The sequence below is a fragment of the Magnolia sinica genome, chromosome 5 (assembly GCF_029962835.1).
Source record: "Magnolia sinica isolate HGM2019 chromosome 5, MsV1, whole genome shotgun sequence".
Taxonomy (NCBI): domain Eukaryota; kingdom Viridiplantae; phylum Streptophyta; class Magnoliopsida; order Magnoliales; family Magnoliaceae; genus Magnolia; species Magnolia sinica.
In genome coordinates, this window is record NC_080577.1 from 24905959 (window position 1) to 24978047 (window position 72089).

General features: G+C 39.8%; 1 protein-coding gene and 1 pseudogene across 2 annotated transcripts; one reads left to right on the top strand and one right to left on the bottom strand.

Annotated features, from left to right (window-relative positions):
• The first annotated feature begins 5083 nt into the window (after window positions 1–5083).
• LOC131245798 (very-long-chain aldehyde decarbonylase GL1-4-like) lies at window positions 5084–55837 on the top strand. Of its 2 annotated transcripts, none has more exons than XM_058245503.1 (10): window positions 5084–5236; window positions 5460–5680; window positions 7535–7767; window positions 18425–18644; window positions 19337–19712; window positions 21324–21431; window positions 25501–25701; window positions 26199–26300; window positions 26423–26596; window positions 55661–55837. In XM_058245503.1, the coding sequence occupies exons 1-10, from the start codon at window positions 5177–5179 to the stop codon at window positions 55820–55822; spliced, it is 1857 nt and encodes a 618-aa protein (XP_058101486.1). In that variant the 5' UTR covers window positions 5084–5176; the 3' UTR covers window positions 55823–55837. The 2 variants fall into 2 exon arrangements, with proteins under 2 accessions (XP_058101486.1, XP_058101485.1); XM_058245502.1 differs by lacking the exon at window positions 55661–55837 and adding an exon at window positions 27245–27581.
• LOC131246151 (uncharacterized) lies at window positions 41603–46397 on the bottom strand (annotated as a pseudogene).
• Window positions 55838–72089: the final 16252 nt, after the last annotated feature.

Sequence of the window (72089 nt, forward strand, 5' to 3'; positions counted from 1 at the left end):
GAAAACCCAAACCTAAACTCGATCCCGAACCCGAACCCGATTTCCTAAACCTAAACATTAACCTATTCTCAATTCCCTAAACCTATATCTTATAACCTATACCTAAACCTAAACCTTAACCTAAACCTATAACTTATAACCTTGACCTAAACCTAAACCTAAACCTGTAACCTATAACCTAAACCTAAACCTAAAACCTAAATGTATTCTCAAATCCCTAAACCTAAACCTACACCTAATCCTAATATCAACTCCCTAACTTAAACCTAAACCTAAACTTGAAAACCAAAACCTAAACCCGATCCCGAACCCGAACCCGATTTTCTAAACTTAAACCTTAATCTGTTCTCAATTCCCTAAACCTATAGCTTATAACCTAAACCGAAATCTAAACCTAAACCTAAACCTAAACCTATAACCTATAACCTAAACATAAACCTAAAATCTAAATGTATTCTCAAATCCCTAAACCTAAACCTACACCTAATCCTAATCTCAACTCCCTAACCTAAACCTAAACCTAAACTTGATAACCAAAACCCAACCCGATCTGAACCCGAACCCGATTTCCTAAACCTAAACCTTAACCTATAACCTAACCTATACCTAAATCTCTAAGTGTATTCTCAAATCCTTAAACCTAAACCTACACCTAATCCTAATCTCAACTCCCTAACCTAAACCTAAACCTAAACTTGAAAACCCAAACCTAAACTCGATCCCGAACCTGAACTTGATTTTCTAAACCTAAACATTAACCTATTTTCAATTCCCTAAACCTATATCTTATAACCTAAACCTAAACCTAAACTTTAACCTATAACCAATAACTTTAACCTAAACCTAAACCTAAACCTGTAACCTATAACCTAAACTTAAACCTAAAACCTAAATGTATTCTCAAATCTTTAAACTTAAACCTACACCTAATCCTAATCTCAACTCCCTAACGTAAACCTAAACTTAAACTTGAAAACTCAAACCTAAACCCGATCTCGATCCGAACCCGATTTCCTAAACTTAAACCTTAACCTTTTCTCAATTCCCTAACCTATATCTTATAACCTAAACCTAAGCCTAAACCTAAACCTTAACCTAAACCTAAACCTGTAACCTATAACCTAAACCTAAACCTATAACCTAAATGTATTCTGAAATCCCTAAACCTAAACCTACACCTAATCCTAATCTTAACTCCCTAACCTAAACCTAAACCTAAACTTGAAAACCAAAACCTAAACCCGATCCCCAACCCCAACTCGATTTCCTAAACCTAAACCTTAACCTATTCTCAATTCCCTAAACCTATAGCTTATAACCTTAACCTAAACCTTAACCTAAACCTAAACCTGTAACCTAAACTTAAAACCTAAATGTATTCTCAAATCCCTAAACCTAAACCTACACCTAATCCTAATCTCAACTCCCTAACCTAAACCTAAACCTGATCCCGAACCCGAACCCGATTTCCTAAACCTAAACCTTAACCTATTCTCAATTCCCTAAACCTATTGCTTATAACTTAAATCGAAACCTAAACCTATACCTTAACCTAAACCTAAACCTAAACCTATAATATATAACTTAAACATAAACCTAAAACTTAAATGTATTCTCAAATCCCTAAACCTAAACCTACACATAATCCTAATCTCAACTTCCTAACCTAAACCTAAACCTAAACTTGAAAACCCAAACCTAAACCCGATCTCGAAACCGATTTCTTAAATGTAAACCTGAATGTATTCTCAAATCCCTAAACCTAAACCAACACCTAATCCTAATCTCAACTCCCTAACCTAAACCTAAACTTATACTTGAAAACCCAAACCAAAACCCGAACCCGAACCCGAATCCGATTTTCTAATCCTAAACCTTAACCTATTCTCAATTCCCTAAACCTATAGCTTATAACCTAAACCTAAGCCTAAACTTATAACCTTAACCTAAACCTAAACTTAAACCTGTAACCTATAACCTAAACCTAAACCTAAAACCTAAATATATTCTCAAATCCCTAAACCTAAACCTAAACCTAATCCTAATCTCAACTCCTTAACCTAAACCTAAACTTGAAAACCCAAACCTAAACCCGATCTCGAACTCGAACCCGATTTCCTAAACCTAAACCTTAACCTATTCTCAATTCCCTAAACCTATAGCGTATAACCTATACCTAAACCTAAACCTATAATATATAACCTAAACCTAAACCTAAAACCTAATATATTCTCAAATCCCTAAACCTAAACCTACACCTAATCCTAATCTCAACTCCCTAACCTAAACCTAAACCTAAACTTGAAAATCCAAACCTAAACCCGATCCCAAACCCGAACCCGATTTCCTAAACCTAAACCTTAACCTATTCTCAATTCCCTAAACCTATAGCTTATAACCTAAAGCTAAACATAAACCTAAACTTAAACTTTAATCTAAACCAATAACCTATAACCTAAACTTAAACTTAAACCTAAAACCTAAATGTATTCTTAAATCCCTAAACCTAAACCTATACCTAATCCTAATCTCAACTCCTTAACCTAAACCTAAACCTAAACTTGAAAACCCAAACCTAAACCCGATCCCAAACCCGTACCCAATTTCCTTAACCTAAACATTAACATATTCTCAATTCCCGAAACCTATAGCTTATGACCTAAACCTAAATCTTAACCTAAACATATAACCTATAACCTAAACCTAAACATAAAACCTAAATGTATTCTCAAATCCCTAAACCTAAACCTACACCTAATCCTAATCTCAACTCCCTAACCTAAACCTAAACCTAAACTTGAAAACCCAAACCTAAACCCGATCCCGAACCCAAACCCAATTTCCTAAACCTAAACCTAAACCTATAACCTAAACCTGTAACTTAAACATAAGCCTAAATCCTGAACCTAAACCTAAAATCGAAATGTATTCTCAAATCCCTAAACCTACACCTAATCCTAATCTCAACTCCCTAACCTAAACCTAAACCTAAACTTGAAAACCCAAACCTAAACCAGATTCCGAACCCGAACCTGATTTCCTAAACCTAAACCTTAACCTATAACCTAACATAAACCTAAACCTATTACCTGCACTTATAACCTAAACATAAGCCTAAAACCTAAACCTAAACCTAAAATTGAAATGTATTCTCAAATCCTTGAACATAAACCTACACCTAATCCTAATCTCAACTCTCTAACCTAAACTTAAACCTAAACTTGATAACCCAAACCTAAACCTGATCCCGAACTCGGACCCAATTTCCTAAAACTAAACCTTAACCTATTCTCAATTCTCTAAAGTTATAACCTATAACTAAAACCTAAACCTTAACTTAAACCTATAACTTAAGCCTAAACCTTAACCTAAACCTAAACCAAAACCTATAACCTAAACCTTAACCTATAACCTATAACCTATAACCTAAACTTATAACCTATAACCGAAAACCTAATCCTAAACCTAAACCTATGTTAATGATCAATTTTATTTTTAAAAAGTGTCCACTTTTTTGGAAGAAGTTTATGCAATTCTTCATAATTCTGAATTATAATATTTTGTTGGTTTAATATTTTTTTTCAGGTGAAAGACAGAGAAAATTGTTGCTGATTTTTTTTCTTTTTTTATTTATGATGTTAAACTTATATGTATTTATGTGTGGATGAATGTAATGTGGATAAGATTGCTTGTGTTTGGATGGATGTAGTTTATGTTTGGATGAATGTAGTTTATGTTGGATTTACATAGTTTGGGTTGTTTAGATGGATGTGAATGTGAATATGATGAAATATATTATATAACAGGTGTATATCAGGAAGACTACGATAAAATATATTGTAACAGGTGTATATTGACTCTCTTATAAAGGACGATCCATGACCGTCCTTTTAAAGGACGGTCTATGACCGTCCTTTTAAAGGACGGTGAAGGCCCATAAGAGAGTCCATGACAGTCCTTTTTAAGGACGACCCATGACCGTCCTTTAAAAGGACGGTCTATGGCCGTCCTTTGAAGGCTTAATAGAGACGGTCTACGACAGTCTTTTTTAAGGACGGTCCATGACCGTCCTTTTAAAGGACGGTCCATGGCCGTCCTTTAAAGGCTTATAAGAGACGGTCCGAGACCGTCCTTTTTTAGGACGGTCCATGACCATCTTTTTTTTGTCAATAAAAATGACGGTTTTCGACCGTCCTTTAAGTAATACGACATGTCAAAATTTGACGGCCCTTGCGACGGTCCATGACCGTCCTTTTTGGTCATTTGAGACGGTTTTGGACCATCCTTTTTTCACAGTTTTGGCATAGTGTTCACCACCATTAAGGAGTCAGATTCAACATGGATATTCGGCAACCCATGCTGGAGACAGAAGATCAGGCCAACATGAACTTGATAGGATCTACTCAAGATGAATCATATGAAGTAGATCGACATAAATTAGATTGCTAGAGTGGTCTATATTTTCAGTAAACCATGGTCATCTATTCATTTGGCATCATGCATAAAACTCTACTCAGGTAAAGATTATTATGTTTATACCATTCTGAAGGTTATAACATGATTAACGAGATGACCAACACACATTGAGTGAATCATTTAATAAGATGATTAATTTAATGGATTTAAGCCACTCGTCCATCATTCGGACCAATTGTAAAATTTAAACTAATGATCCGAAGGTTAGTTAATGACTAATATGCAATTGACATATGATCCATGATTAGGATCGGTGTTTGATACAATTAGGACAATACGCACGTAACACAGTTGAAGTATAACACCCGTATATGAATTCAACTAACCACAACTTTAGTGGGGCCTACCGGTACAACCTATCACAATATCATCAATTAATAGGCCCACCTTATACATAGACATCTTGCGAGGTGGACATTTATTGGATACTTAAAAGCAAGAAAAACTACCACCTATTTTAGCAGAGAAGCGTTCAGAAATCAGAGTCTAGAATTGTTCAGTCAATCTTATTTTTGGGCTGTTGGCAAAAGTGTGTTCCACAATTTACGGATTAATTTTAACTTGAGTTAATGCATGCCATGTGAACAATTTCTGGGTGCCTGCGTATCAACGTCATTCGCTGCCTGAGTATCAAATAACTCCTCTCTATTTAAAGAGATGCAATCCAGTGGAGAAGAACAGGACCAAAAGAGAGAAGAATATGGCTTCAAAACCAGGCCCCTTCACGGAATGGCCATGGCACAAGCTTGGAAGCTTCAAGGTATTCCCATTATACCCCTCTATTTTTCATGGAAATATCCTCCAATATGCTTGTAGACAGACTTAAAAGGTGGCATCTCTCTCTCTCTCTCTCTCTCTCTCTCTCTCTCTCTCTCTCTCTCTCTCTCTCTCTCTCTCTCTCTCTCTCTCTCTCCCCTTTATTATTATTATTATTATTATTTTTTGGTACTGATGTTCATTTTCTTCTTATGGTGTGGGTGAAGTACATTATTTTGGCACCATTTGTGGTACGTAGCTTGTATACGTATTGCATGGGAAATGGAGAGAAGGATACGCTGAACATGATAATTATCCCGTTACTGTTGTGGAGGTGGCTTCACAACCAGATATGGATTAGCTTGGCTCGTTTCCAAACAGCCAGAAGCAAGCACATGATACTCCACAAGAGTATTGAATTTGATCAGGTGGACAGAGAAGGCAACTGGTTAGTTCTCTCTCTCTCTCTCTGGACCGGAATTCTCTACAACACCTGTTCTAGGCAGCGTGTAAAAACACTTGAATTCTCTGGGCCCACATTGTTGTCTTTGTAAAATCCACTACGTCAATCAGGTGCGCTCCTCAATAATAGGCCCTGCGAAAAATCATCTAGATAGACAACTAAGGTGGACCACAACATAAGAAACAATGGGGATGGGATGAAAACCATGGGCTTGCTCGTGGGGCCACCACTCTGTATATTTTTCAGCAAACCCGTTAATCAGGTTTAAGTCAGAATGATGGAATGGAAACATAAAAATCAGACTGAACCAAAAATCAGGTGGGTCACACCGGACTCAAGAGTTTTATGAGAAATTTACATTGTTCCGATAGGTGTGACCCATCTGAGTCTTTTACTACAATGAGTTTTCACATGTATGGTTCAAATAAGCTTTCCCACCGGATGGGCGGAGTAGTTCTTACATATACTCACTAGTTAAAACAGTTGTTGTACACGATTCCAATCCCCATGTGTTTGGGTGTGCTTGTGGGTCCTGCACATTTGGACTCCAAGGCGATGAATCACGATCCTCGGCTTGCCACAAACAAACGGACGCGGTTTGGCTGGTGACGCTGCCCCGAGCCAGGTGGCTAGTGGTCAGTGCCATGTGGACCCCACCATGATGTATGTGTTTTATTCGACGATGTACATCCATTTAAAAAAAACTAATTTTAGGGCTTGATCCCAAAAATGAGGTATATCTAAAACTCAGGTGGACCACACCATGGGAAAATAATAGTGATTAAATGTCCACCATTTAAAAACCTCTTAGGGCCTACTGTAATGGTTATTTGAAATCTAACCTGTTGATTAGGTCATACAGACTTGGATGAAGGGAAAAAATATATATCAGCTTCATCCAAAACTTTTGTAGCTCCCAAGAAGTTTTTAATGGTGGGCGTTCAATCAACACTGTGTGGTCCACTTGAGATTTGGATCAACCTAATTTTTGGGTTTATTTCATAAAATGATCTGAAATAATGGATGGAGGGCATGGATGAAACACATACATCATGGTGGGCCCAAAGAGCACCAACCACTACCCATTGGCTAGTGGCAGGGTCATTAGCCAATCCGTTTCCCAAACAGGATGGCCGCGTCATCGCAGACTGCATTTAATACGTCAGTGCTGACGAAGTCATGGACCAATCACAGTGCATGAAAATAGGAAAACTGAAAAACCTGTTTGTGGGAATCATGGGATCTGGATTCATTGCAGACAGGGTGTTAATGGGCCGGGCTCGGGCCTACTAAATTCAGAATTTTCGTTAGTAGGATCCGAAACAGATCAAAATCGGCGCCCAGAACAACTCCATGCCTGGCCCGTTGACAGCCCTAATCCCAGACATCTTGAAAATATTGCACCAACTGGACGGCGCTTACCATCCGATCCAATATGATGCAAGTATGGACGGCAAAGATTGTTCAAGAGAACAGTTCCAATGAGCCATCTCAACCATCCAATTAGTGGGACCATCTTTGACTGGATATGATTTTAAAGAATCATTGTAGTTATACGATGCAAACCATCTGATCTGTGGTCATAAAATGGATGGTCATAGCAAAAATGACAGATGTATGGATGGTTATGATACTCGGATTGGTGTGAAGTTTTCAAGGTGGCCCAAGGTGAGTTAAATAGACCAAATGGAAGGTCCAGATGGATGATATTGGCTGCCTACAGGTGCAAATGCAACTGCGGTGCATGGGAAGGTTCCAGTGCACTCAGTGCAACAAAGAATTTTTCCTGTATATTTTTCCTTATGCATCTGTCTCATGCGTTTGCGAAATGAATGGCAGGGATGATCAGATTCTCTTGAGTGGCATTGTTGCGTACTCATTGAGTACGGTAGTGCCTGGAGCTGCAAACTTGCCTTTATGGAGAACTGACGGTATAGTTTTCACAATACTCCTTCATGCGGGTCCGGTGGAGATCTTGTATTACTGGGCCCACAGAGCATTGCACCATCATTTCCTGTACTCTCGCTACCACTCCCACCACCACTCCTCTATCGTCACCGAGCCCATCACATGTAAGAAATTCTTCTTTTTCCATTGGTTTTTCTTTGGAAATACGGTATAGGAAAATCGTTTCGTTCACATGCACGTTGTAGTTTTGTGGGACCCATTGTGATGTGCATATGAAATCGAAACCGTGCATCTGGAGAGCCCAGCCATGATAGGCCAAGATTCCTAACTTTATCCTGTTACCTAAATTAGGTGGGCCACACTGAAGGGAACAAGGGAGAAAATTGGGGAGGGTGACACCTACCATAGAAACTTCTGTAATACGGTTTCCACGACATTTTTTTATATACCATCCAAACCATTCATGAGGTTAGAGCCACAGGGATGAAGGAACAACAGAAATTAGTCAATTAAAATACTCAGGTGGACTACACTATGTGATGATTGCACATTACTCGTCGTGTGTGATAATGTACCAGCACATTAGTATCAAAATGGATAGGTTTAAGAAACAATTAGAGGACCGGACGAGTCTCTACGATGCCTTTTTTATTTTCGATGGGCGGAAACTTAGTTCGCAAAATGTGGCTTTTTAGGGTTTGGAAGCTGCTATTTTGACCAAAATGCCCCTCGACTGTTAAGGTAAGCAGCCGTAAAAAGAGAGGTATTTTGATCATTTTGGATTCATCCGTACAATCCTACGTCTAGTTCACAGTTAAGGTTTTTTTGCAGCAAATGAAATTGTTGGCTAAAACCTAAAGGCCTGTTTGGGCGGTGGGATTAGAAGGGATTAGGTGGGATGAGATTCATCTGGTTTCTTGCCAATTCCATGGCATGTTTGGCAAGAAATGGAAAAGCTTGGAATTACATTAAATGGAATTGCATTGGTTCCGTGCCAATTTCACTCAATGTTAGCAAGTTGTACAGGTCTCATCATGATGTATGGGCTATATCCACACGGTCCACCCATTTATTGAGATTATTTTAGAGCATGGGCCAAAAAATCAGGTAAATCTAAAGCTCAAGTGGATCCCACCATAGAAAGCAACGGGGATTGAATACTTGCCGTTGAAAACTTCTTTGGGGCCACATAAGTTTTGGATCTACCTCATTTTTAGGTCCATGCCATAAAATGAAGTTACAAAACAAATGAACGGTTTAGATATAACACATGTGTGTTATTCTCAATAATTTTAAATGATGGTGGGTATATCCATTCAATGTACCACCATATTATCAACAAAGCAGGGCATTAATCTTATCCCATGGCAATAGGGACAAGGTAATAATTATGTTTTTTTTAATCCCATCCCACCTAATTCCTTCTAATCCCACTTCCTAAACAGGCCCTAAGATCTATATGTCTCAAGAATCCTAGTTTTAAGGGTTCTTGAAGGTATAGACCTCATGTTTTAGCAACAATTTCATTCACTATAAAGAAACTTTAATTGCGAAACTAAACCTATGGTTGTACGGATGAACCTAAAAAGACCAAAATACTCCTCCTACATCTACTTACCAAGGAGTATTTTGGTCAAAATAATAGCTTTCGAACCGTAAAAAGTCACTTTTTACCAAGTTTCTGGCCAGCGAAAATAAAAAAGGCAGACTCGCCCGTTCCTCTAATTGTTTCCAGTTTTAAATATCAAATATCTATCATCCAAACTACGGCTTTTTATAACAACATTCTCTTGGAGCTATTCATACTTATCTGTTGGTAAACATGAGGTGGCATACCATATTCACGGTTTGGATAACACATTACAGGTGGGGTCACACAACTCTTTTTTTTCTCTTTTTTTTTTTTTTTCCACACGCGCGTTTCAACTGCATGCGAACAAAATCCATAGAGAAATATCACATTTTACCTTCCATTGAGACATCCAAAGGCACCCTTTTATGCTTTTGGTACTTCTTACACTTTTTTTTTTTGCCCTACGTAATGAACAGTCCATCAATGTTTTGAGGTGAGCCCAAAGAACTCTCCAGGAGCATTTCAGCTCATCGAGTCATAGTTTTTAGCACTAAACAGTTCACATGGATGTACAATCGATGGATCTGAGCCGTTCATCTCGTGGGACCTGCCACTGATGGAATATGATACATACCTTATCCTGGATGTAGCAGAGAGATTACCCTCCGACAGTATATACGGTCCATAAATCTGAACGGTTCATCTGTTGGGGACCACCATGGATCGCGTATGGTACCAAAAAAAAAAAAAAAAAAACACTGCTTCACATGTATCTAGCTTCTAGAAAAGACATTTTACCTTTTTCGGTACTGTTAGATAATTCCCATTTCAACTGCACATTGGAGCTCGTGCACCATGTGGGCGGTCCAGGATCGCAGAAATGCAACGAGGGAAACCAGACAACGACTGGTTCATCACTCGACAGCTGGATTTACCCTGTTTGATTACCACCACGTGAAGGCATTAAATGATGCTATTATGGCCGCCCTTGCGAGCCAGGTTGGCAGGAGCTCTGTGGGACCCACTGTGATGTATAAGATTTATCCACGCTGTCCATCCGTTTTGAAATATAATCTGAGGCCATGTGCCTAAAAAGGAAATAATCTAAGGCTCCACTTGACCACACTACATAAAGCAGGGGTGACAACGATGCTTACCATTAAAACCTTCCTACGGCTTATAGTGTTTTTTATTTGCCTGTCCAACTTGTTCTTAAGGCCACAAGATAAATTGAAAACACAGATATCAGCTTAATCAAAACTTCCGCCTGTTCTGAAAAAGTTTTTAACGGTGGACGTTGAATCCCCGCTGTGTGGTCCACTTGAACCTTGGATCTGCCTCAATTTTGGGCTCATGCCCTAAAACGAGAGCCCCACACAGCCCCTGGCTTCACGGATGGTTAGGTGAGTTAGGTAAAATGTCTAAAAATGCACACCATTTTAAAATATAATCTAAGGCCATGAGCCTAAAAAGGAAGTAATCCAAGGCTCCACTGGACCATACTACATAAAGCAGGGGTGATAATGATGCTTATCATTGAAACCTTCCTACGGCCTACAGTGTTTTTTATTCGCCTGTCCAACTTGTTCTTAAGGTCACAAGATAAATTGAAAACACAGATATCAGCTTAATCAGAACATCTACTGGTTCTGAAAAAGTTTTTAATGGTGGACGTTGAATCCCTGCAGTGTGGTCCACTTGAACCTTGGATCTGCCTCAATTTTGGGCTCATGCCCTAAAACGAGAGCCCCACACAGCCCCTGGCTTCACGGATGGTTAGGTGAGTTAGGTAAAATGTCTAAAAATGCACACCATTGTAGCCTTTTTGGGTTAAAGAAGTTTTGTGCCATGTCATATTTATATTTTTCTTTCATCCTAATGGGAATCATTTTTATAAATGAGTTTGAATGGCATATGAACATTATTTTAACTCCCAGGGAGAATTTCAACTTTGGATGTTTTTTTTTTCCATTGTTTTCTGTGGCGTGGGCCACTTTGGGTATTTAATTAAGCTAGTTCACTTTGGGGTTCTCATCTAACATGAGTTGATGAAACCGATCATGGAAATGGTGAATTTTGCATCAACATCACGGTGGGCACCCATGGCTCTTCATGTTGCAGTCACTCCCCCTAAGATATACCAACCTCGCCAAATGAAAGTGAATGAGGCTGACTGTATTTTAGGTCTTGGGGCCAGCGTGGGATACCAATCATAGGTTTATGTGTGGCCCACCACATGTTGTTACTAAACATAGGTTTATGTGTGGACCACGACATGGTGTTTCTTCTTCAAACTGGTTTATTAGGTTTAAATCACGGCTATGAGAGAACATATAAATATCATCCTAATAAAAAAAAACTGTTAGGTCACACTGTGTGAACTTAACAGTTTCGAAATAAAGTTTATATTGCTCACAAGGATGCCCGTGTGATTTTATTTATTTTTCTCAATGTTTGGTCTTTTGTATGTATGGTTCAAATAATGATTTTCACTTGGGTGAATGGCATCCATGAAGTTGTCAGTCGACGGTCTTCTCTTTATGGTGTGCTTACATAGAAATGACAAGTCAGCCACCGACAACGGCTTTAGAAGAAGTAGAGGAAGCGTGTCCCATTTAAACTATTTAGTGTGCTTTAATCTCAACCATTTCTTTCCAAATAGTTATAATTTTATGGAATTTATCCTCTTTTAACTAATGTTATGAAAATTGGCAAAATGTCGAAATATGCAGTCCATATATATATATATATATAGAGAGAGAGAGAGAGAGAGAGAGAGAGAGAGAGAGAGAGAGAGAGAGAGAGAGAGAGATTACCAAAGTTAGAATAAAATGTCAGTGTATTTGGAATCCATGCAGAGCACGCTGCAGGAGCTCTCGGGTTTAAGGTTTATCAGACGCACCTGCACTACATGGAGCCACACTATTAGCGTCACACGCATGTCTACATGCAGCCACAAGTGTCAAACTCACACGTGCAGGAGCCCTGTATTAGGTTGAACCCACTCTACCGGTTATGCGGTTGAAAAAGGAGCTGGTTAAATATGATGATGTCCAAGCAAATGATGTGCATGCATACGGTTCGCACTGCTCCCCAGCGTGGTCCAGTTGGTTTCTAAATGGCCAGATTTTTGAGTTCACATTCTAACATGATTTGGCAAACATCATAGACAAACTACAAGCCACACAAACATCATTGTGGCATATCCATGAAGGTTTCGATGTTGGGCATTTAACTCCCACTATTTCTTGTGACATGAGCCACTTCAGTTTGGGATCTTCCTGTTTTGGCTCATGTCCTAAAATGTGGGGAAAACATATGGACGGAGTGACGGGATTTATGGGGAACTCGGTTTACAGGCAACTGACCTTCGTGATCCTTTGAAGTGTGTTAAAAGAAAATAAATAATAATAATAATAATAATAAAAACCCTGGAAATTTTCCGGTGGTTAAAATTGGCTAGCTTCCCAGCATAATTTTCATGTTTACCTCCATCCACCCTTTGAACTGAGCTTTTGGGACGGTATGGATTGCAAAACCATGCCATGTGTACGGTTAAAGAGTAATATCGTGTTCAGTTCAAATAAGAGTCATAGCACGTGAACAGATTACAAAAATATAAACTTGTGGAATTTTGTAGTTTACCGGAGAAATGTATCCTTTTTCTGGATTTTGTAGTCTAAAGGTGGCATTGGAGACAATAAGTCACTGGCTTTTACTGATAATTAATGACATAATGTAGAGTGGGTTGGAGGTACTTTTGTGGCAAAGATGGACTAGAGAAGGCCTGATCAGAGGTGGAAATGATTCCTACCTTTAGAACCTTAAATCAGTCATATCTTGCAAATTTTTAACATATTAAATATGATTTAGGGGTAGGAGATCCTACTTAAGTGAACCAACTATGCCACACGTGGCTGCCAATGCGGATTTGTGAGATTCCATCAAATCAACAATCAAAAGTACCATCTATTTTCATTTTTACCATAGATACTAAGTCCTAATTTGAGTATATTTTTTGATCCTTTGAGTTGTTGAAGTCATGCCCAACATAAAAAGGGATTAGAAATTTTAGGAGAATAACATGGTTGGGGCAAATTGGACACATGCTATTTTTGGTCGAAAACCTTGAAGTCTAGTAGAAATAGAGGCCATTTATAAATAGTAAATTTACTATTTATAGGAAGTCACGTTTTTAAGGTGTTTGAGTTGAAATCTAAGTCTAAAACTCTGTCTTAGATTTGAGCTCATTATTTGAAGGGTTGTAATTTCATTTTTCATCATCAATCATTTTATTTTTTGAATTTATTAACAATTATTCTTGCTTTTATCCCTTGTGGATTCGAGGAAACTTTGTGAGGAGTCCAAAGAGCTCTGTGGATTTGGAGTATGTTACTTCCTAAGGAAGACGATGATCGACCTAATCACCTTCCTCCTTACACCAAGTGGTATCAAGCTTTCTCCTCGAATCGATGACTTTTAACCACGGGTCAGGCAACATTTCCATGGACGATGCTCCAAAGAATTTTCCTTTAACAATGACGTCTTTCGAAGCGGCGTTACGAGAGAATCAATAAGTCGTGCAAGGGTTAAAGGTTAACATCGGTCACATGACGAAGGCTCTAGGTAAGCTCCATGTTCGTGGCAGTAATCCGCCCTCAATAAGGGCTAAAATTCATAATCGCATTGATTATAAGGTGATGTCAGCAGTGAACCATAGGATCATGCATGAGGAGGTGTGATCTAGCAACAAGAAGATCAACGACATAATGCTCCAATATCTGGTACAATGTAGTGATCAAGCATATCAAGAATTTAGGATGGAAGTCGACCTTAATAACTTTAATGGCCAACTTCACATTAAATATTTCCTAGATTGGCTTTTTGAAGTTGAGCGATTTTTTTACTATATGAAAATCTCTGAAGCGAAGAAAGTTAAATTTGTGGCTTACAAGTTGAAGGGCGAAGCTTCAACTTGGTAGGAGAAACTTCAGTTTATATAAACGAAACACATATATAAAAGCATCAATCCGCACATGGCAAGGATGAAGCAGTTTCTACACATGCAATTCCTCCCTAGTGACTACGATAATGTAATGTTCTAACAAGATCAAAATTGTTGGCGGGGTAGTCGGTCAGTGAGAGATTATGTAAAAGAATTCTACCACTTGTAGTATAAAATGATTTGGTCGAAATTGAATCGCATCAAGTCGCTCGATTCAATGGTGGGTTGCATATTGTGATCCATGATCGGGTTCGGATACAACTTTTGTGGATGATGAATGAAGGGATCAAGTTGACCACCCGAGCAGAAGCACATCTTAAGCATCCCAACATACGAACCTATCCTACTATTAGGGGCACCGCAGTGGGTCCGTTCTAAGGAGCTTCACAGGCCAAAGGAAAATAACCTATAAGGGGCACACTCAAACTCTTACTCCTGCAAACTGAGATTTAGGAAGTGAGCAAGTTAGACCCCAATGGGGCGTGACCACTGTTGTCGATCCGAGCAGGATTCCGAACCCCTATGGTCGGTCAAGGCCTAACCATTACTATTATTGTGGCAAAATAAGTCACTTATCAAATACTTGTCCCTAGCAACAAGTGGCTAACATTGCCGTTAATGACGATAGTGTTGAAAATGACAATGAAAACTTGAATGTTAATGAATTGGAGCGTGTAGCAAAGGATGAAGCGGATGAGGCAGATTAGATTCCGTATGATCATAATGAGTCACGAGGCGACTATTATATGTACCAAAGAAGGAATTACACCCACAACGACATAACATCTTCTGAACTAGGTTTGCGGTGAATCAAAATGTCTGTGATGTAATTATCGATAGAGGAAACAACAAGAATATTATTTCCAAGGTCATGGTGGAGAAATTGTAGGTGAAAACGGAATGTCATCCCTCCCCGTACACGATCGGCTGGATTAAGAAGGTCAGTGAGACGAAGGTAACTGAACAATGCGCGATATTTTTTTCAATTGGAAAATATTATAAAGATCAAGTCGTATGCGACATTGTTGACATGAAAGCCTGTTATATTTTACTCAGTCGACTGTGTCAATTCGACCGTGACGCTACTTATAAAGGACAAGATAATGTGTACATTTTCTTTAAAGACGGTTGAAAAACCATACTGGCCCTTATGGACTCAGAGGAACCATCAGAAACTTTTAGGGCGTGTTTGGGCGATGAGATTAGAAGGGATTAGGTGGGATGGGAATCAAAAAACATAATTATTACCCATGGCAGGGATTGTTCCTTGTTACCATGGGATAAGCTTAATTCCCTGCTTTGTTTGTAATACGGTGGTACATTGAAAGGATATACCTACCATCATTTGAAACTATTGAGAATAACATACATGTGTTATATCTAAACTGTTCATTTGTTTTGTAACCTCATTTTATGGCATGGGCCTAAAAATGAGGCAGATCCAAAACTTATGTGGCCCCAAAGAAGGTTTCAACAATAAGTATTCAATCCCTGTTTCTTTCTATGATGGGGTCCACTTGAGCTTTAGATCTACCTAATTTTTTGGCCCATGCTCTAAAATGATCTCGAAAATAAGTGGACAGTGTGGATATAGCCCACGCATCATGGTGGGACCTACACAACTTGCTAACATTTGATTGAAATTGGCACGGGACCCAATACGATTCCATTTAACCTACTTCCAAGCTTTTCCACTCTTCCCAAACATGGAGTGGAATTGGCACAAGAGCATATGCAATTCCATCCCACCTAAGCCCATCTAATCCAGCCGGCCAAACAGGCCCTTAAAGTGGATAGGCATTCTCTCCTGACCATACGAGACTTCATGGAGGAATCCAAAGAGATAGGACAAATTTATGCATTAGTTGTAAAGGTTAATGAACTCGAGACCTCATCGCGTTCCTCCCTGCGCCATGACTCAACAAAAGAAAACTCTTGTTGTCATTTATTTAGAAATATATAGGTGAAGGAAAGAATTGTGAGGCCTAAGCATATGTGCACGATATCTAACTCGTCTAATGTATGAATCCTACGACGATGATCATGTGAAGCAAAAATCTGGCTATCGTACCCTATTCTGACATATTGGAATAGAGTCAATAAGGAAATGACATGTGGCATTACACAAGGAGTATGACGTGTATAAAAAGATTTTCTGAGAGATATAATACGTTTTTTTATGGAAGCATAGATATGGCATAACTCCAAAATCGAACTTCATTAGTGTTTATGCCTATTTTTAGCACCCAGACGTGGGCCAATCAAAGGTCATCATGTGTCAACACTACGGAATCACAACTAACGTAAAACACACTCTCACCGAAGAGTATCATTATTGGCATTACTTTCGGCGATACACATTCCATTATAAATGCGAAGGCATGGGCCCTTGTGCCTGCCTTTTAAAATGAAAATCAGCACAACCTCGTGGCCATGATTATCATGCTCATTAACGAGGCAATGTTCCCACCACATTTATACGAGATCCATTGAGAGAACATATCTTATCACGAATCTAGCTATGATCCTCTCAGCAAGGCCGTCTTTCACAGTCCTTCCATAATAAGAGATCTTCCTAGAAACATTTGGAAAGACTATAATGTTACAAATATCCTAAAGACCTATATATCAAATCAGTGTCCAAGAAAACCCAGTCGTGGCTCAAACCCAGATCAGGAGAAGCAAACACATCATCTCAGTTGGCTTCACAACCATGTACCGATTGGAACAAAAAGAACGGATAATAGGCTTGAAAAATGATATGATCTGCCTTATAATGGATTAGTTTCAGACAAATTTGTCTTATTGTTGGTAACAACCTTGTAGCAGATGTCAAATCCCACTTCTCTGTTCAAGAACTAAGTAATCTAGACTAGGTTGTTAAGATGAATGGTCGTGATTAACCGAAAGATACTCCCTAAGAGTACAATAGGAGAGCATCTATGTGTAGGAGTGGAAATCTGAGATCCGATCCCTTCAGACTTTCGGAGAGTTTTCATATCTTCCCAATAACACTTTTTTATTTGGAAAGCCAGTGACGTCAACACAAAAGATCCAGGAACAATGAGGAAGCCCTAATGAGGGTTTCGTTATCTCGACGTTTTATAAAAGGAGCAATTGAAGAAGAACTCGGGGACCTACGCCAAACACATCAATCTATCTTTTATTTATCTTTCTTTTCTTTTCTTTTCTTAGCATAGCTTAGCTACTGCCTGGCGACTCCCGCTACAATACCTTATGAATAGATATAGTTTTTCTGCAACCTTAAGTTGTAAATCACGATCTTTTAAGTTCTAATTTTTTTGATCACACTCGCCTCAAATCGTCTATTCCGGTAGGCATTTTAGGCATTTATCCATTTTTTCATTTTTTTTTTTTTTAAATTCATTTGATTATCTCACAAGTTTTCGACTATAATAAACATTATTTTATAGTACTTAATGAAATTGGCAACATTTTGTCTTATTTAATTTGAATGTGTACCTTTATTAATTTGAGAAGTGTTTTGAACTTAAAGTGTTAGTAAAAGAACAAGCCCTTAAGGTCGGTAGACCCATGTCTATTGTCACAAGGCAAAAAGAACTCATTTGGATTTAATAGTCTCCATTACTTTCACTAGTTGCCTGAACAGAGTGCAATATTAATGGCCAAAAAGACTCTAGATCTTCGATTCTAGTCTTCAATCTATCCATCTTTGTGAAGGGGATACCAACAATTCAATTTGAGTTAGGCAGACTCTAACACACCTGCACATCCTACTCACACACATCTATCCAATATATACCCTTGGTCACACAAGTGGTTCCAAGTGGTTCTGTTAACTGAATTGAAGTGCAATAATTAGATGATCAACACATCTGATTTGTTGGATTCGGAAATTGACTATTTTCCATTCAAATGGATCACCATAGTCACAGATTTTCTATTTGCACAGGTGTGAACAAAATTTCCATAGAATCACACATGTGAACAATAAGTTATAGTGATCCTGGTTGCATATGGACACGTGGACAGTCCAATTAATCAATATGAACCATCCACTACGTCGGGGCCACACTTCATGCACAACCATATGAAAATCACATTAATTGGATGATCCGCATGCAGGCAATAGTTGGCATTGTTTCCTATGACCACTCGTTGTCCTGGATGCGATGGTTAGGATCACCTGATCCAAATCTTTCTTTAGAATTATAGAACTTCATAATTCAACTATAATACGGTTTTTTTTCTCCTCTTGCAGCTGTGATTCATCCGTTTGCGGAAATAATGCTGTACTTTCTGCTCTTCGCAATCCCTCTGCTGACCATTATACTTACTGGGACCGGTTCGATCTCAGCCGTAGCTGGGTATATCACGTACATTGATTTCATGAACAACATGGGCCATTGCAACTTCGAGCTGGTCCCTAAGTGGCTCTTCTCGATATGTCCACCTCTCAAGTACTTCATGTACACGCCCTCGTAAGTCTCCTCTCATTCATTAATATTGAATCATGAACCTGAGACCCTGTATGGTAATATGATTCGGTAATCCAGACTGTTGATCAGATTGACTCACAGATGGGGGAAGCACCAATCTTTTACATTCAAAGAGCCTAACCATTTGATCAGTGGACTTTAGATTACCAGCATACGTATAGCCTTGTCCCAGCTACGCGTGACTTTCCAATGAATACTATTTCAATGTTAAAAAATATATGGACAAAGCAGGAAAATGGGAAAAATTCCAAATTGGGTGTATGGAAAACTACAGAATGTCACATTTAACAGAAAATAGTCCAATGATCAAAAGGTTAGGATCATTCAGTTTAGAAGAACATTGGCGATCCACCATCCTGGCACCTACAGGTGGGTCAGGTTGGGCCGTGGGTCAACTGGCTTCACCCACTTCTCAGGTAGTGGGTTGGGTTTGGATTAGAAAAATGTGGCCTATATAAGCAAATGGGTCGAGTTCGGGTTGAGCTAGGGCTGCAACTTGGGTGAGCAGGTTGGGAATGGGCTAGGGCCAGAATTCTTGGCCTGCTTAGTACTCAGGCTGACCTAGATCTGGCCAGAACCTGACCCATTGTCAGCCCACATAGAGAGAGAGGAGAAAAGAGAGAGAGATTGATTTACGTGATGTACGAAACACAACTAATTATTGTTCCAAACAGGTTTCATTCGCTTCACCACACCCAGTTCCGGACCAACTACTGCCTCTTCATGCCCATCTATGACTATATATATGGCACCATGGACAAATCATCAGATGCACTTTATGAAGCTTCACTCAAAGGAACGAAGGAGGCTCCACATGTGGTCCATCTCACCCATCCAACCACCCTCCATTCCATCTACCACCTACGGCTAGGAATTGCGTCACTGGCTTCTAAACCCTATGCTTCCCAATGGTATTCATGGATGTTGGGGCCCATTTCATCGGTGTCCATGTTGCTGTTGTGGATCTTTGGTTCCACCATTACGGTTGAAAGGAACAGGCTGTATAAGCTAACATTGCAAACATGGGCAATTCCAAGATATAGTTTTCAAGTAAGAGGACACATGATCAATTTCTATCAAGAATGATAAGACATGATACCAACTAGAGCTGAGCACGGTTAGCTTGCTCAGCTCAGCTCGATTTAGCTCGGCTTGGTTTGCCTTGAATAACTTGTTCAGGTCGAGCCAAGCCAAAAATCCCAGCTTGTTTTAAAATCGGGCCATCCCAAGCTGTATGCCAGACCGGCCGGTTTGGTTGGGCTCAAACTAAGGCTCAGTTCAATGCCATCAGGATGCAATTGTGGCCGTCAGACATTAGGTTTCGTTTGCTTCAATTTATTTTTTTTATTGTTGAAAGATAGTCATGTTTTGTGTTCTCAATTGAACTGTTGTTGTATTATTTTTTATTTTCGTCAACGAACCAAAAAAAAAAAAAAACCTTCTTGTGTTGCCGGCCAAATCAACAATCCTAATTGCCCTAGATCTTACATGTATATAATCACCATGTTGGAGATTTTTTTAAAAAAAAAAAAGAAAAAGAAAAAAGAGTATGAATGTAGTATATATATACAAGAAAAAAAAAAAAAAAACAACACCCACCATAACTTCCAAGTTTGGGTTTTATTTACAATTACAAAATCAAATAAATCAAACCAGCTAAATTTGATCCGTCCTTTAAAAATATAGAATTAGAATCAACTCGAACTTGGCTTGAAATTGACTAGAACTCGAATCGGCTCATACCTGGCTTGGCTCGATTTGATTACCAAATTAGGCTGAGCTGATCTGGTCGGTTCGATGATCAAGCCGAGCTGAGCCGAACTTGAGCCAGGTCCCTTGGCTGAACAAGCCGAGCAGAGCTGCGGCAGAGTTCGGCTCAGTTCAGCTCGTGTACCACTCAAATACCAATGCAGCGTACGTGTGTTTGATCTTAGCCATCTATCATGAGATATATAGATGGTTCATGAAAAAAAAAAAAAGTAACCACATCTTTATTCAGTTTGCATGTGGGCAACATGGATTGAGTTTTGGGTCAGCCACGCACGATATGGACGGCCCCATCTAAGCAGTAGTCAGGATCCAACACATCTGCATCAGGCTGGTACATATGCCATGGATCACGTCGTCAATCTTCCTCGTGGGATCCCAATAACTTCTCTCATTTGCCAAATGTTTGTGCAAGTTAGACTTACTTAACTTTGATGGTTTTTATAACCAGGTTTGCTACAGCACGTCCTAATGTACTGCCATTTTTAGTGCTGTAAATGTTGCACCTGGGTAATGTTTCAATGATCCAACCATTTAATATGATCTGCTTCCCAGGGATGGGAGATACTACAAAGATCTGAGATTAGAATATTTCAACCTTTGATCATTTTACTCATTTTAAGATCTGGACCGTAGCCATAAATCATTATTTTGTTGGCTACTGATAGATTTACCTCTCTCTCTCTCTCTCTCTCTCTCTCTCTCTCTCTCTCTCTCTCTCTCTCTCTCTCTCTCTGTTTTGTCCATCCACAAGTCATACATATGGTTTGGACCATGCAAACATGATCCACTGAATCCAATGGCTATCCCAACATAAAAAGTAGCAATATGTGAGGATATATTTGTAGCAAACTTGTTTTCCTAATAGGTATATGATATTATCTTTATGTGCAGTATTTATTATCATGCCAAAGAGATGTAATCAATAGCTTCATTGAGAAGGCCATTCTAGAGGCAGAAGAGAAAGGGGTCAAAGTCATCAGCTTAGGTCTTCTGAATCAGGCAAGTTCATGTGTTTACATTTTGAAATGCATGTGGTCATCTTATTGTTTTTAATTGAAATGTGGCCATCCTTCCTGCCTATAATCTGACACAAACGTTTCATCTTTCAAAAAAACATTGGGGCTCTCATCTCCTCTAATGTAGAGCAGGTCACAGACACTTTCATGGCAAAGATGGACCAAAGAAGGCCCGATCCAAGGCGGAAATGATCTGGACTGTCATCAGAACCTTAAATCAATCGTTTCTCACAAATCGAGATGAGATTTTTGACATATTATATATGATTTTGGGGGGTAGGAGAACTTACTTAACTTACTTAAACCAACCAACCCCTCTACGCCAAGTTCCCCAAGCCCTATTTGCGAGATTCTATCAAATCGATGGTCAAAAGCCTCATTTAGCTTCGTTTTTACTATAAATAATTAGTTTTAGTTCGAGTATAAATTTTGATCCTTTAAGTTGTAGATGTCGTGCCCAATATGAAAAGGACTTAGAAAAATTAGGAGAACAAAGTGGTTAGGTTAAATTTGACTTATCATTTTTAGCCGAAAATCATAAAGTCTAGTAAGAATAGAGATCATTTATAAATAGTAAGTTTACTATTTATCGTAAGTTACGTTTTTTAGGGTGTTTGAGTTGGAGTCTAAGTTTAAAACTCTATCCTAAGTTTAAGCTTCTTATTTAAAGAGTTATAATTTCATTCTTTTTTTCTTTTTCTTTTTTTCTTTTTTTTCATAATCAATCAAGTTATTTTGAATGTATTAGGAATTATTCATGCTTTCTTCCCTCATGGATTCGAGGAAACTCCGTGAGGAATCTAGAGAGCTCCATGGATTCGGAGTAGTTATTCCCCTAGGAAGACGGTGATCAACCTCATCGCGTCCCTCCTTGCACCATCCTCTGACCCAATGCACACATTAAAAAAAAAAAAAAAAAAATGTGTAAATCAAAATGACATGTTTATAACCTTAATCCCACTTGATGAGAAAATGGCCCAATTTTATTATGTAATTATACAGTTTGGTTTTTGTTTGGATGCATTAAACCAAATTACCTTCAAGAACTAGTTAGTGGAAATGACTAAGTTGCCATACCTTCAAACATTAATGTTGAATTACTTTAGGGATTGTTTGAGTTTCAACCAAGGAAGCGCCATGTATACAGTAATAGCATTTCCATGCTTGATTTTGTGAATTTATTTGAATAAAAAAAATAAAAATAAAAAAAATGATCTCTCCCATTTCTCCTTTTCCATTTTGCTCACCTATACTTAAACAAAAAAGAAAAAGAAAAAGAAAAGAAAAATGATATCTGGGAATTTTAGGGAGAGGAGAACCAACCCATCTCTCTATGAAAATTGCCCCGCATGTTGGTCATGTGTGCTACTTTCTTCAAGTAACCCACCTTTGCCACCGTTCATTTTCAAGTGCCTCACATGTGCTAATGTCCAAGTATGCAAAAGTACCATACGCGCTACTATTCATCTTCAAGTAGCATATGTGTGACAATGTACCACATGTGTAGCATGTTCCACCCCTCTTTTAAGCACCCCACGGGTTAATGTGCCACGCTAATCTTTGAGCACCCCACGTAGGCCAATGTGTCACATGAACCATTCTTTCAATTTATAGTATGTGCAACATGCCACCAACTATTGCTAAGCACTCCACATGTTCCAACGACCATCTTTAAAGGTCCCATATGTGCCATAATCCATCTGCAAGCACCCCACATATAACACACATACTAACATCCCCATGTGCGCGCACCGTTGTGCCATATTCATCTTCTAGCACCCCATAAACTCCAATATTCCACATGTGACATTGCGACAGATGCCATAATCCATCATCAATACTACATATGCCACGTTCTATTTTTAAGTAAAATTTTCATGGAACTTTTCATTTTGCCGAAAAGAAGATGCGAAAATTGAGGAAGGATTTTTGTGGAAATATAATTAGGGAAAAACAACTATTCCTCTAAAATAGCATTCCCTTTTCTCCATTTCCTTACCATAAATCCCAACAAGTCCTTACGTTAGTTAAAAATAAAGAAGTTGCACTCTTTAGGGTCCACTTCCAAAATGTTGATACGAAGGATGTCCTTAATCTGTTGTGATTTGTGGAGTTCCATGTGCTGCATAGGGACACATGCATAGATGCATGACTTGGGGAGTTCCACTTGTGGTTACATAAAGAGAGGCCTGAGTCGACTAGATGCATGCCTCTTAGTCATACAGGGTCCGATATCTTAAATCTTCTGTGTTCAAGCTATTGTTGTTGTGCTTTGAGTTTGGCAAAACTCCAACTTCACAAACCTGATGAAGGATCCCTATCTTGGTGACTATGTTTATTGTCACTACGAGCTCATCATCTTCCTCACACACCACTTTTAAAACAATATGTATTAAACCTAATAATCTTGGTGATTAAGTAATTTCATGTATAGGAGTCCTTTTTTCAAAAATTGAAATCTAAACCCTAATCAAGTATTAAACCTAATTAATCTAAACATTTAAATCAACATCATAACTTCTAGTTCCAATCATTTATTTCAAAAAAAAAAATTATATTAAAAATGACAGAACATTGATTATTTTTATCACGAGTTTATACATTCTCAGAAAATTGATCATAAATTGCTCTCATGGCATTGAATTATATGATTTTGGAAGTGTTGGAAAGCTAACTTAATACTATTTTCAAACAGACCTGATTCATGTTATTTTAATATGTATGATATCTCAAAAGTGAATTGCAAGGGATGAAATCATTAAACTTTATTTATTTAAATAACTAAAAGGGAAGAGAAAATGTCTCCATTAAAAAATTAGATTGCGATGTTAAGTCATCAAATAAAGGACACATTCATGATTTTGGCCCACTGTTTACAGGGCCACAGTTCTCAAAGGTGAAACATGACAATCCGTGTTCTTGAAAATTTAAGACGGTTGAATGGTTGGATCATGGACTGTATGAAAATTCATAGTGGAGATTGGCTTGGCCTACATATGTTGCCTGCAATATCAAAAGGGTTTTGAAAATTTTATGTTTTCTAGTGATATTATAAGGAGAAATCTCAATGAAAATAAGATTTTAAAATATTTATTATAAAATTTAAAAATATTTAAAAAATTAAAAATATAGTTAAATTTTTATATGTCTTAACATTAAATTAAATTTGTGTTTAACTCATGATAATTTCACAATAAAATTGCAAAAATTAAAAATTGTTGAGATTTTGAAAATCTCCCGATTTCGTTGTAAAATATGGTTCGATTACAGTTTCCGAATAATATCACGACATTTAACAAAATCTCGGTGACATTTGCCGCACCAGTCCTGGACAACATTATTACTCCATAAACAACTTTAATGCCATAGTGTCAAGTCTACTGTAAGTTAACAGGATTAAGAGCTTTGATTTTGACGTAAGGGAAAATGTTGAAATGATGTATGGTAGAGAGGACCTCTACGGGGCCCACTCTGATGTGTGTATCAAATCTATCTCATCCGTGAGGTGCGGCACTTCAATGTTCGGTGATGAGGCCAAAATTCATCCCGAACGAAAGCTCAGTTGGGCCACACCTCAGTGAATATGAGGAGAAAGACACCCAACCAATTAAACCTCCCAAACTATTTTGTGGGACCCACCCAAAATTGACCTATTTTGTGTACATGCCATCCAATCCGTTCAGTAGATTCCCCCGCCCCAGGCTGAAAGAACACACAAAAATTCAGATCATTATAGAACTAGGGTATAGAGGTTTTAGCCATGATTTTCAGTTTTCCCTTTATTGTGTTCCATCTGATTGTTTGATCATGATGAATTCTTGGATCCAAGGTGAAATTGAGGTTGCAAACACGATGGACTGAACGGATGTCATGCAAACATCATGCTCAGGCCGACCATATTAGATTGGGACCAACCCACACACACACAAATAAATGAAGTGTACGATATTACCCATATGTTGCATGCATTTTTCATCTTTTATTTTTATTTTGTGAATTTCTACCACGTCAAATAAGCATAAATAAAGTTTCAACTTGATACGAAATTTCAGGGGGAGGAATTCAACAGAAATGGAGAGCTTTATCTCACAAAGCACCCGAAACTCAATATTAGAATCGTGGACGGAAGTTCGTTGGCAGTTGCCATCGTGCTTAATAGCATTCCCAAAGGAACAGAACGAGTCCTTCTAAGAGGAATCCTTTCCAAGACAAGCTATGCCATTGCACTAGCCTTATGCCAAAGGGGCATTCAGGTAAATATGATTAACTCACACTTTGAAATGTTGGTTTCCTCTCCTCATTTAGTAGACATTTGAAAATGAGTTCATCTTATTTTAATTAACCATGATTGTATATCAGAGTTCTTGTTCTCTAATACATAATTATTATTAACTAAAATATTTTTGGGAATCTACCAAACAGGGCCTAAGTGAATTGATTAAGCCTATATGATTCAAGTGTCGCTGCTTTTAATTCTTTTAATTTAATGAGAAAATTACCAAAATAAGCTTCTTTTTGGAAATAACTTATAGCATGGGACTCCAAAATCCTTTTAAGTTTATAGAAGGCATGTTTTTTAGTTGGAAAGGAAAGAAAATTTTCCCTATGTGGGTAATCAATGGCCTAGACTGACTTGAAGAGCCATGTGTCCAATCCCCTAGCCATGGGGCTTGAGCCATGTGTCCAAGCACCTAGTTCTGGGCTCAACCTAGATTTCTCTTTTTACTGATTAGAGGTTACATGAGAACAGATAATTACAGTCTGTAGTGATGAATATGAGAAGCTGAAACTACGCCTTCCAGCAAAGCATGGGTGTTACTTGTTCCACACCAACCATTATAACACAGCTGAGGTAGATTTTTTATTTCTAATTTTGTTCTTTTTATTACTTTTTCCCTCGTACGAGAACTGGGAAGTGAGAATATATATAGTGCGGTAAAAAACATGTTTTGATAGCTGCATGCGTGAAAGCAGGCATGGTTAGTAGGAGATGGATTGAAGGATGAAGAACAAAGAAAAGCACCCAGAGGCACGCGTTTCATTCCCTTCTCCCAATTTCCTCCAAAGAGACTACGATGGGACTGCATTTACCACACCAATCCTGCTATGATCATTCCTCCGGCTCTCGAGAATATGCATGCTTGTGAGGTTAGTCCGCAACTTCATATAAATGCAACCAAGTTATTGTTAGGGGTGGCAACTGGATAGGCGGCCCGGGCTGAGACTTGGGACCCCCAAACTTAATTTGCCCGAGGGCCAGGCCAGAGCCTGAAATCTAGGCCTGATGCCTGATGCTTAGGTACACCACTGTTATGATGGTTTAAAGATACTCATTAATTGTTCCCATTCCATTTTAATGTATAGTCTAAAGACAAACGCTGGATCTGGGGTGACGTTTATTTGATCCGAACTGTTTATATCATGGTTAAAAGACTCAGTGGCTCAATCCAAACTCATCCGGCCCTGAATTGAGTCATGAATCGCCTAAGTCAGGCTTGACCTTTGATCACTACACACACACACGTTGGTCTCATAGGGCCAAGGCCAATCCATCCAAATTACGGCCAGTGCTTAGGGGACTAGGGCCCAGCTAGGGACCATTGCGACTCCTAGTCATTCCTTAGGATGCTCTTTTGATTAATAGCATTATAGGAAATATCATTAGCTTTTTCTCATTTCCTCTTGATTGAACCAAATGTTTGCAATTGGATTCCTTGTGCAACCAAATATATTGATGTTCATTTATAAGAGAAGGATAATACATAATTTGTTTGGGGGTGTGTGGATGTGTGACAGAACTGGCTGGCAAGGCGGGTGATGAGCGCATGCCGTGTGGCTGGAATAGTGCATGCATTGGAAGGATGGGACACACACGAGTGTGGCCAGGGAATGCTTGACGATGAAAAGGTATGGGATGCAGCTCTTCGGCATGGATTCCTTCCGTTGGTGTATGAGTGATTTAGATGTGTCCCAAGGATGGAAATATATAGACATGATAGTTATTTAATAATCTCTACGTACTTGTGTTTTGTTTAAATATGGGAAGAACATAGACCTATATTATCATATGTTGTGTTTGACTGTTTCTTTGCTTCACTATATTGTTGAAAGGCTGCTTGTGTCCTTAGGTATTGGAATTTAGAGCCATAATATCCTACAAGTCTCTAGGATTTAAAAAAGAAGGAAAAACTTCAGTCCCACAGTAATGTAAGCTGATTGCATTGCAGCAGATCTTAAGGCATGTTTGGTACATGGCATTGGATGGGATTATGTGGTATGTAATTGCATTTGACCCCATGAAAATTTCATCCGGGGCTTGATAACAAATGGAAGGATTGTCTTAATCCTAGTATCACATAGTCCAAAGCCAATGGTGGATAGTGCAGGATTTTCAATGGATTTCAAAATCCACTACAATTATAGGCCCTATGGTGTGGTTTTTTTTTTTTTTTTTTTTTTTAAAAAAAAAATGGAAGATTTTTCATTCAACAAAGAGCTTTACATGACTTCGGGCAGGCCCAACAACAAAAAGGGGAAAGGCCTGCCTATCGTGAGAAAGAACACTAAACTCATAAACAGACACGACGAAAACTGAGAAATCAAACCTCCTCAGATTTCCCAGCCCCACTCTATCAAGAAATGACAGCCCTCTAGTCATCTGAGGCACGATCGTGGAGGAGAAAATCAGATAAATGGGCTTGACCATTACTACCCCTACGCGCTAGGTCATCGGCCACTCCATTTGCCTCCCTAGGACAATGCGCTATTGACACCTCTAGTTGACTCATGAGGTTTTTGATCCTCCCTGGGCCCTACATTGATACATGTGTTTTATCCACATTGCTCATCTTGTCATCCATACATGCCTTTCACATGTGACATTCAAACTGCACATGCACACTGGTGACCAAACCCTTTTGTGAAATGTAGTCCCTTGATTACAATTTCATGGTCCACCAAACACGGATGGTACATAATATAACATATTTATCAAGGGATGAATTTGATCTCAAACATGGGATTGGACAGTGATAATACCATGGTACTTCGAAACATATAATCATTGTGTACTAAATAATGTTAATCCCATCTAATACAATTCCATCCCATTTAATACTGCTGTCCAAATAGCTCCTTAGATATTAAGGCCATTTTATCATATGTCTCCAAGTTATTAAAAAATTAAGAAAAGGAAAAAAAGGAAGAAAGTTAAAAGTCAACTCCTCAGCAATGCAGGTCCATTTGCGATGAATCCACTACATGTAAGAACTCTCTATAAGGTGGGCCTTGTTGATCAAGGGTCTGGATGATCCTAAAGGGTTGGATAATGTGATCGGGTGTACCAATGGGCCCCACTAAGTGTGATATATCCATAAATTCGTATAGGGGTGGGATGCAAGACCTATAACACATAGTATTCCAGTGTAACTGGTATTGCAATAGGTGTGGAGCCTTTAGGGAGAAGAGTTTTGATGGGTTTCAAACTCCTCTACCCTCATATGTACAAAACAGTGCTGGTCCCCAATCCAAGACCATCGACAAAAGCTTCAACATCTCGTCTTCTCTAAAGGGTGCAGAGGAAAGGAATACCTCTACATCCTAATCTACAACAATGGCTTCAGCAAGGTAAGCCATCTACTTCTTCAGATCTCCATATCTAATGCACAGTGAGGTACTTCGGCAATTCCACATTCAGATCTTACACTACATGCATGTTGGTTCCATGCAGAAGATGGAGAAGCTAAAAAAGATCATTGCAAGATGGCTAGATTTTTGACCAGTGCACTGCAGCAATTGGTATAAGAGCCAAAAGGGGTATCAAAGTCAATTATTGCATGTTAGACACAAAGGGTGTGGTTGCAAATAATATCATTAAATTTCATAATATTTTGTATTAAATTATCTTGATTTTTGGTGCAAACAATAAAAGATATTACACACTCTTAAAGAAGGAAATATTACAGCGGACAGTTTGGCAAGACTTGGTAGTAGTGGGACCTGGAATCAGCTAATTTTCAGAAGGCAACAAGACTTTCGTTGGATTGTGTGGGCTTAGGTACGTTTATAAAGAGGGCTGACCCCTCTTAATCATGACCTGGTTTTCTTCCTGATGGTCCTTGGTCTTGCTTGGGATCTCCCAGATGGGTGCATGGTGGTTGTTGGGGATGTTGTATAGCGCACTTTGTGTGCCCATAGGATAGGTGAGGCCTTGTCTTTTTGTTTGGCGCTTGCCCAAAAGCCTGTAAATGTCTTGTTAGGTATAAAAAAAAAAAGTAAAATAAAATAGAAGAAGCATTTCTTATGCATTATTTACTAGCCACATTTAGGACACCTCAAATAGAAGCAGCCAAAAGCACCATATAAGGAAAAATGCAAAAGCAGCTTCCACCGAGTTTTTAATTGACATAAAGACACCCAATCGGCAATCTAGACCACCCATTCGTACTACCAAGAGTAGGCCAAGGTGCAAAGATAGGATATGATAACCCTGGACTTTAAAACATGACGCAGGGATAAACGTGATGAGGATAACTACTCCGAATCCACGGAGCTTCTCTGGACTCCTCACAGAGACTTCTCGAATCCACGAGGAAAGAAAGCAGAAAATAGAAATAAATTCTAAGAAATTCGAAATTGATTAATTAATGAATAAAAATGAGTTCACAACCCTTTAAATAGGGGTACCAAGCAATGGGAAAGAAATCAGAATCAAACTACAACTCAAACTCCTAGAATCCGCGACTTACTATAAATAGTAAACTTACTATTTATAGACGGTCGTGATGTCTACTAGTGCGCAAGGTTTTCGGCCAAAAATAGTAAGTGTCCTATTTAGCTTCACCAAACTGTTCTCCTAATTATTCTAAGCCCTTTTCACGTTGGGCGTAACTCCTAAGGCCCGACGGATGAAGAGTTATAATCAAACTAAAACTTATTATTTATAGTAAAAACGAAATTAAAACAGGGAAACGACCGTCGATCCAGGGGTTTTTCACAATTCCGGGCTACGCAACCTAGCGTAGCTGGGTTGGTTGGCTTCAGTAGCTCGTTCTACCCCAAAATCATATATTTTACGTCAGATAACTCATTCCGGATTGCAAGATACGCCCGATTTAAGGTTCGATGGTCTGGATCACTTCTGTCGTCGACCGGGCCTTTTCTGATCCATCTTGGCCATGTAACTGCCCGCGACCCGCTCTACATCAGTCTCCTCCACTTCAAAAGAACTCGTCCTCGAGTTCTCGTCATGTTCTGGTTCATGATACTCGGTCAGGTCCGCGACATTGAAAGTCTGTGAGATTGCTATGTCATCTGGAAGATCAACAACATAAGCATTGTCATTGATCTTTCGGATGATTGGTACTGGTCCAATCTTCTTATTTTTCAACTTGTTGTACATCCCGGTCGAAAATCTCTCTTTGTGCAGATGGACCATAACGCGGTCGCCCACCTCGAACACTTTTTATCGCCGATGCTTGTCCGCTTGTTCCTTGTACTTCTCGTTCGAAGCATGTAGCTTGGTCTGCACTTTTGCATGGATACCCATGATCTTGTCTGCCATATGGTCTGCTGTAATGCTCGTGTCTGGGTGCTTGGGCAGAGGGACCAAGCCAAGTGTGTGGCGAGGCACTCGTCCGTAGATAATCTGGAACGGTGATCTCCCTGTCGAGATATTCACCATGTTGTTGAATGCAAACTCTGCTTGAGACAAGGCCAAATCCTACTGCTTCAGTTTTTCTCCTAAAATACAGCGAAGGAGGTTTCCCAACGTGCGATTCACAACTTCGGTCTGCCCATCAGTCTGTGGGTGGTAAGCACTGCTGAATTGAAGTCGTGTATCAAATCGATTCCATAAAGTCCGCCAAAAGTGGCTAATGAACTTCGTGTCACGATCGAAAGTAATGATCTTGGGGACCCCGTGTAGCCGTGCGACCACCCTGAAAAATAAATTCGCCACGTGTGTTGCATCGAGGGTCTTCTTGCATGGGATAAAGTGCGCCATCTTGGAGAAACGATCTACCACCACGAACACCGAATTCATGCCGTGTTGTGTTCGTGGGAGACCAAGCACGAAGTCCATTAATAAATCTTTCCAAGGATCGTTAGGCACAGGTAACGGGGTGTAGAAGCCTGTATTCTGAAATTGCCCCTTGAAGGTCTAACAAACATGACAACGTTGTACGACTTTTTTCACATCGCGTACTAATTGCGGCCAGTAATATCGCTCTTTCACAAGAGCTCGCATCTTGTCTCGCCCTAGGTGTCCATCGAGGCCACCTCCATGTAGCTCCTGAATAATCTGCTCCCTCAGAAAACTTTGGGGAATGCACAATCGATTCCCTTTGAAGAGAAAATTGTCCTGTATATGAAGGTCACTAGGGTGACCGTCTTGGCACTTCATCCAAGAATCTTTGAAGTCCTCATCCTCAGCATACAGCTCCTTGAGACAGTCAAAGCCGACCACTTCGTTGCTCATCATAACAAGTAGTGATGCACGACGGCTAAGTACATCAGTCACCTTGTTAACTTGTGCTTTAAAACGAACGTGAATTCCTATAAAAATGCAACCCATCTAGCATGCACACGATTCATGTTAGTCTGACTATTAATAAACTTTAATGCTTGATGGTCAGTGTACAAAACAAACTCTCTTTGAATCAGATAATACCGCCAATGTCGCAGCGCCTGAACAACTACGTACAACTCAAGCTCATAAGTCGACCACTTCTTTCGGGCTTCACTGAGCTTCTCGCTGTAGAAGGTTACCGGCCTGCCTTCCTGTGATAATACTCCTCCAATTTCGACATACGAAGCGTCACACTCAACCTCAAATAATTTATCGAAATTAGGAAGCACCAAAACTGGTGTTGTAGACAAACGATGCTTGATGTCATGAAAGCTCTTGTCAGCTTTATCGGTCCACTGGAATGGTCCTTTTTTCATACAATCTGTTATAAGCGCGACTATGGTGTTAAAATCTCGCACAAATCGACGATAGAAAGTTGTCAACCCGTGAAAACTCCTCACCTCATGAATATTTATCGGAATCGGCCATTCCCTAATAGCTCGCACCTTTTCATCGTCCGCACGAATACCTGTGGACGTTACAACAAATCCTAGAAACAACAGGCTGTCAGTTAAAAAACTACACTTCTTCAAGTTGAGGTACAACTTGTTAATTTGTAGGACCTGCAACACCTGCCTGAGATTCCTATGCTCCGCCTCATCCTGGCTATATATCAATATGTCATCAAAATATACTACCACAAATTGGCCAGTGAACGGTTTTAGAACTTGATTCATCAAACGCATAAAAGTACTTGGTGCGTTCGATAGGCCGAAGGGCATGACCAGCCACTCATACAACCCTCCCTTAGTCTTGAATGTCGTTTTCCACTCATCACTAGGTCGAATACGAATCTGATGGTACCCGCTCCTTAGATCTAGTTTAGAGAACACCTTGGCCCCTTCTAACATATCGAGCATGTCATCCAACCGTGGTATTGGGAACCGATATTTGATGGTAATTTTATTGATTGCCCAACTATCGACACACATGCACCAGCTTCCATCTTTTTTTGGCGTTAATAATGCTGGTACGGCACATGGGCTCATGCTCTGTCTCAAGAGACCCTTACGAATCAATTCCTCCACTTGCCCCTGAAGTATCTCACACTCCTTCGGACTCATCTGATAATGAAGGCGGTTGGGTAGGCTAGCCCCAGGGACAAGGTCTATGTGATGTTGGATGTCCCTCATAGGGGGCAATCCATCAGGTAAATCCTCAGGCCAGACTTCTTTGAATTCGTTTAGCAACAGTCTTAAACTTGGAGGGATGTTTGAGGGTTCCTCTTCCTCGCCCTTCACCACTACAGCGTATACCTCGCCGGTTTCCTTGGATTCCTCCATAAAATCCCGAATGGTCAATAAAGAACTCCCCTCCACTTTAGAGGCTTCAGGGTGGTTCTCTTGTGCCATAGGGGCAAGGATTATTTTTCGACTATCCTTGACAAATACATAAATATTATCTCGTTCCCGATGGGTCGCATCACGGTCCGACTGCCAAGGTCGACCGAGTAACATATGACAAGCTTCCATATCGAACACGTCACAAAGTATTTAATCTTTATAATTTTTGCCAATTGAAAACGAGATAATGCATTGTTCAGTTACCTTGGTCTCATTCACCTTTTTTATTCAGCCAATCGAGTACGGGGAAGGATGTTTCATCGTTGGTAGAAGCAACTTGTCCACCATCACTCTTGAGACGATGTTCTCGCTACTACCACTGTCTATTATCACATCACAGACCTTTCCATTGACGGTGCACCGAGTACGAAATATATTATGTCGTTGTGAATGTAATTCCTTTCGTGGGTCATACAGTAATCGCCTCACAACTAGAAATTCACCACGATCCTCGCCCGTCATTTCATCGCCACCTGCTATTTCTTCAGTGATTTGTTCATGTTCATCAAAGCAATGGTCTTCTTTTATGGCCTCATCTTCAGTGTCCCCTTCGTTTATAGTCAAGTGTGCTGCGGGACGTTGAGGACAAGTGTTTGATAAGTGGCCTGATTGGCCACAGCGATAACAATTGTTCGACCTTGGCCGAGCATAAGGATTTGAAATCCTACTCGGACCCGCTGTTGTGGGTGCTGCACGTTGAGGTCTGGATGAGCCGCTTCCCATATCACGGTTTGTGGTTGTAGGAAGTTGAGGTACTAGGTCTTTTCCTCGTGGCAGCACTAGATCCTACGTGGGACCCATTATGGGGGGTCGAGTTGAAGGATATGAACGAGCAGGAGCCCTTGCAAGTTATGTTTCTGCCCTACCCGCTAATTGAACTGCTTCATCCACAGTCCCGACTGGGTACATCTGAACTCGGTCCTGAATTGTCAGTCGCAACCCACCTAAAAATTGTGCCACCTTCTGTGACTTAGATTCTGATAGATCGTTTCGTGTAGCCAGCCATTAGAATTCTTCAGTGTAATCTATGACTGTTCGATTTTCTTGTCTGCAATTTTGATATTGCTGAAATAATATCTGCTCATAATCACTGGGGAGAAATCGAGATCGAAGAAGACGTCTCATCCGTGGCCATGATGAGATGGGCGCCTTGTTCTGGCAGGATCGTGAGAGTTGTAATTGTTTCCACCATTCAGAAGCATCAGATTTTAATTTAAACGCTACCAATTTTACCCTTTTATGATCTGGCATGTCCATGTAATTAAAATATCTCTCTACTTCGGCTAGCCAATCGAGAAAATCTTTTATACGTAATAAACCGTTAAAACTAGGAAGTTCAGTCTTACCTCGATAGTCTCTTTCAGCACGATCTAGATGATCACCTCCATGGATTGGTCGTCTGGTAAAATCCTCATTAAGGTCTTCATCACTAGAACTTAAATCATCTGGTGTAGCCCTACGGTTTGCCAATGGTAGTGCTCTAAGAAAATTGGGGTTGCGTCGTACAGCAATCATGGGTGGTGGAGCCACCATGGGTGGGAGAGCAACCAAAGGTGGTGGAGCACCGCCTAGGGCTCGGGGTGGGAGTAGCGCATCCGTAAGACAGTCGAGAGTTGCCTACAACCCTTGCATGGTCAACTGACTCTCCCGGTGGAAAGCTTCCATTCTTTCCGAAAGATAACGAATCCCTGGATCACCGTCCACAGGATTTTGATTCATACCTTCATTATTTGCCATCGGCCTGAGGGGAATCCTCGCTCTGATACCAATTGACGCAGGGATGAACTTGATGAGGATAACTACTCCGAATCCACGGAGCTTCTCTGGACTCGTCGCAGAGACTTCTCGAATCCACGAGGAAAGAAAGCAGAAAATAGAAATAAATGCTACGAAATTCGAAATTGATTAATTGATGAATAAAAATGAGTTCACAACCCTTTAAATAGGGGTACCAAGCAATGGGAAAGAAATCAAAATCAAACTACAACTCAAACTCCTAGAATCCGCGACTTACTATAAATAGTAAACTTACTATTTATAGACGGTCGTGATGTCTAGTAGTGCGCAAGGTTTTCGGCCAAAAATAGTAAGTGTCCTATTTAGCTTCACCAAACTGTTCTCCTAATTATTCTAAGCTCTTTTCACGTTGGGCGCAACTCCTAAAGCCCGACGGATGAAGAGTCATAATCAAACTAAAACTTACTATTTATAGTAAAAACGAAATTAAAACAGGGAAACGACCGTCGATCCAGGGTTTTTTTGCAATTCTGGGCTGCATAACCTGGCATAGCTGGGTTGGTTGGCTTCAGTAGCCCGTTCTACCCCAAAATTATATATTTTACGTCAGATAACTCATTCCGGATTGCAAGATACGCCCGATTTAAGGTTCGATGGTCTGGATCACTTCTGTCGTCGACTGGGCCTTTTCTGATCCCTGCTGCAAGCTCTTACAGAGACTAACACATACACACCCATGTTAGGTAATTTCAGTCCTACATAAGAGCCTAAGTTTTACACAAGAACCTATTCAAGTTTAGGTCATAAGCTCTATATTCAATCATATATAAGGAAAGAGTATGAATGAACTTTACAATTGACAACTTGTCAGAGCTCTTTTGTAGTGCCTTGCTTGAGATGCTTGATCAATGCTTTCCCGTGCTTCAATCATATTCTCAGTTGCTCACATGATCGTTGATGCTGATGGTTCACCACCATAATCAAACACCTTACATGCGATGTACCAATAAAGTGACGAAGGTGATGGGAGGATGGTAGAATCTCCTACAACTAAAGGGATAGTTTTTTTCCATAGGGATTTACCTAAATGAGTGCTCAAGAGATTTAACAAGGATTTTTCTATAGATATACTACGTACTATCATCCCGACTCCACACTCCAGCATGGTCATTCCATTCGAACCGCATATTACATTGCATCTACAGTACTTAGTATTTTGAGTTACCTGTGTTCTGTATTTATATGGTTTAGATACGGCATCTGATATTTGACTCTTTATAACTCCTCATTGGTATAGTTGATCTGTATTGCGTATTCTGAAATTGCTTGACTCATGGGCTTGTCAGTATTTTCTCTTACTCTGATACCATATGATTCATGACCTTACACCTATTTCGATATTGAATGATTATGACATTGTATTGAATACTTAGCACTTACCTTGTGCACACACCTACACCACCCTCTAAGCTTTCTATAAGCTTATACAAGATGGATGCGTGCAGGTGAGGTTAGATTGCAGCAGTGTTGAGCTTGGAGCGTGCAGCGGTCTTCTGGAGCTTGATTTTTTTATTTATGTATTTTCCCTTTCAGTATTGTACTCAAATGATTATATTAGTGGATATGTGATGTTGATATTACTTTTGTGAATTGGGTAATCTTGTGGTTGTGCTTATTACGAGTTAAATGTACAAAAAAAAAATTCTCCTTGTAGGATCCCAGGATCGAAATCTGGCGTATGAACGCTAGGAGTTAAGAATGGGGTACTACGGAGGTTATCGACACCGGATTCGGCAATCTGGATTGCTGTGAATCCGATTTATGCTTTGCATACCCACACCCAAGTGATTCTTTGGAGCCATAAATAATCCACGGCAAGGCTATTGAGTAGATGTTTCAAAATAGTAACTGGACCTATTTTGTTTTTCCTTCAAATCTTAGTTGTTCATTTTTTATACTCTCGATTAGATGGTTAGACTCGTCTGATCCAAGGTGTTGTCCTTGTCGAGTCAAGAGTTCAAACCAGAGGCGTGATGTTGGCTTCTAAATGTGTCTGTAGCATGGAGGAGGCAGCCCGCAGCCCTGAGGTGGAATCGGTTGACCATCTCTTCATCCATGGACTGCTGGCCTCGTCTGTTTGGAAGTACTTTGGAGTCAAATTTGGGATCCCAGCTTTGCTGGCCCACTCGGTGGAAGCCAGACTGAATCAGTGGTGGAATGTTGATCCAGGTGGGAGTAATTGAGCTCAGCAAAAGGCAATTCCTTGTCTCATTCTCTGGGAGATTTGGAGGGCCAGAAATTCCGGTAAGATGGAAGGTAAAGCAATTTTGAGTGCGGCAACAATTGCTCGAGTTAACTGGTGGTTGAGTTCTATTTTTGCTGAAGGAGCGCATACCCCCAAGGAAGTTAGGTTCGAGGTGGTGCGATGGTCTAAGCTGCCCATGGGCTGGGCCAAGCTCAATCTAGATGGTTCGGCTAGAGGCAACCCGGGGCTGTCTAGTGGTAGTGGGATTTGTAGAGACTCCAATGGAGATCTTCTGTTTGCATTCTCAGTGGGATTCAGGGTTGGTTCTAGCAACAGGGCAGAACTTCAAGCTGTGTGGAATGGGCTATCGATTTGTTTGAGCAGGGGTCTTTCAAGAGTGGAGGTGGAGTCCGACTCTAGGTTCGTGGTTGATCTCCTGTCCGGGGACTCGCGCCCTTCTTGGCCTTGAAGACATTGGTTAAAGAGGATTGCTGATCTAAGAAGCAGAGGCTCATTCCCCTTTAGTCATATCCCAAGGGAGGTTAATGGCCCGGCTGGCACGTTTGGGCAGCGGTTCTCAAGGAAGCAACTTCTTCTCTGTCTTGAGTGAGCTCCCAACTTAGATCAAAGGGCTTATATTTTTAGATAAAACTGGGTTGGGGTCGATTAGGAAGCGGTCCTAATAGTCAGTTTTTTCTTCCTCTCTGTTGCGTAGTCACATAATAGGTGCCCCCTTTTGCGGGGTGCCCGAAAGAGTTGCCCAGGTCTTGTAAAGTTTGATTTTTGTGAAATGAAATCATCTTAATTAAAAAATAATTAAAAAAATTTTAAAAAAAAAATCTTCTAATTAGTGTTTTCTGTACCATGGCATGACCTTGGTGGTGTGAATTAATAATGCAAATAGATGATTGGTCCAACTGTGTATATGAGTTAGAAGCTTAGTGGTGCTCCTAAGGTCCTTGTTAGGCTTTAACTATGGTATCTAACTGAGCCCTAAGCCAAGAAATTTCACTTTTACCTACGAAAAATTTCGTAGGTAAATGATATTATTTCGTAGGCAAAGAGCTTTACCTACGAAAACTTTCGTCGATAATTTCGTTGGTAAAAGACCGTGGCTAAAGGTTTTTACCGACGAAAAATTTCATCGTTGGCAATGGTAAGGCATTTACCTACGAAATTAAAAACGTTAATAAGACTTTTACCTACGAAATATTTCGTAGGTAAATGATATTATTTCCTAGGCAAGAGCTTTACCTACGAAAAAATTTCGTCGATAATTCCGTTGGTAAAAGACCGTGGCTAAAAGTTTTTACCGACGAAAAATGTCATCGTTGGCAATGGTAAGACGTTTACCTACGAAATTAAAAATGTTAATAAGACTTTTACCTACGAAATATTTCGTAGGTAAATGATATTATTTCGTAGGCAAAGAGCTTTACCTACGAAATAGTTCGTCGGTAAATCACCGTTGCCATAGATTTGTTGTCAATGGTAAGACTTTTACCTATGAACTTGTTCGTAGGTAAAAAGTATGTTAAGACTTTTATCTACAAACATTTCCGTAGCTAAAAAACACTGCTAAGACTTTTACCTACGACAGTTTTCGTAGCTAATAGCTATTTACTCAACCTCTTACCTACGAAAATTTGCGTGGTAAAAGTCTCTTTTTTACCCCCCAAATTCAGGCAAAATTTCCTGTTATACACCTGTTACAATATATTTCATTATATTCACATTCGCATTTTTCCAAACAAACACAAACTACATCCATCCTTGACCTGAGGCATTCTGGTTTTCTACAAAACTAATTTGATCTAATGCTGGTTGGGACGACAACACCATCTTTTCTTCTTTTTTTTTGCTTTTTCTTTTTCAAGAGCAGAACTGAAGAAAACAAAGAGAAACAGAGGATTCTGGATATGTCGTTGGGACAACCTATCAATGCTTTCCTAGAGTAAAGCATCCATGTTCAACAACAGCTCTTACATATGTATCGTTGAGTGCAAATATAAAATAAGTAACAATTTCTTTATATTCAAGTTGAACATGAAAAATTAGTGAACTATGGGAATCTAATCACATAAAAGCATCGCGATGCTCCAATCATCAACAGAAGCATCAATTGAAATTATAAGCAAAACATAAACATCTTAGAAAACACAATAGGCAGCTGGATCCTATGACCTTAGGACATACCATCTCAGAGTTGAAGCCGAGAACCAGGAGACTTCATAGGTGCTCCATGTTGCTGTAAATGAACTGTAACTCAGACAGAAAAGTAAAATGTTGCACATAGCAACAGTGATGAATTCTCCAAATAAAACATAAAAACATGAAACTGTTGTATCATGTTTTCATGTTTGGATTAATATTTTCTGTTATATCAATTTTTAAGACTTAGTTGGACATTTAGAAAGCATTAAGACTCATAATTTTTTAATACTCAAATTATTTCTTAATATCACGAAGTCAAGCCAGCTCCAGCCCCTCCCTCCATGCCAATAAAGCATAGGAGAAAACTCCAATATATTGTATATTCCACCAAATAGTAGTTTCTTCCCCCTTTTTTCTGTGGGTAGGTAAATTGGGATCACACCTGAGACCTAAATGTTGCGTCAAAGATCACCATCCATGGAGCAACATGATCGAATGAACTCATAGTTACTACTTACTACATTCATCCAACTGTTAAGCGAATTTAGTGGACCCACATATCTTACTCCACTACCTGAAAATACACATCGCAAATGATTATGTAAGAATACAAGTGATACAAATAGAATACATCAAAAAAATAAAAAAGAAGACTGAGGGAATTTCACCTTTGCCTAGCTGTAGGCTGTAGCAGGTTCTTACAGGAATAAATGAGTTGCTATCTATAGAACTGCAGGCCCTTAACGGTGGTGATTGGTTTTCAGCCTTTCATGGATGAGTTGGAGATGTAGTCCTGCTTGTATTTCTTTGGGATGGATATACATTGTTGAGCTCGATAGTGGAAGTTAAGTGGGTTTTTATTAACAGTTAGTTTCTTTCCTTGTTTTTCTTACATTGTTTAGCAGGCTTTCGTTGCTGCCAATAGTCCAATCTCAAATAGGTGTTACCATTTTTTGGTTTAACACCAAAAGAAAAGACATCTTTTACCTTTAATCCACTTTGGCAATCTCCATGAACTGAGGGGGTAATTCTGGCCATACCTCCTCATTTTCTCCAAATTTAAAATTCCGTAGGTGTGTTAGGAATGACAGAATATGGGATTAAAAATTAAAAAAATTAAAAAAAATCCAAGTTTTTCAGATTTGTCACAGGAAAGGGGATTCAAATATGAGAGGGTGCACACATCTCAAATACTTTCAGGGATGGAAGCTGGAAGCTGGCAGAATCCAGCAGTTCTCCTACCAATTTTCTTTCATCTCCCCACTTGAAACGAATGGATGGAGCTAATTCTAATCCTATTCAACTTATCTGCAGTTCAACACCAGTTGTGTGCAAACAGGCTCTTAAACATATCGAATTTCGTTTTATGATTTTAATAGATACAAGTTCGAGTGATTCTGCGACCAGTTGCTCCCACTGAGGAAAGCTGACCATTCCACACTAATGGGTCCACAATATCAAAGGCTCACCTAAGTAGGGGCATCAGGATTATTTGGTTGACAAGCAATGCAGAGGCTACCCTAATTAGAGATGGAAACGTAACACATCCAAACAAGATCCATGCCACTCATCAGGTGGGTACCACTGTCATTACCTACAAATCAGGCTGGTACTATCATCAGCAAGGCCAAATGTGTACAATAAATAAATAAATAATTGATAGTTGAAGAGAATTAACCAACATGGATTTTGGACTACAGCAAATGCACTACCTTGTGAATAGCTTTTTATTTTATTTTATTTTATTAAATGAAGCCCACTCATGAGTTAGTTGCTCAAATGGGAGTTTTTTCTCAAATGAAAGTAATTCATCTGGTAGCTAAATTTCAGCAGCAACATCTGAGTTAGTCGCTCAAATGGGTGTTTTTTCTTAAATGAAAGCAATTCATCTGGTAGCTAAATTTCAGCAGCAACATCTGAGGACACCCTTAGAGTAACTTTCACAAGTGTACCACTCATTCAGTATAATCAAACTCCTAGATGCATTACTGGTAAACCTCCTATTTCTACCATTTGATCATCAGGCAGAGGGAATTTCACAGTTATCCCTACAATGGGTTAGCTGTTTTCCCAGATCTTGCATCTGTCCATGCTTTTGCAATCGTCTACTTCATGTCATCATCTCCGTCCTCATACATGTTCTGCAACAGGTCATTTTCTCAGCTTAATCCAGAATGTGCAACCCCTTGATATCCATGGTGGTTGACAAAAGGAGGTAATGTATGATGCTCAGCCTATAGAAAAAAAGGGCAATTTTCAGTTGTGTCAGCATGCCGGACACTTGAGGCCTGCTTTTCAATGATCCAGACAGTTCATTTCATGCTAGCATAACTACTTTTCGGTTTTTAACCATCCATTTGTAGGAAAGCAATTATAGATGGCGAGGATCTTCTCCCTGAGGTGGTTTCCACAGCATTTACCCAATCAACAATGGGGCACAACAAAAGCTAGGACTCATATGCACAGAATGTTGGCTCAAAAAAAAACTGCTAGTTCAGGCCGAGGCATAGGACATTTCCCAAGAAAAGAATGGATACAGGACTTACCTTCATCAAATCCATAATTCCAGCCATTGGATCCTTTTATGTATCCATATTTGGCTTCAACTGCAAAATAATAAAACTGCAAAATAATAAAACAAACCTTATAACCATTTCCGAGACCAAACCACACAAGTTGGAATGTATAGAGCTGTTCAAAGATGATAATCTCCAAGGTACCCAAGTACCCATGTGGACATATACATTCAACTATAATTCACAAAACAATATCAATTTCAGTTTTCATCATCCAAAGACAGGCTGACTCCTTGGATAGCAGTAATGTGGATTGCCATATAATAATAACAATGCCTTTTTTTACCATGCCATGCATATGTTCTTTCATCATCCAAAGACACAGGAAATGAAAGAGGAAATGAAAAATTGGCATTTACCTTATCTTCTTTGAAGTGCAAATCAAGCCAATTCCCTTTTGAAGTTTTAGACAGTGTGACAATGACTCGGTTGGGCTTAACAACCACCTTACATTGCTCAGGCACAATCTCCTTGTTCAACTTCAGTATGGCACAACAGTAATTCTTCCCTTGAACGTCATGGAATTTAATATCAACAGACAGGCTTGAAAACAGTTTCCACCTTCTCTTGCTCCACACCCTCCAAGGACACGTAAATCTTAAAGGAAAACAAATAATGAAAAATAAAAATCAACTTTTACATTTAATTTCTATCAACCACAAACACTAGAGACACATGAGAATATGTTTCCCCAACTGTCTTTAAAAATTGAAGTACAACATTTATGAAAATAAGATTTAAGAAGGAAAAAAAAAAAAAAAAAACCATGTTTGTATGTACAATTAAGCTAATGGTGTTCCCTAATGATTGTAATGAAGAAGTAAGCCTCAAACTGGAACCATATTCCTTTCCAATCTGACTTGAAAGTGGCATAGTTGCAACTGGAAGCCAAGTCCTTGAATATGATTGCCAGGTACTTTTGCTTATTTCCACTTTAGTATACTTTTAATTGCAACCAAATTCGATAGCATCCATACACACCCAATTCAAAGTAGGTGAGGCTCCTACTAGTGCAACTCATCTCATACCTATTTAATAAATACAACCAGAAAAATTAAAAAAAAACACCAGCACAACTTTCTGAGTATAGTATTCTTCATAGTAACAGAAATTTGTGAGATTCAACAAGGAGCTGAGTTAAGAAATCTGACAATACCATATGCAGAAATATGCCACATGTGATGATTAAAAGTTCTCTTAACTTTTGAACAATACCATATGCAGAAATATGCCACAACACTTCAAATTCGGAAGTTGAACCCGAGTTTTGTCTAGTTTTGTCCATATGTACTACAATAAAGGTTCCAGACCCAACCCAATTTGACCCCCACTTCAGCAACAAGAAGGATACATTTTGTGCTTTGTATAAAGGCAAAAGAAGTTTCTTATGGTACCTCATAAGGAAAAAGAGATCTTCCTTCTCAAGCAAATAACTGATAAAGCAGAACCCAACATCCAAGAAAGTCCATTTACACCACAAATCAAAATTTTATTAATGCAACAAGCAAACTTGAAAAAAGAACCTAAAAAAATAACAAGGCTAATAGGTACATGCATAGAAATTGTCTATTAGGTGATTTAAGTTATGGACCAATAAGGAAACTGAGAACTAAGAGAAAAATGCTCTAGCTGTACAAGAAGCATAACATGCAGTTACCAATGCGCAATGACGAAAGACGGAGCTAAAATCCTCCAAAAGTGGTGACTCAGATGGTGTTGTTCCCACCAAGTGGAGAATAATCCATTGAGTAAGTATTTCCTGAATCATGGGAATCAATTCAAGCTATACATGGGAGATGTCTTCATGAACCATAAGGACCTACAAACAAGTAAGAAATTCAATAGAGAAAAGAGAGATTTAGGTGAGATTCTCAAAGCATGGCCGTAATTGTAGAAAGGTTTGCATTTTAACACAATTACATAAAAGTTTCACTAGAAAATGCATAATGACAGATGAGACTGCCTGGAAGAACTTGGAAGAAAACAACTCAGTGCAGCCCAAAGTTGACAAACAGTGAACAAATTCAAGGCAAAGATGGTACTTCTTTAAAAACATCTAAAAGATGAACCTGCAAAAGTTTGGTTTTCAGGGGAACTATAAGACTTGCTACATCTAGAAATTTGCTAGTATTTACAATGAGGAGGTGGGACCTCAAACAGAGAAAGTTACAATGAGGAGGTGCCTATACAACCTGCATTCCAATAGCAGATGAAAGGACATTCTCCCAAACATCAGTGATGATTTTATTTTAAAGAAAGAGAAACATAAATACAGAGAGGGCTGACAAGGGCTCAGATACAACAGAGGCATTGCATCGGAGATGACTAGCTCCAATCCAGTCACCCGCCGCAAGTCTGTTCACATGACTGTCTGCCTCCCAAATACATCTTTAAAACCAAATTCTCTTTCCTACTCCTAGCAATCATATTTCTATTTCAAAAAGCAAATACAAGACTGATCTCTGCATTAACCATATAGTTTATTTAATACCATTGTTTCTCCTTCATTTGAATTTAGTCTAGAATGAATGAAGCTTGGTAGATGAATGTGTGCTGGTTGACTCGAAGACAACCAAGATTTTTTTTTTCTTTTTTTTTTTCCCCCTTTCCAAAAGTCCTGTCTTTTTATTAAATTACTGTTGGTTTTCAGATAAATTATTGAGCATCAGATAAAAAGGGAATCGCATGCATGTATAGTAAATAAATTATTTATTAACTAGCAACAGTCTTTCAAAAGTTGAGACAGAACCTTGGGAAGTACAAAAAGGCGAACAACACTGCTATATTGAATTACAAAAGAAAAGGAATAACAAGATTATGAATATCTAAGATTTTCAAGAGCTTCTAAAAGTATGGAAGGATTTCAATGGTTCCATCAACTATAGTGAAACTATAAATAAAACGGCCATTCAATTCTTAAAAGAAAATATATACTCCGAATCTATTTCTTGAAATTTAACTCAGGGAAAGACATGATGAGGTTGATCACTGTCTTCCTTAGGATAACTACTCCAAATCTATGAAGCTCTTTGAATTCTTCATCGTCGACATTGGCAACATTGCTACATTAAATGTAGTCTGTGATAATGTGGTTCAATCACATTGCAATAAATAAGAATTTTTTTATTTGTGACAAGCAACTTTATTGAATTGCATATTTGATCATGTGCAATTGCATATGCGACAACATATTTTTGTTTTGTTTGTTTTTTTTTTTTTTTGAAAATTAAAAAAAAAATCAAAAAATATGAAAAAAAAAAAATTTAATTTGTAAAAAAACAAAAAAAGAAGAACAAATTAAGGATAACTTTCCTAAGTTAACAAATGGGGATGTTTTGTGTTGTATTAGGAAAAAACAAAAGAGTTCTTTCAAATCCACATGAATATCATTTAACTGTTTTTGGATTTTCTACTAATAGTGTAAGAGTAGAAATCCAAAATCACGTATTAATGCGCAAGTAAAAAAGAATGTAGTGTTGTTGTCGACTTCGAGTTCTGCTGCATTATGTTTTTAAGGATGTTGTATATCTAAAGGCACTCAAAGATGGATTTGTTGTATTAACAAGGTGTAATTAAGTTTGCTTATTTTTGGCTTTTTGTTTATAAACTGAGGTATATATAATGCTTGGCCTGAGGCTTTCTATGGCATGTTTGGGTTTTCAACTTGTACAAGTGGGGCCCATGTTCAACCCTCATCAGAATTTAAATAGAGGCACGGTGGCTGCCGTTTTTCCTGCCAAGGAACGGCCCGAAACAGGGGCATTTTTACCCAGATTTCCGGACTGATATCAGTCCGATTTCTGGGATTTGTTGCAGCTCAAACAGAGCCCGATTATGAACTGTTTCTGGACTAAGTTTTAGCCCTCAGCTGGGGCCATTTTCATGCCATTGTTCGGCCCCAACTAGCGCCTGAACTCAGGCCATGTTCGGCCTCAAACAGGGCCCGTAATCAGGTCACGTTTATCCTCAAAACAGGGACCGTATTCAGGCCCTATTCAAGCTCCGCCATGGATGGATCGTGGCCCCAAACTTGGCTTATATCAGGGCCTTATAGCTACACATATGGAAGAAGGAGAAACAGATAAGAAGGAAAGAAGAGAAAGGCTGAGTTGTGGACTGATTACCTAGCCGGGCTTGGCTCTACTCCTCCCTTTTCTTCTTCATTTCTCACCCCTTTTTGTGTGAAAACTCTGAAGGGAACTGGATCCTTGTTATAGGCAGGGAGAGTATCATCCAACGGCTGGGATTGTTTCTGCCATTCGGCCATCGGCGCGGCCTCTTTTCACCGAAGAGGAGAAGACAGACCAGATCTGGGTTAGGGAACAGGGAGAGAGAGAGAGAGAGAGAGAGAGATTTGGGATTTGGGGGTTTTTTTTGGGCGCGGCTTTGTTTTTAAGCGCGCGCCCAAATTTAGTCCTTGGTCTGGTATGGCTCTGTGGGCCCCACCATGATGCGTGTCAAACATCTAACCCATCAGTCAGATGCACCATCCCATGGTGGGCCAAGGGATTAAAAATCAAATCAATCTATTACTTTTGTGAGCCACACCACATACAAAAGTTGAGAGGGGTTACCCTCTATTAAAACATTCATAATTATTTTTTGGGCCCACCGAGATGTGGCCCACAAATCCAGCCCATCCATTATGTGTGTGCCTCTTGGATGAGGGGTCATACCAAGTTTCAGACGCATCCAAATTTCAGGTGGGGCCCACCAAGTGCTTTTATATGTTTTAGGCATGTCTTCACATGATTTTAGATGGTATGGCCCAACGGAGTTTCGTATACAGCTAATTTTTGGCATATAGCATAATTTAAAGGGGACCCGTCAAATGCATGGTGTTGATGTTTGACACATGTCATGGTGGGGCCCACACAGCTTGACCTCATGGGGATGGCATGGATTAAACACAAAGGTCAAGTTGTGTGGGCTCCACCATGACATGTGTCAAACATCAACACCGTGCATTTGATGGGCCCCCTTTAAATTATGGGATATCTCAAAAATCAGCCGTATATAGATTTCAAGTAGGCCATACCTTCTAAATTCATGTGAATAAATGCCTAAAACATATAGAAGCACTTGGTTGGGCTCACTTGAAATTTTCATGCATATGAAACTTGGTCTGACTCCTCATCCAAGTGAGACACACATAATCGATGAGCTAGATTTGTGAACCACATCTCGGTGGGCCTAACAAATGATTATGAATATTTTGGAACCTCAATCAAGCTACATATGAGAAAGATATTGGGCTTACAAGATTGATCAACAATTCCAGTAAAATTTGATTTAAACATCTGAAGTTATTTACTCTTTAATTTGAGCTGATTAGATTGTCCAAAAACAATTAAAGGTTAAATTAGTGGATGTGCCTAATAATTTAGTAATTTTATTTTTCACAAATAAATTTCAATTTCCTTTTAAAAATAACATTTTTTTTCCAAAATGTATTTTTTTTTTTTACTCTTTTAACCAAATATCATTTTTATTATAAAATATTTCAAAAATATTTAAAATACAAATTTTGAATTTTTATTTTCAAAATCTCAAATATTTTCTCATATTTTTAATTTTTTCTCAAAAATTTTAAAATGCTGATTTTTTCCTTCAAAAGAATTATTTTGTTCTCAAAATTTTTCTTAAACATAGTTAAAATTTCTAAGCTTTTCAATATTCTTTTTTATGAGACATTACAAATCATCTAAATATTACCTTTTAATTATACATATAAAAAAATTTCCATTCATATGATATAAAAACTAAACATATATATATATATATACACACACACACATTTTTACTGACAAAAATTTTTAAAAATTAAAACATTTTAACATTACTATAAAAATATATACATTTTTACATTGTAGGTACAAGTAAACTTTTTGTATTTAGAAAATTCAGAACACCCTTTAGCTACGGATTTTTTCGTAGGTAAATATGGCTTTGGTAGGTAAAAGTAGGCTATTCGATTTTTAAAAAAATTGAGAACACCCTTTAGCTACGACAATTTTCGTAGGTAAATAGGGCTTTTACCTACAAACCTAAATTTCGTAGGTAAAAGTAAGGTTTTCAATTTTTCCCACCCTTTACCTACCAAAGTTTTTGCAGGTAAAGAGGGCTTTTTGGTAAAGTAGATTTATCGATTTATTTCAGAAATTCAGAACACCCTTTAGCTATGAACATTTTCGTACGAACTTTTATTTCACAGGTAAAAGTAAGGTTTTCGATTTTTCAAATTTCAAAAGACCTTTTACCTATGAATATTTTCGTAGGTAAAGAGGGCTTTTCCCTACGTTACCTTCTTCCGCATGTAAAAGTAAACTTTTCGATTTTTTGAAATTTAGAACACCCTTTAGCTATGAATATTTTCGTAGGTAAAGATGTCTTTTGCCTTATATTTCGTTGAGAAAAGTAAACTTTCCGATTTTTTTTTGCTTTTTGAAAAATTAATAACACCCTTTACCTACGGACATTTTCGTAGGTAAAGATGCCTTTTACCTACGAAATTGATAAAAATTTCGTAGGTGAAAACACCCTTTACCTACGAAAATTTGCGTAGGTAAAGATGGCTTTTACCTATGAAATTAGATTTCGTAGGTAAAAGTAAACTGTCGATTAAAAAGACCCTTTACCTACGAAACTCTTCGTAGGTAAATATGACTTGTACCTACGAAATTTAATTGCGTTGGCAAAAGGTTACTTTTACCTACGAAAATGATTTTCGTTGGTAAAAGTCATCTTTACCTACGAAAATTAATTTCGTAGGTAAAAGTTTTGTAGGTAAAAACCATATTTCTTGTAGTGAGCCCTAAGCCAAGAGAGAAATCCTTTTGGAAATGTATACAAAGAATGGAGCTTTTCTAAGCTAAGAGGAGTGTGCAATAAAGGTAATGTACTTGACACCTCTGTGCTGCCATGGTATGATGGGTTCGAGATCCAATCCATCCATCATAATGGCACCACTATGTTGATGTCGTTGCCCAAGAATTGTGTAGATCCACTGGTTAGGTAGGCCATAGTTTACAAAACAAAAGCATGACTCTGAGAAACTTTTTTTTACCCATCCGCACATTTTTAATATTAGGATTAAGTGGTGATTGGATTAGAGTTTATTTTTGCAAAACATATACAAGTGTATTAAATCTCGCACGTATATGCCATGTTGACATGTGTAGTGCATACACAAGCTTTTTTGTGCATGCCTCTGTGCTTAGCATAGCTCATAAAGAATGTATTTTATGACGATGATTCGATCTCCTTGGCAAACAAAGGCCTTGTTTTGTGGATAACTAAAAATGAGTTGATCTCTTTAATTAATTTATAAATATCCCTCTTCCTTTCACTCTCACTTTGTGTACGCCTTTGTGCTTAGTGTAGCTCATAAAGAATGTAATTTATGATGATAGTTCAGCGAACACCTCACACACACAAGCACTTGCACTATAATGGGATTTCACTACAATGAGCACTCAAACCTATAACCTCGTGTTGAAACTCTTATGAGTTTATTACTGAAGCATGAGTAAGGACCCATGGGCCACAACTCTCTATTTACTACTAATTATACTGGATCAATTCATTTTCATGTGTCCGCCAAATAGAGCCTAATCATTGAAAGTGCCTTGTTTGTCAATATACGTGAGTGCTAAGTTTGTCAGTTAAGTGAGCCATAAGTTGAAGATATCAAGTCCAAGACTTAGCAAAGTTGAAGGCATACGATCGTGCTTAACAGGTAAACTAAAGCCTCGTCAACCCAAAACAGACCTTAACAGGTATATGCTCCCATAAGAACCTAACTTACCCTAAACTATTTAAAAAATCTTCTGGTAAGTTTAAGTTGTTTGCACTTTGAGTATTGGAAGAAGTATGAAACAAACAGGCACTTGTTTCATTCCCTTCTCCCAATTTCCTCCGAAGAGACTGAGAAGGGACTGTGTTTATCACACCAATCCAGTAATGACCATTTCTCCATGTGAGACCTGACCTAAGTTCGTATATGTATATGTGTGTGTGAGTATGCATCTCGTTTATTTTGGTCCTGCGGTCCTACCGATCAAATTTCGGCGACTCGCGACCCTCGGATAGTGTTTGCAGTCATCCTTGAGTCCGGTCACGTGGACCCGACTTAGGTCAATCCTAGACCTATGTCATCTCGTTCGTATCGTCATTGCGGTTCCAACGACGCATCTTGTGCATTCATCTGACTTATAGATCAAAAGTTGTGAGCATTTCATCATGTGGCCCACTTTTTGTACAAAAGCATATGGACCACTCTCATGGCACGAGTTCCCATGCACACCACCCACACACACTACAATTCTCATGGAATAAACACTACCCACACCTAACCTACCCTAGCAAACATTGTTTGTATCACCATAGGTCATGATTGCTTTCTCTAACCGAGGGAGAGCAATGATGACTCTCCTACAACCCTCCCTTCCTCTCTCTCTCTCCTCCTTCATTTCTCTCGTTTTCCACTTCCATGGTGGAATGTCCAGCCCTCCCTCTCCTAATTTTCACCAACTTCTCCTTCCTTTCTTCCTCCATCTAGCCACCACAAACTCATCTTGACCATTGAACCTTTAAGCTTGGAGCTTGGAGTATTTAGTGTTAGTGGTAGCTTGAAGATTCAAGGTGGGTGTTTTTCACAAATGCTAATCTCCCTTCCCTCTCTTAGTTCTTTTGTTTCTTCATGTAGGGAACAAGTGGGACCCGCTAATCCATGGTGGGGATCCCATCTAACCCTTTGGATGTGGCCAATGGGCCCATCTTGTGCATGCATGACCATGCATGGGATTTCTCCCTTAATAGACCCCTTGCATGGGGATTTTTCCTATTTCCCTAAGTATGATGGGTCCTCTAGACCCTTGCATGTGGCTGGGATGGCATCCCAACCCTTCGTCTCAAAGATCTAGGCCATGCATCACAAGATCTAGGTTGTACATGTGTTTGTAATGTTGTTTGTGGTGATGATTGTGAAGGGAGGGCCTCAATAGTGGTGGAGACCGCCGGATTTTCCTCTTTTTTTTCCTTAATATATCCTTCATTTCTGATGTGTGTGGAATATCCAGACCGTCTAAGCAAGGTGGATGCTCATGGCTATCCATTCCTTGGACGTTGACAACCTATTTGCTCCTATTTGGATGCATGCAATGGGTTTTGTAAAGGGGTTTTTGTCTTAAAGTTTGTGGGGCCCACTGAGGTGTACCACAACACTAATCTTATAGGGTATTTTTCCCTTTAAATCAATGGTTATGATTAGTTATTTCAAGACATACCTTGCTGTCCAGAAAAATTCTGGACTGTTTTTAGATTATCTTTGGCATAGTCTATGGACTAATTTGGAGGATGTTTTACCTCCACTTTTTGATTATTTCTAAAGGTGTGGACCCCACCTAGAAGTATGACAAATTTCACCCTCATCCGTCCCTATTTGATCACCCAAAAGGGTGGGCCAAGGAGGGTGGACAGTCCAGATTTTCTGGACTGTCCAGCCACACTGTTTGCTGAAAAATCACAAATATCAACCTGATTTTGAAATAGTGGCTATATACTTGTATAGGAAGGTTATCCTTGCATTTTTCCGAATTTACATAGACCTGGACCCACTCAAATGGGGTGCAAAAGTCAGGGACAGCAGCATTGCTGCAGCAGGAAAATAAAAATCTGGACCTTGTTGTCCATAAATTGCAGGAGTTAAATAAAATATTTTTACTATCCCAAAAATTCTAAATTTTTGCAAGTAAATGTCCCACCCATGGTAGGACCTACCTAAAAAATTTCAGGGACAAGGGATCCCATTTGGGCATCCAAAGGGGTGGGCCAATATACTGAACTGCCAGAAATTTCTGCTTGCAATCCAGTAACATAGTCCCATAAAAATAAATGTTTAAAATTACTTTCTAAGAAGGTGGGCCATATTTCTGGGTCCCACCTTATTGTAGACTTGATTAGGGACCTTGGGTCCAAATTTTAAAAATCTTAAAGGCCCAAAACCCACCCATTTGGATGGCCCATTCAAAACAGTTATTTTCAGCAACATTCCACCCTGGATACATTGTAACTCCTGAATTTATTAAAATACTTTTGAATATCCAAAAATTATGAAACTTTACAGAGAGGTGGTACACCCATAGTGAGACCCACCTACAAAATTTTGGGACCAATGGACCCCTTTGCATACCGTGGCAAGGGTCGGACTGGCCTACCATGTTGGGACGTCCAGGTCAGTCTGATTTTCTGGACAGACTATTTTATTTAAATTAATTAAAATACTTAGGAATACCCAAAATTTTTGAAATTTTATAAGAGGTGTGGCCCACCTATGGAAGTGTCACGCTAAAAATTTTCAGACCCAACGGATATTCGAGCTGACCGTGGTGTGGCCTGCAAATTTGGGTCAGTTTTGGACCAAATACCCAGGCCCGTAGGACTACCCACCATAGGACGCCCCTACCTTGGGCTGTTATTGGACCTGTATTCCAGCAGCATGGCCCACTCCTAGTGTGTGTTGTGCATTTCCCTCTCATCTGGTGGGACCCACAGTGATGTGTGTGGGTCATCAGAAAATAAATACTATAAATCAATTTATTTGCTGGACATCAACAAACCCAGAAAGTGGGTGGGCTGCAAATTCAGCAATGGGCCCAATGTTGCCGCCCCATAAATGTCTGTTTTAGGACAGTATGGCCCACTAGATTTGGAGAAGATTTAAGTCAGTTATCTTATAATTTTATTTTTATTTTTGGGCTTAATTAGTGCATGATTAAAGGCCCATTCCAATTGGATTCTTCTCGAGCTAGTCTTCTAGTTAATGGGCCTTATAACCTTGGTTGGGCTGGAACTTTTGATAGGCCCATTGGGCCCTTGGGTCCTATATTTACCTCGCCATTGTGATGGGTCTTATGTGCCAAATACTCAAGTAGTTGGGCCCTTACTTGTCCATTATAATAAATCCATACTTGGGCCGAGATGTGAGGCCCAACTTACTTGTGTTAAATATAAGGATTTCCCATATGTTAGGAAAATGGGTTGTCCATTGGGCCCACCACAATGAGTGAACCCACGATCTTTATGGTTGGGCCCAAACTTCACTTGAGGGCCCACTTCATGGCCTATGATTTGGGCTTGGGGTATGGCCCACTAGACTATACATTGCTTAGACTTTAGATCTCTTATCATATGTGTAGCGGGCTACCTTTTTAGGAACCAGTTGAAGTTGGATGTCCTCCTTAGTGGCCCTAAGGTAGGCCCATAGAGGCCTTTATAGGTGGTTAAAGGCCCACCTTGGGTTGGCTAGGACCGTCCCTCTTTAGGGTCATGGCTCTCTCTTAGCATGTGGGTCATCCCAAATTACTGGCCCCCACTAGAGGATTTCTCTTTTTCTTAAAATACCTGTCTATGTGTTAGACCTTGACCCTTCTTAGGATGGAGGATTCCATAATTTCCGCAAGTAGCCCACTTACATTTCGTGACCCATATGCATCATCTGTATGAATTAATTGCATTGTGTGGTGGTCATTGAGGGATGGAGTTTCTCCCCTCGTGCACATTGTGTGCCTACAGCTAGTGCATGATTTGTGTGTGTGACTTATGCATTGCCATCACATTTCATGATAATACCGCCCTTGCTTCATTAGGGCCTTGCCTCCACAAGGACGTTCATGGATGGTCATATGTGTGGACACCGAAAATATTATTTGAGCATACCGGGTGCATAGGATGCCCATTGGTGAAATTTTTAAAACTTCCATAGTACCAAGGATCTGCTCCAACGCCATGACCGGGTGGAATATATGAGCGCACGAGGGCCTTATACCGTTAGGCCGCGACTCCCACTGTCGTGTAGTCGGTTAGATAGGGGTGTGGCCTTACCTGCCTGGTGTGAGAAGGCATTGCTAGGCTGAGTCCGACCAGCTCATAAATGGGTCTGTTACCATCGGGCCTTACTGGTGATTAGTTGTCCACAGGCAGGTAGTGAGGTCTCTTACGCTCGTTTGACTGTGTGGGGTCTAATAGAGCGACAATCATTCAGTAGTGTATTGAACATCGGTGATTTCTTTATGATTGGAAATGTATTTGATATGTGGTTTGGATATGAGCACTGGCATTACTTGCATCGCATTAGCATTGGCTGTGTAAGCCCCTTCATGCATTGCCTTGGTATGGCGTCCAGTACTCATTGAGCATGTTCTTTTCTTGTACCTTCTGCTATTCTTCTGTGCACCATTGACACATACTTTCACCACCCTCTAAGCTTCTATAAGCTTATGCACGATTGATGCATGCAGGTAATCCTAGACAGGCGTCGTAGAGGCAGAGCATGGAGTAGAGTTGAGCTTGAGGACTCCAGTGTTGCTGATTTCTCTCTCTTTTCCTATTATCTGATGTATGTCCTTTTGGGCCTGATGTAAACTTGTAAAAGTTTAAATTCTTAGTGAATTTCGTAATGTGTGCCCTTTGTTATTCTCAGATATACTTGTTGTGATCTTGGGTAGTATTGGAATGATTATACTATTATGGAAATCTTCCTTATAAGATCCCAGGATCGGAACCTGCCTCAGGAGCTGAGAATGGGGTACTACAGAGGCTGTTGCAACTAGAACCGGTCATCGAGTTCCTTGTGAGTCTGGTTACCGAGCCTAGGGCGTGATACTCCGGCTCTCAAGAACATGCATGCTTGTGAGGTTAGTCCACAACTTCCCATGCAACCTTGTTATTGTTAGGGGTGGCAACTCAATAGGCGACCCAGGCAGAACTTGGGCCCCGAAACCTGGCCCGTGGGCCCCAAAACCTGGCTAGAGCCTGAGATCTAGGCCTGATGCCTGATGAATGGCCCCATCCAATGATTAAGTGGGGCACTGTTATAATGGTTTAAAGATACTTGTTAATTGTTCCCATTTGACGTAATTAATATGTAGTTTAAAGACAAACCTTGTAACCCAGGATGACGTTTCATTGATCCAAATTGCTTATACCATGGTTAAGAGACTCAGTGGCTTGACCAACTCATCAGACCCTGAATTCAGTCATGAATTGCCCAAGTCGAAGTAAAGTGAGGGGTGACTCATGGTATTGAATTGGATCAGGCCCAACAGAATCCCGAGTCAACTAAGACAAATTGTATCAGACTCATACGAGTCCTGAAACCATATGGTTTATACATTGTAAATATTATGGATGGAGGATATTTCAAAACAAAAACATTTTAAATTTTCCTCATTTTAAACCTTTGATTACTATACATTTACCTTGCCCATGGGGCCAAGGCCATTCAAGCCCAATTAGGTCCAGGGCTTAAGAGATTAAGGCCGGACTAGGGTCCATTGCCACCCCTAGTTATTGTTTAGGACGTGCTTTTGAGTAATAGGATCATATGAAACATCCTTAGCTTTTCCTCATTTCCTCTTGATTGAACCAAATGCCTGCAATTGGATTCCTTGTGCAACCAAATGCACCAATGTTCATTTATAAGAGAGGGATAACACTTCTTTATTTTTGGGGGGTGTGCACATGTGGTAGAACTGGCTGCCGAGGCGGGTGATGAGTGCATGCCACGTGGCTGGAATAGTGCATGCATTGGAAGGATGGGACACACACGAGTGCGGCCACGAAATTCTTGATGTTGAAAAGGTATGGGATGCAGCTCTTCGGCACGGATTCCTTCCATTGGTGCATGAGTGATTTACATGTTTCCGAAAGATGGGAAAAAACCTCTTAGTTACTTAATTATCTCTACTAGTTACTTAATTATCTCTACGTACTAATGCTACTTTTAAACATGAGAATATCATAGACCTATACTATCATATGTTATGTGTGTTTTCTTGTTTCTTTGCTTCAATAAACTGTCACAAGTCTGCTTGCGTCGTTAGCTTGTGGTTTGAAAACTTCGCAGTATTAAGACCAGTTTATCATACAACGTGTCCCTTAAGTTTTTTCTTTTTTCTTTTGTTTTGTTTATATATATATATATAACCTCCAATCCCACAGTATTGCAGGCCCTTGCAGCAGAGCCAATTATTAAGGCCTGTTTATCATACAAACATGTCTCCAAGATTTCAAAAAAAAATAATAATAATAACACTCCAATTAGACAATAACACAGGCCCGCTTGTGGTGAATCCACCACGTACATGGTGCTTGCTTGTAGAAGACGAAAAAAGCTCAATTCATTGCTGGATGGCTGAGCTATTGAATTTTTACTAGCAGGCTAAAGCAATTGGTATCAGAGAGGAAATTCCTATATCAAGAGGCGTCAAAGTTTAAGTATTGCATGTCAGATGATCCAAAACCCAAGTTGTGATTACCTGACATTGTTTAGTGTGTATAGTTGCAGTAAATTAGACTGATTCAACACGAAATTTCATGATATTTGATGCAAACAAATGCCTGCTGAAATGGGGAGGAAAAAAAAAACATTTTTAATGAATTACTTCCTAGATACATTCCATCAAAACAGCACTACTATATTGGTAGTGTAGCTAAATAAACAGATTGATCCCCTGGTAAAGTAGACCACAGCTTACAGAACAAAAGCATGGCACTGAAAAACTTTTTATAGCCCATTCTTATAATTCCAATAATGGGAATTGGATTTACAAAGTCGGACTAACCTGATGGATGAATTAGATATTCCATGTATGTGTCATGCGGGCACATGCGTGGACTATACATGAGTTTTATCATGCATGCTAGAGTTTATTTTTTAAACACACAATCACCCACCCGCACCCTACATGGACACTCAATCCCAGGACTACAATGTTGAAACGCAGAGCGTTTGCCACTGACCCATGCATAATTATGAGTTTCCAATAAACATATAATATACTTAATTAACCCATATTTAGTCTAAATCGAGCCTAAAGCCACCACCCCATGCGAAGCCCATTGCGTAAGCCCAGCCCAACACAACTATCTAAGCTCATTGGGTCAACCAAGGCCCAAATTAAGTCCGAGTTCCATATCCAACCATGTTGACACAGGGAGGGACGTGATGAAGTCAATCACCATCTTCCTCAAGAAATAACTACTACGAATCGATGGCTCTCTCTGGACTCATTACAAAGCTTCCCTGAATCCACGAAGTAAAAATAGAAATAATTTCTAATAAATTCAAAATAAATTGATTGATGATAATAAAAAAATAAAATTACAATCCTTTAAATAATGAGCTCAAGTCCGCAACATTGAAAGTATGGAGATCTCCATGTCATCCGAAAGATCAACAACATGAATATTGTCATTGATCTTTCGAAGGATCGGTACCAGTCCAATCTTCTTGATCTTCAACTTGTTGTAAGTCCCCGGTCAAAAATCTCTCCTTGCATAGATGCAATATAACATGGTCGCCCACCTCGAACACATTTTACCGCCAATACTTGTCGACTTGCTCCTTATACTTGTCATTCGAAGCTTGCAACTTAGCTTATACATCCGCATGAATGCATACAATTCAATCTGTCATATGTTCTGATACAATGCTCATGCTCAGGACTTTGGGCAAAGGGTCTAAGTCAAGTGTGTGGAGAGGCACTCAACCATAAATAATTTGAAACAGGGACTTCCCTATCAAGTGGTTCACCACGTTGTTGAATGCAAACTCCACTTGAGACAAGGCCAAATTTCACTGCTTCGGTTTGTCACATGAATTATAGTAGAGGAGGTTTTCCAACATACAATTCACAACTTCAGTCTACCCATCTGTCTATTAGTGGTAGGCAGTACCGAACTGAAGTTGCATACCGAACTAATTCCACAAAGTCCGCTAGAAGTAGCTTATAAACTTCTTGTCACGTTCAGAAATAATAGTCTTAGGAACCCCTTGTAACCGCACAACCTCTCTGAATAATAGATTTGTCATGTGTGTTACATTGAGGGTCTTCTCACATTGGATAAAGTGCTCCATCTTTGATAAATGATCTACCACAACGAATATCGAATTCATGCCATGTTGTGTTCATGGGAGACTAAACACAAAGTCCACAGATAAGTCCTCCCAAGGGTCGTCATGCACATGTAACGGGGTGTAAAGGACCATATTCTAAGAGTGTCCTTTAGAGGTCTGACGAACATGACAGCGTTACACGGCTTTACACATGTCACATAACAATTATGGCTAGTAATATTGTTCCTTAACAAGAGCCGACGTCTTGTCTCGTCGATGGTATCTACTAAGGCCACCCCCATGTAGCTTTTGGATAATCTACTCCCTTAGTGAATTTTGGGGGATGCAAAATTGATTCCCCTTAAAGAGAAAATCGTCTTACATATGTAGGTCGTTGAGATGACCCTCTTGACACATCATTCATGCATCCTTGAAGTCATCGTCCTCAGCATACAACTACTTGAAACGGTTGAAGCTAACCACTCCATTGCTCATCATAACAAGTAATAATTCATGGTGGTTGAGTGCATCAACTACCTTATTCTGCCGCCCTAACTTATGCTTCACAATGAACAAGAATTCCTGCAAAAATCTGACCCATGTATCAGGCACACAATTCACGTTAGCTTGACTATTAATAAATTTTAAGGCTTAATAGTTAGTGTAAATAACAAACTCTCTCTAATTAGATAATGTCACCAATGTCGCAGCGCTTGAACCACTATGTACAGCTCAAGCTCCTATGTCGACCACTTCTTTCGAGCTTCGTTGAGCTTCTCACTGTAAAAGGCTATCGGCCTGCCTTCCTCTGATAAACTCCAATTTTGACATATAAGGCATGATGCTTAACCTCAAACAGCTTGCTGAAACTAAGAAGAAATAAGACCTGTGTTGTGGACAATCGATGCTTGATTTTAGCAAAGCTCTTATCAACCTCATCGGTCCACTAAAACAGTCTTTTTTCATGCAATATGTAATAGGTCGGACTATAGTACTGAAATTCCGCACAAATCGATGATAGAATGTCATCAACCCTTGAATACTCCTCACTTCATAAATGTTTGTCAGAAATGACCATTCCGTAATGGCTCCCACCTTTTCATTTTCCACATGAATGCCCATGGATGTCATAATAAATTCTAAGAACAACAGATCATTTGTTAAAAAACTTCACTTCTTCAAGTTAAGGTGTAACTTGTTAACTGTTAAGACCTATAGCACTTACCTGAGATGATACATGTGCTCCATCTCACCATGCCGATATATCAGAAAGTCATCAAAATATACTACCACAAACCAACCAATGAACAACTACAGCACTTAATTCATCATATGATAAAAGTTCTCGGTGTGTTCGATAGACTGAAGGATATGACCAGTTACTCATACAACCCATCCTTGGTCTTAAATACCATTTTTCACTCATCACCAGGCCGAATACAAATCTATTGGTACCCCGCTCATCAGATATAATTTAGAGAACACCTCGGCACCTTCTACCATATCAAGCATGTCATCCAATTATAATATCAGAAACTGATATTTAATAGTAATCTTGTTAATTGCCGACTATTGACACACATGCGTTAGCTCCCATCTTTCTTTGGCGTTAATAAATCTTGCATGGCACATGGGTTCATGCTCTCTCTTAAAAGACTCTTACGGATCAATTCCTCCACTTGCCCCTGAAGTATCTCACACTCTTTCGGACTCATCCAATAGTGGGGGTGGTTGGGTAAGCTAGCCCTAGGGACGAGGTCTATGTGATGTTGGATGTCCTGCATGGGGGGCAATCCATCGGGTAACTCTTCATGCCAAATTTCTTTAAATTCATTCAGGATCGGCTTTAAACTTATAAGAATGTCTAAGGGCTCTGGTTCCTCGCCCTTTACCACCATCGTACACCTTACCGGTTTCCTTAGATTTCTCCACGAAATTTCGAATGGTCAGGAGGGATCTCCCCTCCACTTTAAAAGCTTCCAGATAGTTCTCTGGTGCCATATGGGGAAGGATTGTATTTCTACCATCCTTGACAAAGACATAAATATTTTCTCATTCTCGGTGGGTCACATCATGGTCTGATTTTCATGGTTGACTGAGTAACATAAGGCATTCTTTCATGTCGACCACGTCATAAAAAACTTATTCTTTATAATTCCTACCAATTGAAAACGAGATAGTACATTATTCAGTTACCTTGGTCTCGTTCAACTTTTTTATCCAGCCAATTGAGTAAATGAATGGATGTTTTGTCGTAGGTAGCTGCAACTTGTCAACCATCACCTTCGAGATGATGTTCTTGCTACTGCCACTGTCTATGATTACATCGCAAACCTTTACGTTGACAGTACACCCTGTACATAATATATTATGTCATTGTAGGTGACCTCTTTCCTTGGAGTATACAATAATTGCCTTATGACTAAGGATTCACCATGATCATTGGTTAACCATTCTTTGTCACTAACTCCTTCCTTAGCGGCTTGTTCATCTTTATCAAATGTAAGGCCTTCTTTTGATGCCTCACCTCCAGTGCCCCCTTCGTTAATGGCCAAGTGAGTTGTGGGCATTGAGGGCAGGTCTTTGATAAATGGCTTGGTTGGCCACAGTGGTAATAATTGTTCAGCCTTGTTCGATCATATGGAATTGAAATCCTACTCAGACCTGTTGTTGTGGGTGCTGCATGTTAAGGCCTACATGGACACTCCCTGTGTTATGGTTTGCAGTTGTAAGAGGTTGAGGACGCCCTCCTACTGGTTCATTTTCTTTGGCCAGTATTGAATCCTATGTGGGACCCGTCATGATGTCCGAGTCGAAAGATAAGGTCGAGTAGAGACTCTTACAAGCTGTGTTTCTTCCCTACCTGTCAACTGAATTGCTTCATCCACGGTCCCGAGTAGGTGCATCTAAACTTGGTCTTGAATTATCAATCGTAAACCACCTAATAACCGTGCTACCTTCTACCATTCGATCTTTGACAAATTATTTTGCGTTGCCAACTGCTGAAATTCTTTGATGTAATCTATCACCCCCCAAACTCGAAAACCGGGCTCACAAAATTCTCGATCACCAAATCTGGCGCCGACAACCTCCGTAGTACCCCACTCTCGGCTCTCGGCACCTATACACCAGGTTCCAATCCTGGGATGCTACAAGGAGGGTTTCAAATCATCAATTCAATTGTAATGAGCATAACCAAAAGCATAACCCACGAATAATAACCACAAGAACACCACCACAAAATCCACTATGATTAAAAACTTTTGAGTACAATGCACCTGAAAGGGAAAAATACAAGATAATGCAAAAGATAGAAACTTCAAAGCTCGTCTGCACGCTCCCGCTGCTACTGTGTTATGGCTGCGTCCTGGCGTCACCTGCACGCATCAATCGTGCATAAGCTTATAGAAATCTTAGAGGGTGGTGTAAGTGTGTGCAATATGAGCGTGCTCAGAATGCAAGGTCAGAGTAATGCAGAATCATGGTGATGAGTACAAGAATGCGATCAGCCGTACCAAGGCCATGCAATGCAAGATATAAATGCTATCGGCCATAATACGGCCATGCGATGCGAGATGCAACTCAAGCATGCCAATCCTCATCATGTATCAGTACAGTTCTCATTCTGGATAATCACTGGGGTTCAATACACTCCAAATGGCACTGTCGCTCTCCTAGCCGCACAGTCCAAGTGAGCGTAAGAAAACTCACTATCCGCCTGGCCAATAGTCTACCAATACCTATCCGGCACGTCGATAGTGGACCCATTCGCGAGCTAGTCAAACTCAGCCTAGTATTGTCCCCTACCCTCGGACGAGTAAGGCCACACTCCTTTCCAACCGACCACGACACAGTGGGAGACGCGGCCTCCTGGTATTCGGCACTCATGCGCTCATATATCCACTCGGTCTCGACGTTGGAGTCATCCTTTGGTACCATCGGGTTTAGAAATTTTCACTCAGGGACATCTATGGCGCCCGTATGCTAGAACCAAATATTTTCGGTATCCAACCCAGCCACCCACGATGTGTTTGTGGAGGCTATGGCCCTAATGTTGCTACGGCATACAATAATCATGATCACACAAATGCAAGTGCATGAATCACCCTACCAAACATGCAACAATCCTGCGCGTACCGAGCGCTCATGTGGGGTGACTCCGCCTATCAGGGAGCCCATAACGATCTGTCCGAAGGCATATGCTATGATCAGTCACTTCTCATATCAGGCATACATATGATGCGTATGATCATGAATCATGGATCTATGCTATACATGTTATGTGGTGATGGGCTCTGATCAACATGAAGATGGGCCTAGACGGCCTATATACTACAGATATGGGCCTATTAATGGGCCTTAGGGAGAGTCGTAATGCGGACATTTAACCAACATTAACCTTACAATGTGGACATCAAACCATCATTGCTCCCAAAGCACTGCCGCTATAAGGGTCAACACATAAATCATGGTATGGGCCTTATGTACATCTCATTAGGCCTCCAATACATCAAATGGGCCTCATGCATAGGTCTCGTATACATATATCAAGGTGGGCCTCAATGATGGGCCACAAATTCATCAACATGGGCCTAGTCACATGGGCCTTGATACATCACAATGGGCCTCATAATATGGGCCTTATACAAATCAAGGTGGGCCTTGTATGTATCAAGGTGGGCCTCAATGGACGGCCCACAAACATACCAAGATGGGCCTTATCACATGGCATAAAAATATTTTCCAAATGATTGGACGGTTTGGTTGAAACACATGCATCATGGTGAGGCCTACCCTAATGGAGGGTGTGGATTACAATACATACTTAAGTGGGTCCTAAGTGGGCCTACCATAATATTTATTTTCCATTCATCCCATTAACAAGGTCACTCAGACTTGGGGCCCAACCTGGGCCCATTGAAATGTTTATTTTCCACTCAACTTGAGCCCACTGTAATGTTTATTTTCCATACAACCTGTTGATAGGGTCACGTGGACCAGGGGGGCCACCATACTATTTATTTTCCATCCAACCTGTTGATAGGATCGCGTGGACCAGGGGCCCACTGGAATGTTTATTCGCCAACCTGACCATAAGGTCACAGTGAGGGGCCCACCGTAATGTTTAGTTTCCACCCAACCTGTTGATGAGGTCACGTGGGAGTCACGTGGACCAGGGCCCACGGTAATGTTTATTTGTCATTCAAACTGTTGATGAGGCCACCCGAATCTGGGGCCCACCGTGATGTGGTCCACAGATCCAGCCCGCCCATTATGCGTGTCCCACTTGGTAGACCGTTCAGACCAAGTTTCAACTGCATCCAAATTTCAGGTAGGCCCCACCAACTGATTTTATATGTTTAAGCATGTCTTCACATGATTTTAAATGGTGTGGCCCACCGGAGTTCCGTATACAGTTGATATTTGGGGTGGTCATATGGTCCGAGGGGACCCATCAAATGCACGGTGTTGATGGCTGAAAAGCATCAAGGTGGGGTCCACGATTGGGCAGTGAGGCCTGCCCCGTCCGCCAGCGCCTGCGCGCTGCCTGCGGCGCCTGACAGCAGCAGCACTGTTGCTGTTGCCTTATTATTTTTTATTTTTTTAACCAGTTTTTCCATGGTTTTCCTAGGGTAGGGCCCACATCAGATCGATCCGTTCCCGCCACTGGTCCCTGTAGATCGATACAATCCTATAGAGTCCAATATTGGGATGTTTCAGATATACAGGAGCATCAGGGAGTAAATCAAAGGTAGGAACACTGTTGCCTATACCATGGCCCGCCAGGAAATCAGGTCAACCTCATTTTTCGGTTCAACACCTAAAATGACCTGAGGAAGAGGATGGTCGGCTTGGATTGTGTATATACATCAAGTTGGGGCCTACATGAATGGCCCACCTCTCCCTTTTCTTTGGCTAGCTTGATAGTACACTCCCATGTCAGTTAACACTTCACTGTTTGCCAACGTCCAGCGTCCAGGGACGCTAGACAACTTCCATAAACACATCATTGTGGTGGGTCCCACGTGGACGTGGTCCACCAACGTATATACGTATACATATAATATATATCTTATATTATATATATATATATAATACATATTATTATATATATATTATATAAAATATAACATATAGAAGGAAGGATGTATTGGGCCCATCCAAACAGTGGATGGTGTGGATCATCACCTGCAATAGGGTGGGCCACACCGTCTAATGTAGATGGACGGGTAGATATAACACATATTGGTGGGATCGACACCATCACAAAGAGAGAGAGAGAGAGAGAGAGAGAGAGAGAGAGAGAGAGAAAATATATATATATATATATATATACACGGTGAGATAGAAGGACCCCGCCACTATGGGCCCCTCAAATCACATACATCCAAATGGGTCCCACCAACAAGTGGGCCCTAAAATTGAAAGTAACGGTAAATCATCCACCTTATCTTCCTTCTTCTTGGTCCCTTAGACTCCAATGCTCCTTAGCTTTCCTTTTGATGGAGGTTGATGGGAGATTGATGGTGTGGATGAGAGATGAGAGGGTGTAGATGGAAGATGAGAAGGTGGACCACACTTGTGGTTTGGGAGAGAGGGGTTGGACATGTGAGGGTTGAGTTGCTTGGGAGATTTGAGAAATGAGAGAGAGAGAGAGAGAGAGAGAGATGATATGGATGGGTGAGGTGTGATGGGTGATGGGTTGGGTTAAAAATTTGTAAAAGTGGCATGATTGTGGTTGAAATTTGGAAAAAGAGGAGTGGTGAGGTGGAAAGAGAGTGGTCTTTTGAAAAAGTAGGGATGGTTTATTGTACTTGAGGTATGGTTGTACTTGACATTGATTGATGAGACATATCGTAGAGATTTCCTCAAGATTCGCAACGCGCGGCGTTTCTTCGGAATGAACGCAGGTCCACATCTCCTGGTCTGGGTATCGGTTCGGTGCGCAAGTCACAGCGTTGGAACCACGGCGACGACACGGTCGCTATGATACAAGTTTCGAATCGAGCCAACGTCAATGTGGGGGACCTGGCTTAGGATCATGCGCAAACGTCGGATATGGTGCGAAGGTTGCCGAAATTCGACCGGAAGGACCGCGGAAGCTAACGGAACAGTACAGACTTGGACACGGGTCTTACATAATCTGTGATAGATCGATTCCCCGCCAGCAATTTTGGTATTGTTGAAACAATACCTAGTCATAATCACTAGGGAGGAATCATAATTGAAGAATGTGTCTCATCCACGACCATGATCGAATGGGCGCCTTATTCTGTCAGACACGTGAGAGTTGTAATTGTTCCCACCATGCAGAAGCACCGAAATTTAATTTGAATGCTACCAATTTTACTTTCTTTTGTTCTAGTACATTCATGTAATCAAAATATCACTCTACTTCGGCTAACCGATTGTGGAAGTCTTTTATACGTAATAAGTCATTAAAACTAGGGACTTTGGCCTTACCTCGATAGTCTCTTTCAGCACAATCTAGTCGATCGTCTCCATAGACTGATCGTCAAGCAATGACGCCACCGACGTTATCGTCGCTAGAGCTCGACTTATCTAGGATAGCCTTATGATTCACCCTCTACGAAAATCAGGGTTGTGCCATAAAATGATCTCGGGCAACTGAGCATTGCCTTGGGCTCAGGGCAGAATTAGTGCATCCACAATACGGCCGAGGGTTGCCTACAGCCCTTGCATAGTCAACTGATTCTTCCAATGAAAAGATTCCACTTTTCCCAATAAATAACAAATCCATGAATCACCATCCACAAGATTTTGGTTCATTCCATCATTGTTGTCATTAGCTCGAAGGGGTCCTCGCTCTGATACCAATTAACGCAAGGAGGGACATGATGAGGTCAATCACCGTCTTACTTAGGGAATAAATACTCTGAATCTCTGGAGCTTTCTGGACTTCTCACAGAGCTTCCCCAAATCCACGAGGGATCAAAATAAAAATAATTTTTAATAAATTCAAAATAAATTGATTAATGATTAAAAATTAAAATTACGATCCTTTAAATAATGAGCTCAGACCTAGGACTAAGTTTTAGACTCAAACACCCTAAAAATGTGACTTACTATAAATAGTAAAGTTACTATTTATAGACGGTTCCCATTCCTACTAGACTTCATGGTTTTTGTCCAAAAATAATAAGTGTCCCATTTGGCCTAGCCAAATTATTCTCCTAATTTTTCTAAGCCATTTTCATGTTAGGCACAACTCCCACATCTCAAAGAATCAAAAGTTATACTCAAAATAAAATTTACTATTTATAATAAAAACGAAAATAAAAGAGACTTTTTTATTGTCGATCTGATAGAATCTCACAAATCCGGTGTGAGCAACCTAGCGTAGCAGGGTTAGTTGGCTAAAGTAGTTTCCCCTACCCCAAAATTATAAATAATACGTCCAAAAACTCATTCTGAATTGTGAGATACAACTAAGGATTTGTGAGATACGGCTAAGGTTTTGACAATCGGGATCATTTTTGCCTCCCATCAGGCTTTCTCTGATTCATCTTTGTCATGAAACTGCCTGCAACCCGCTCTATATCACATGTGCTATTAAATAATAATAGTGCTACTACTACCATATTAGCGCTCTAATAAGTGTTTTATTCATAGTTGGAATGATAGTAAGAGCTTTACTAGGCCCACACACATGTGCAACTATGCATGCGTAGATGCCACACATGTCCCAACATGGCACGTGTGTTGAAGAAGTAAGAAGTAACCCAAACGCCAGGTTGGTCAGACCCTGTACATGTTTTCACGAAAGCAATTCGACGTACATTATGTCCTGCCGTGCCTTGAGGATTCGGTCCCAGCAGGTGCTCCATAGGCCCACTGTGAAGTATGTGTTTTATCTATGCCATTTATCTATTTTGACAGATCATCTTAAGGCATGAACTCAGAAAGGAGGCAGATGCAAAGCTCGAGTGGACCCAAACTATAGAAAGCAGTGGTGAATATGATGCCTACCATTGAAACCTTCCTAGGGCCCACTATAATGTTTATTTTCCATTCAACTTATTTATAAGTCACACAAACATGGATGAGCATAAAACCAGCTTCATCGAAACTTCCGTGGCTCCCAAGAGGTTTTTAATCGTGAGCATTTAATTCCCATTCCCACTGCAGCGGTCCACTTAGAGTCTTGGATCCACCTTGACTCATCAAAATGGATGGATGACATGGATAAAACACATACACCATGATGGGTTCCACGGAGCTCCTTGCCTAGACTAAGTCCCCAACAAAATTTAGTCCAATCAGCATGTGGACCAAATTATGGAAATAGATTGATGGATTAGAAAACTTTGGCCAAAATGATTTTCAGAACAATACACTTGTTTTGCAAACTGCGGCCGACCTGACCCGTATGCCAACCTGATTCCAGTGCATCAATAGAGGTGTGCCGTTTCGTTGGATGTTTTGGATCTCCAACCTATTACGTGGTATATACATGAGCTTTGTTAAACACGGGTATGGGCATCGCAAAGTGCCTCTAGTTATAAAATAGGATTTTTCTATATAACCGCTTATCCTTTGGGTTATTTTTAATAAATGTATACTTTTATAATATTTCTATCAAAACACTTAAGACGCGTAAGGTTTGCATTGTTAGACGTTTAACCGCTGTTATCCGTATTTTTAAAATGACAAAACTGCCCGCATTCTCTGTCATTCCAGAAAGCCTCTCTTCTTTCCTTGCTGATCGTTTGTGTGCGGAAGACAGGAAATTCGTGCCATCGCTTGTCATTGGTCCACGCCAATCCCAATGGAAGCGGATCAGCTGGTGTACCACATACCGGAAGCGGATTGGCTGGTGTGCGCTGACGCCCGTCGTGCTCCGAGTTGTAAAACGGTTCAAAGGAGATTAAAGTTACACGGGCCCAAGGATAATGTATTTATTATATCCAGACCGTTTATCTATTTGGCGAGATCATTTTAGATGATGATTTAAAAATGAGTCACATCCAAAGTTCAATTGGACCACATCACAAATAAAAGTGAGGAGGACAATAATTATCACAATTAAAATATTCGTAGGGCTCATTATAAGTTTATTTTCCGCCCAATCTCTTCATAAGGTTACATAGAGCTGGATGAAGAGGAAAAAGAAATATCATCTAAAATTTTCTCTAAAATTTTCTCCAACCTTCGAAAGGGTTTTTTAATGATAGACGTTCAATCCCCTACTATTTTTTGCAATGTGGTCCACTTGATATTTAGATTTCTTATTTTTTTGGTTTAATCCTTATGACAAGCTCACCAAGTAGACGGACAGTTTGGATATAACTCATACTTCAAGACGGGACCCATAGAGCTTAGTGACGTTAACACACTAGCCAAGACAGTGGTGTGTGGTACACCATCCAATCCGCTTCCCCACACACCACTGACCTGCTGGCTGGTGTATTGCGTGTCTTCGCGCTGACGCTCCTCGAGCTCCCAATTGTAAGGACGGTTCATATGAGATTAAAGTTACAAGTACCCGTAATAATGTATTTATTATATATATACTGTTCATCCTTTCGGTAATATTATTCTACAGCATGGGCTAAAAAACGAGTCATATCCTAAGCCCAAGTTGACCGCAGCACAAATAGCACTGGGGCAATCATTCACAGTACCGTTAAAACATTCACACCATAACATTTATTTTCCTTCCAATCTGTTCATAAAGTCATAGGGACCCATATGAAGACGAAAAACAAATATCATATTGATCTAAAACTTCTATAACCTCCAAGAGGTTTCAATGGCAGATTATCAATCCCCACTTTTTTTACACTATGGCTCAATTTATCTTTGAATCTATCTTATTTTTCGGTTCAACTGTTAAGTAGATCTCCCCAGCTGGATGGACAGTTTGGATATAATACATACCTTATTATGGGACCCACGGAACTTCGTGATGTAAACACATCAGCCATGTCGGTGGTGTGGCCAATCCGCGTCCATTTCCGATGATTCCAGCCAACAAGGACGCGGATTTCCTGTGATCCTAAGCTGGGATGCAAGGTGGGGCCACTGTTATGTCTTGTGAGAAATCCACCCGTCCATCCATTTTGCAAGCTCATTTTAGGACATTCCACAAAAATGCGATAGATTCAAAACTCAAGTGAGACACGAGAGGGAAAATTGGGGAAAGAAATTGCTGCCATTGAAACTTTTCTGGATCCACCTCGATGTTTATATGCCATCCAAACCGTTTATAAGGTAATTACCACTAAGATGAGGTGGAAAACAAAACAACAAAGATGATTAACCTGATATAAAATTTTTGTGGCCAAATGAATATTTCAATGGTAGTAACTGAATTCCAACTGTTTCTTCTTGTGTGGCCCACTCGAGTTTTGGATCCACCTAATTTTCGTGCAATGAACTAAAATAATCTCACAAAATGGATGAACAGGATAAATTTCTTACCAACATCATATTGCCCACCTTCATCCATATCTTTCACGGAGTATTTAGCAGGAAATCTGCGTCCAGCAAACCAGAAAGGCCGAATTTCTCTCTCCCACGAATAGCTAACTACACAAGTAACACGACACAACCTTGGTACCACCGTGATTTGTGTTATATATATATATATATATCGTCCATCAATTTTTTAGATAATTCTAGAGCATGAGCCCTGGAATGAAGTACATCCAAAGCTCAAGTGATTTACACCACATAAAGCAACGTGGATTGAACAAACTACTACTGTTGAAACTTTCCTAGGACTAACCATAAGGCTGATTTTCCATCTGACCCGTTCATAGTATCACACATATCCTTCCATGGCCCCAAGAAGTTTTCAATGGTAGCATCAATGCCTACTATCTTCAGTGGTGTCGTCCACTTTAGCTTTGGATCTGCATTATTTTTGAGTTCATATTCTAAAATGATATGCAAAAAATGGATGGACAGTGTGGATCTAAGAAATTCGTCATCATAGGGCTCACATAAATTCCACACTTCAGTAAATTTCATTGCTTGTGTGGTGCAGGGGCGTGGATTGGGTGAGACCCCGGCATCGCCCAAGACGTATTCTATATCCACTGCGTTCATTGGTATTAAGAAGATTCAAAAAATGAGGTCAATCCCATCCGCAAGTGGATCACATGTCAAACGAAAGTGGGGTATCCTCACTTTTGGAAGCTTTTTGTGCCCACCCTAATCCTTCCCTGGGTCATCCAATCCGTTGATAAGGCCAAAGAGACCTGGACAACGTAAGACACAATATCAGCTTGGGACGGGGTTTGTCCAGTGATCCCACGCTGGCCAGCTAGTTAATGTCGAACTCTATGGTCTCACCATAATATGTATGTTTTATCCACGCCATCCATCCATTTTGGCAGTTCATTTTAGGGCATGTTTCCAAATACAAGGCAGATCCATATCTCAGATCGACCACACCAAATGAAACAGTGGGGATTGAATGATTACGGTTGAAAACTTTTTGGGGCCATAAAAGTATTAAGCATCCTTGAAATATACCATTATCATCACAAACCCCAATCAATCACTAACAAGGTAAGCATTAAAATAAGCAAGCATTTCATCATACATGTTACCTACCAATACTAACAAAATCAAATATTCCTACGGCAAAGCATTTAGGGTATAATTGACTTCAAAGTTCCTACTAAATCAAAAAGGATCATAGTCTATCACCATCAAGGGTTGATAAATGGAAACGTAGGAGAATAGTCCGCACCTTGCGATGATTCGCCTGACTTAGATCTCTTCTAGGGTTAAGGTTTAAGGAATGATTATAAAAACCTAAACAATCATACAAGCCTTTTGTAAGGTTTGGGAAAACTCAACCCATAAGATCTAGATTTGGAGATTGTATCTCAAAGTTTACTTTCGATCGCGGATGAAGGAGATCCAACGAAGGATCCGATCGCAGCTAGATCTCTGATCGAAGGGGAGGAAGGTAAACACTTACAATCGATCTCCCTCTCTCTCACTACTTCCTCTTCTCTTTTTTCTCTCTCTTTTATAAGGCTAGGGCATAAAATTCATATTGAGAGAGGGGTGTGAAATGAAAGGATATTTATACTACTAGAATGTGTACGAATGATCATAAAGACTAAGTTTTCATTATACCAACCATATGGGAAGTTGTTTCCAACCACTGGGGCCCAAAGGGAGGTGCATGGATCAATTTAAGCCAGGGGATAGGTGTCCCACTAGGAGATATATGTTTGTATATAATCATCCAATGATTAGACCTGTCGATCAATGGATAAGGTCTTAACCCTATTCGACGGTCACCATTGGTCGATCAGGGTCATGACTGTATGAATATATGTAAGAAAATGTCTTAATTCATTGTCTTAAGTTTGATTGTAATCCATCGGTCTGAAACTCACAACATCGGCAAGAGTGTAGGGTGACCATTTCACTTAAGTTCAGGTTATCAACTAAGGCACTCGCACATTCCATGCGCTCATCTTGGGGGCCAAAGTTGAGCGATCTGATTTTCCACATTGGCTCAATATCCACGCTGGACATCAAGCTTAACAAGACGGACGTTAATATATAGTTTCGAGTTTAACGGACTTAGAACGCGTGGTCTAGACCTAATTTGGTTAACTAAGGTATTTATGGGATAAGCTAACCCTTGAGACTTCTCATGAGTGTGAACTAGTGTTGGACTTATCTAAGTTCACGACCCTACCCATTCGTGATAAGTGGGAATGGGTATTTGACACTAATTTCCCTAAATCCATCATTTCTAGTATAATTAGGGTACTTAATTGGACTAATATGGCCCACCGACAGTTCCGATTAAGTACATACTGGAGTTCTTGTATGAAATTTTCAAAAAACGTTATAAACGAGTGGGTGGTGGCATTGTGTATGATCCCTTGGCTTGTGGGAAAGATGTTTCGAGAGGATAGCAGCCTTAGCTCGATATACTTCTGCTTTAAGACGAGGCTAGCTAATCATTACATTGTCGTATATGGTCATATTTCTATTTTCAAACAGCTTTCTCCTCTTGGTGCACCACTTAAGAGTATATGGCTCCATATAACCAATATTTAA

Coding starts and splice junctions, on each gene's coding strand:
- LOC131245798 (XM_058245503.1), top strand. CDS start 5,177: ATGGCTTCAAAACCAGGCCCCTTCACGGAATGGCCATGGCACAAGCTT. Junction 7,768..18,424: donor CGTCACCGAGCCCATCACAT/GTAAGAAATTCT, acceptor CTCCTCTTGCAG/CTGTGATTCATCCGTTTGCG. Junction 25,702..26,198: donor TATGCCAAAGGGGCATTCAG/GTAAATATGATT, acceptor ACATGAGAACAG/ATAATTACAGTCTGTAGTGA.